Here is a 72,089-nt window from a genome sequence, read left to right as displayed (position 1 = left end):
AATAAAAGAAGCAGTCTTCAATGAGTGTCACTTGCTAAACAGTCCTGACTTGGGGAATTTTACTTCATTTTTTTTTTTTTTGCAAATTAACATAAAATTTTAATTACTGATTTAGGTATTGAGGAAAAGAAGGCAATTAAACAAACACGTAGGGAAACACCTTTCCTCCCCATTCCCCATGCTCAACTTAAGCCAGACAGCTCCCGAGCCTCAGCTTCCCTTGTTTCCGCCAGTCTTGCAGTCAGTCCCTCCCAGCTCCCTGGTGAAGCAATGGATGGCACTGGGTGGTGGGTCCGCACATAAAGGTTTCTTTCAACTGCTCCTTCCTTCTCATTTGCAGGAGTGTCCCTGCCCTGGCATGGGTCACGCACGGCCGTGGTCCCTCCGAGGTACCTCCTCTGGCACAGAGCAGTTCCTCCCAAGAGTGCATCTCCAGCCATGTCCCCAGCAATGTCCTCGAATGTGTCTCCTCTGCCTCCTCTCAGGTATCTCCCACCCCTGTGTCTCCTCTTGTGTCTCCTGTCCCTTTCCTTAACCATGCCAGAGGTGGGCACTGGGGATGCCTGGGTGGCTGGGGCTCTGCCTCATGCCCAATACAATGAAAGAAATCATGAAACCTGTTGAGATGATGGTGAATAAGAACCATTTTTCCTGGAGGGCAGGGTGGCCCAGGGTCCTAGTGCAGCTGAGCAAGCCACAGGCACCTCTGTGTTAGGGAGACCGTGGGGCACGGGCAGCTGGTGGGTGCTGCCAAGGAGGGGAGGACAAGGTACCAGGTGCAGAAGAAATGGAAGGGAGGTCAAGCTGAGTGTTCAAGTTACTTGGCCATGCTTTGGAAAGAGGAGGCGCCGTCCCTGATGCACAGGGAGCAGTGTGTCTGAGAGAGGGGTGAACACCCCTGCCCAGACAGTGAGCCGTGGGGGGGCTCGGGCTGGCAGCCTGACTCCAGGAGCCTGTGGGAAGACATCCACGCCTGGGAGGAGCCGGGGGTTAGGTTATATTACGCCCTTCCTTTAAGCATTTCCTTTTGGCTGCTTCGGGTTTCTGCCTCTTACGCTTCAATGTTGGCGTAGTCAAGGACTGTAAATCCCTCTCTGGGAGGCAGCCAGCTGAAAGCTGGTCACTGCCGCAGCAGCTCTCTTTCTTTGTGGCTTTAGGTCTGTTTGCCTGTTCAAAGGATGTAACTGGCAGCTCTGCTCCACGTACGGCAGCCCACATGTCCAGTTTTTGCAGGGAAAAAGCTAAATCCCAGCCAGAATTAGGTGAACATTGTTATGCACACTATCACTGGGCAGGGACTAAGGGGCTATCGAGAAAGAAAAAGCTGGGAGGCTCCTGGGGATGTAAAGCAAAATTGCCTTAAGTAGGTTGTTATGTTATATCCTGAGCATTAAATGGACGGGTTCCCTTCCATTTTCCCTGGCCGTTGTTGCCACTCGGCACCTGTGCTTCCTCTTCAACACAAGGCCTTCCTGCAGGCTTGTTTGTCTGCTGGCTCCTGTGAGCTCGGTGGTAGCCCTTTGGCAGTGACATGACACAGTCATAAATCACAGCTCAGGCTGAATCCCCAGAGCACCTCTTACCGCTCTCCTGCACTGGGTGTAAAGCCTTGCCACCAAAATTACCCTCTCCACTTGGAGAAGACCTACTTTGAGGCCTGGTCTGGCCAGCACAAGTGGGACAGCTAGAGACCTTCTAACACATGTAGTCCCCAACCTTTCCCACCCCTGCCTGACTGTACGGGGGGTTGCCGTTCTTTGGTTGATCTCTCTCTTCGTCCTTGTCCTCTGAGGTGGACACCCCTCAGAGGGGTGTCCTTGAACTTGAGATAACTGGACTTGCTCACACTGACTGTCCATAAACATCACTGCACCAACATATTTCATCTTGTTACAACATCTGCTTAACCTCAGGAAGGTTTTCTCTTAAGGCAGGCCCTGGGAGATAACCTGATTAAGCTCAAGTGAGTGTAATTTTTATTGCCTTGGGAAGAAAGGTTTCCTGCAACATAACATGCAACAATTTATAACACTTTTCTTCCCTGTGGCACTTATAGAATATGTAAGCGCAAAAAATTGCAGCCAAATATAGTATTCAAGACACAATGTACTTTAATTAATTTTCTGGAAGAATTTATCGTGGGGGAATCCTTAGCTGTATGTGACAGTAGCTGTCTCTCAGCATGACTCTTTCTCGTAAGCGTGCTCAGATGCAGCTGAAAGCTGGCTAGACTGTGATGCATGGTGCCAAACCTCTATTGTTTGGCTGAAGATGGGTATTTTGGAGTGGTTTTGCTTTAAAAACAACTATCCTCCAAACTTTCTGTTCTCTCTGAGGTCCAGGAAAAGCTCCCAGTGAGGCAGGAATCATAGGAAAGGTAGCGATGTAATGAATGTAAATCTACCATTACTCTGAGATAATTTCTTTAGGCTGAAAGATAAAAAACTCGGAAGCATTTCCATGCCTGGGTAGGTATTACTGATGAGCCATTGCTAGAACATCATGCTCCAGGACAGACCTTTTACTAAAGAGCAGACAGACGCTGCCGATTGCATACGATCACAGCCGGCGGAGAGATCCAGCTAGGCTTACGCTAGAAATGCTGGCTGCAACAGGAATGTTGGCTGGGGCAGAGGCATGTGTTTTAATACAGAAGATTCGTGCCAGCAGCAGCCGTAGTGTAGATGCAGTCATGCTAACAAAAAGTGCTCTTGCCAGCACAGCGTATACAAAGTATAACAGCAACAGAGACTCCCTTTCCAGCTCTTGGCATCTGCTTGGGGAATTGAACTAGAAGCATCTGCTGTTCCCATACAAGCTGAAGAGCTGAGGCCTTGGAGGCGGTGTTGTCCTCACTGGACTGGGCATAACACGCCTGCCAGGGGATGGTGGCTACTGCCGCTGCTCTGAGCACAGCCCCAGAAATCAGCGGGTCCCGCTGGTGGAGCAGGTTGCACCTTCAAACAGGGACAGGCTTTGGGTGCAGAAGGGGCTGGTTCCTCCTGTGCACTGGGGATTGCATGGATGTGCCTGTACCGGTGTCTGGTCTCTGAGAGCTCAAATCAGGGCTAATCCACATCATTGATAAGTCCTTATAAAAATCCTGCTAAGAGGAGTAAATCTTGCTAAACAGCCACTTGGCAAAAATCACAAACAGCTGGCTCAAGCACACTAAGCTAACTGGTACTGACAGGTTCTTCAAACTGAGCACCCTCAAGGCCCTGCAAAATGCACCCACGTAGATACGATCCTGGGGCCAGCACAGTGCGAAAACCAAAGGGGTCTCAGGGAGATGAGATTTTGGCTTTGCTTGGGAACAAGATACCCCGTAACAACAGCTTACCTTGTTAGAGACTAGCAGGTGCCGGTGGGAGGGAATTTACATTCACTAGACAAATGCAAATTCCAGTGAGGAGATTAAACTTGTAAGAGTCTTACGGAAAATAAACATCCTGGTTAGGGAAAGAGGCTGGAGAACCAGGCTGAGTATAACCATTGGGTACTTAAACCTCAGCAACGAGTGTTAATGGATAACTTGATACCCAAAGTGCTGAAGCAAACCTCAAAAGTCTATTTGAAAGGGGTTACAGACGTTCTGTGTGTGTGTGAGATAAGGAAGGAGGCCAACACACACAGCTCTGTTGAAGGCATTGGGTGTGATTTAAGAGACAGGCAGAGGATCTGAAAAGCTCTTAAGGCTGCGGGGGACCCTGCTTCCAAGGGTAACAGGATTCTCATTTTCCTGACCTGAGGTGCAGGACACAAGCAGGACAAAAGGAGTTTATTCTTAATGAAAAAGTAACCATTTGAGTAGAAAAAAGCAGAGGCAGAGCCCTTATTTCTATTATACTCAGACATTTTTCTGGCTAAAGCATACGCTTTTGGGAAGGGGGAGGATGATAGGGCAGAGAGAAAGTCCTGCCAGACCTTTATTTGGGACGCTCACGCACAACACACACATACACACACACAAGACATTTTGTATCCTTACATGTATTCCTACAGATTATGGGGAAATAAAAGACTGAACTAATCAGACAGCAGGACATGGACACTGCCAGGACACTGATACTTTCAGATACTGGTAAAACTCAGTTCCCTGACATAACAACCTCCCTGAGGTTGTATCTGGTCTATGATCACATCAAGTCTTTGCACACCAGTCCTAGATGATTATGGCCTTCCCCTCCCAAGCGAGGATAAGTTCTTGCTCCTTGTTATGCCAGAGATCTTTTTTCTTGTATGTGTTACAAGTAAATGCATACATTTTTATATGCATTCTTTTAAGAATGTGATTTAATATAGTATAGGAGGTGTGATTTTGCACCACCTCAGTGCTTGAAATCAGAGGGAAACAAAAACGAATAAACAACTGCAATGACTTTTTGGGTTTGCGAGCTTTTTCACTTATTTATTCTGTTAACTTTGTGCAAGTGGAAATGACTACAGAACATGCAAGGCCCCAAAAGCTGCAGCGCAATAAGATATCAACGTCACACCTTCACAGGTCTCTGTGCTCTAGTTTTGCTCTACAAATAAACACTTCATCATGTAAGCCCCTGGCTGCTATGGCTCATCTTTGTCATTCTTCTTCATTGTGCAAAAATGAGCTTTGCAGATGTAGCAGGAAATCCAATTTCTTCAGACAGTACCAGAAGACAGAAGCAGACAGATACAGAGCTGAATTCATTCTACCCATGAAGGTACAATGGGCTTGTTTAGATAACAAAGACATTATGCTATTAAAAAATGGTATGTTTTAAAAGTGGTTCCATGTCTTAGCATCCAGGATGAAAGCTGAGAAACCTTTCTAGTTCCTGAACTTCTGAATAGCATCTAGGTGAGCTCACGGAGGGGATTTCAATGATCCAGGCATCTGTCAGAAGGGCAACTTGGTATTGTGCAGGCAATTCAGGAAGATCCTAGAGTGGATGTACACTTTTATAATGTAAATTGTGAAACTGTCCACCAGGGCAATGCTCTCCTGATGTGTTTTTCACAGGAAGGAAAGAATTGGGGTCAAATGTGGCCGTGGATGGCAGCTTCAGCTACAGTGACCACAAGATGATTGAGTTTAGGATCCAGAGGAGAGATAGGAATGTGAGTGGTAGAGTCGAGACTGGATTTTAGGAGAGCAGACTTCAGCTCAGTGAGGGATTTGCTAGGTAGCATCCCTTGGAAAGTGTCATGAATGGGAGGAAGGCTGATTTTCAAAGAAAAAATAGAGAGCGCTCAGGAACAAACCATTGTGTTGTGCAGGAAGACTGGGTGTTGCAGCAAAAAGCCGGCATGGTGAAGTGGGGAGTTTCTTGATGAACTACAACACAAAAAAAGGAGCATACCAGGTGCTAACACAAGGACAGGCCGCAAAGGGGTTGTATGAAACCATAGCTTGGGTATGTACATAGAAAATCAGGAAGGTCAGAGCCCTGGAGCTGATCTTGAGGATAACAAGAGTTCTACAGGTACGCTGGTTGCAAAAGTGCATGTGGGTCTGTTGGAGGAGACGAGTTAGTGTTGGACGATATGAAAAAGGCTGAGAAATTCAAATAACTTTTTTTCTTTGGCTTTCACAAGCAAAACTTGCTCCCAGACAGCTGTGTATATCAGCACAATCAGACTGGAGGAGACAAGCAACAGTGGGGTAACAATGCAGTAGGCACTGCTTGGAGACCCTGGATGTATTCAGATCTATGAGGCTGGATGAGATTTTCCCAAGAGTGCTGAAAGAATTGGCTTCTGTGATTTCAGAGTGTGTGTTCCCTGTTATCTCTGACAAATCATGGTGATTGGGAGAGGTCTGTGACAACTGGAAAAAGACCAGCAGTAAGTCCTTAAGAAGTGCAAAAGAGAGGACCCAGGGAACTTCACTGCAGTCACCTTGGTTCCTGGAAAGATCATGGCACATGTCTTCTTGGGATAAGAAGATAACCAGAAATCGTCAACATGGATTGCCTAATACAACAGTGTGACTGTCTGTGTGGAGAAGGTGAGGGCCATGAATGAACACCTTGACTTTATTAATGATTTTGATGCCATCACCCACAGCATTCTCATTTGGAAGCTGAAGAAATATGGGCTGGAGAAACAAACTGTTAGGTGGACTGAACCTCTCAGCTCAAAGAGTGGCTCATATTTGGTTGGTGGTCATTTATGAGAGGAATACTGCAGGGCTTGTTTAACATCTTCAACAACAACCTGACTGATAACACAGAATGAACCATCAGCAAATTTACAGAAGATATTTAGTTAGAACAAGCATCTGACAAGATGGGTGGCAGAGCTTCAATCCAAAGGACCTTTGCTAGACACGAGGACTAGGCCAACCTAAACAGCTTGAATGGTTTAACAAGGAGAAATGCAAAGTTTTGCACCTGTGGCAGAATAATCCCATGCATCAGCACAGGCTGGGAAGTGACTGGCTAGTGGTAGCCCTGCTAAAAAAGCCCTGGGTATTTATAGCGGAAGGGTGCTGACAGAGCACTCCCACTGCAAATAAGGCAACACATACACTGGGATACATTAGGAAGAGCCTAATGTAGCTCTCTGTTAGGAAGAACCTTGGGATGGCAACAGTCTTGCTTTAAGCAGGAGGCTGGAGTAGGTGACCTTTCAAGGTACAAACCAACCTACATTTCCATGATCCTATAGTTTCAATCTCAATAGCAGCTTAGCCTCTGAGTAACTTAATGTTTTTTCCTCAGAAAATATGAATGAAAGGCTCTGCTGATCTATGTATATATCTGTGTGAACTTGAGACAGTACTTTAATTTTCCATACAGAGTCATCTCCCTCCCCAGATGAGAACACTTACCATAAAATCATAAGGTGAGCAGACGATTATGAATGTGGTGTGTAAAAATTGGGCGTTTGGTGAGTTACACTCCTACCCTGGATATTTCTGGCCAGCTTAAAACTATTGGCTTTACAGCTTAGTAAAGTGATGCTGGTTGTTATGAATTTTGGTAGCTGGGAGGGACTGGGTAATAGTCCTTTCTTGTTTTCATTACTGGCCTGTATAATTGCAGTTAATAAAAGCAATGATTTCTTAAAATGCACTTTGTGTATTGCAGCTGTCCTCAGGCAAGAGGAGAGCATGTCTGGTTAAACACTCGGCCTTTAGAGCAATAGCAGAAATTCTGATATTCTCCTCTGAATCGTGTAAGAGGAGAAAGCAGCATATCCCTTCCTGAGGACAGGAGTTTGAAATTATATTCTCCATCTTGCTCTGGTTTCCCCAAACCCTTTTGGTACACTCATCTGTACACCCACTCTTTTTCGAAATTGAAAAGGGAATGCTCTGTGCTTTTGGGGATTAGTGACTTGAGCAGAGCCACTGGGATGAGATCAAAGGCTCATGGGAAAATGATGAGCTAGCCTTTCTCCAAGTAAAAACACAGCAGCAATCCTCCCAGGCTTCTGTTGTTGCAGCGGCATGAACACTTTCACCCAAATTCATCCCATCACATCATAGGCACTTAATGAGGCACCTAAATTAAGAGTCTTATTGTCTTAAGCTCTCTTATTGCTGTAGACAAGGAACTCCAGAATGCAATTTAGTCCTCCTACTACCTGAATTACTCTTTCAGGGTGCCTGTCTCTCTCTGGACACTAAGGAAACCTTGGGTGACTAATGTAGGCACTCCAGACCTTTCTTTTTATTTATCAGCTTGAAAGTCAGGATCTAGATATTTTGTCTATGTAAAGCTTACAAGTTGTGGTTAATTCTGTTGGCTGAATGCTTCGGTGTGGTGAGTCAGCCCGGGGCTGACACATTGCTGATACGCGCTGCCCACACAGTCTAGAGGATACTATGGACGAAACAAAAGAGTCATTAACCTCAGTGACTCTGCTGTGGATGGATGGACAAGTGATAAGCTAAGGGTAAAGTCCGAACCTGAAAAACAGTTCCACAAGTGAGACAGCACAACAGCTAAATGCTGCCAACATGCTGCAGCTGTCCTCCCTCCATTTTCCTCCTTCTCTTTCCTTCTTGGAGGCATCAGACCTGCTGTCAGAGCAGTATGGTTTGTTGCACTGGTCTGCACATATTGAGGGGACACACTTCCAAGAACAACTCTGACTCCATTGCTAGCTGTTTGAAACTCTGAAACATAAATCCAGGTGGAAGAAGACCTGCCATAGAGATCTGATAAGACTTAATTGGTCTTCTTGTCTCCCCACCTCTCTCTTTTACTTATGCCTTCCTCCAGTCCCTCTGGACGATCGAATCCCACTAGAGAGGCATGCAAGCATGAGCTGATGGGCTCTTCCCTGAGCCTGTGCCTCCTGTCAGCTGAGGTCTTCCAGAAGGGGTATGAGATAACCAGGGTAACATCCTTCAGTGCATCATTTTGCATGCAGGTGCTCCTGCGTGTTAACTGTGTTGAGGATAATATTTAGCCTTTCCATAGCCCTGTTGGATTGCCTCCTCTTAAGTGTTTCTTTACCAGGAGCTCACCTGCAATCCTCTTGGGCCTCAGCTGCTGTGTTTGAGAAGGTCTGATTCAATCATGTTCTTTCTCAGCACCAGGTAAGACATCTTCAAACACTTCTTCTGAAAGATGACACTGCATTTTCTTCTGCCTTCTCCCATTCCAAGGCATGCAATGATGTCTCCCCTTCCTTTTACCATGCTCACCAGGATTTTTTCTGGACATGCTACTTCTGCCGCACTTTAAGAAAATAATCTATTGCCAATGTATGGATGGAGACAGAAAGGGGCACTGCAAAGACAAGCTTTAGCTCTGACATCAGGAAAGGTTTTTTTAAAACTGTGGCCTGGATTCCTACCTCTTAGATTCCTACCTCTTGTCTTCAGGTGCTTAAAAGAGGTGCCAAAGAGCCCAGTCAATAGAGCTGATTCCAGGTAGTAGTTGGGTTTTTTTAGCTTGCCTCAGGTACAATCAGAAAATGCCCATCTTTCTTTATTGTCCACCTTCCCTAGGCCAGGGCCGGACCGTGCTGTGACTCCCAAGGTGTTAAAGAAGGTTGTCTGCATCCTGGAAATCCTCTTTCCTGCTGTGAGCCTGGAGAACACATCCCAAGCCTCAAGAGTTGTTCCTATGAAATAAAGATGTTGGTACCCATAAAAGATGCTGGCTTTCCTGTTCAGATGCCAAAATACACATCTAGCTTTTGTTTCATACAGCTACCCACTTGTTTGAAGTTGCGAGCACATGCTGAGTGTTAGTTTCCTTCTTTCCTTGTTTCAAAGTGTACACTGCATGTCTGTATAAAAGTATCTCCAAGCGTAGGAAATCCTTCTTCCTTTCATTGTGCATCTATTGGACATGTCATCCATTTGTGTAAACAAAAAGGCGAATTTTGAAAAAGTGGAAAATCCCAAGCGCTTAATTGAATTAACTCATTTTTTGCCTTTCAGTAGATTGTATTTACTTCATTTTGCAAAGGGTAACAATCCTGAAACTTTCCACATGTTCCTGAGGGATCCAAACCCCCTAGGGGCTCAAGGCATCTGACTAATCAGGGATGACTCAGATTGCAGTGTAAGCCTGGCCACAGATGGAGTGGTCTCCATCTCACTGGAAATCATCTGGGGGATGTAAATTATAGAAAAAAATAGAAATTATTCATTCATCTAGATAGAAATAAGTTGTACAGAGATAGTTAACTGTTGCAGTACTCAGAAGAGCTCTTCGGCAGGGCATGTGCTCTCAAGCCATGTAGATAGCCAGCCAGGCTGTGGAGTGATGGGGAGGGCTGTAACTGCTGCCCGCTGCAGCATCTGACCTGTCAGCCCTACAACACAAGAAACCCGGAGCAGCTATACAGCCTCCAGCAGCCACAGCGGGGCTGATCCAGCCCGGGCTAGCATAGGGGACCTTGCTTAGTAGGATTACAGCAACAACAGCAACTGTGTAGTCAAGTGTTTCCGTATGACTTTGAAGTCTATTTTTTCTTTTTCATAAATAGATAGCTATCTTGTTTCCCCAAAGAAGAACAGAGCATGGTTTCACTTCCCAAGGACACCCACGTGCCTGTGTGCAGGAAGGAAACATCTGTGCAGGTGAGCAGGGGTGGTGAGGAGTTTTTCCTGTGTGCTGGTTTGTGGGAAGTTATTGCAAGCCACTTGAAGGTTTTATATAAAGTGAGTAGTGTGCTAATGTCCTGGTACTCAGCAGTATTTCAGGGCTGGGGTTTTACATTTGTTTTACTTTTTGCTTGTTGTGCATGAGATGACAAAGAAAATTAATTGGAGGGGCCGTCGCTGCACCGCCACTGAGTCTGAGTAATGGCCAGCAACCTGCCTGGAGATCAGATCTGTATCTGGTCAGACTGGAAAATGTGCCCAGCCTGACCAGGTGCAGACCATTTCCAGGGGACCTGGCAGGACCTGGAAGGCATCGGCACGCCACCCACACTCTGTGTGATGCCCACACATCGTGCGGCACTACCACACATCATGCGGCACGAACGATGGGGTCCAGGACCTCTGTCCATCCCCAGCCACTCCGATCCCCAAGGAGACGTTGGCACAGCCCGGGAGTCTGTGGGACAGCGGGGAGCAAGTGCCTTGTGTCCCCTCTCCCTTACTGTTACCTACCAACAGTATTAGTGGGTCACATTTTATGAGAGAATGTACACAGGTAGTTTATAGCTGTCGGAAAGGTGGAACAGATTAATAGCTCAGAGCCTGTCAACTTCAAAAGAGAAGGAAGCCAGAAAGATGTAACACAAAGCTACCATTTGGATGCTGGCCGCTCATACTGGTTCTGGAAAATGGTTTGGAAACTTATGGGGCTTTAAGCTGCAATAAACACACATTTAAAAAGAAATAGGTTCTCCTGTCCTCCTTATCCATTAGACGATTATCTTGATCCAAAATGTTTACAGTGCCGAAGGGCCTATTCAAAGTGATAGAGGCTTTGAATCCCACCTGTCAAGACCAGGTTTTAACAAATGTCTCCTTGGAAATCAGTGCTACGGGCCTAATCTGGCAGTCACTGCTTTGGAAGAGCCCAGAAGATTTGTCTGTAAAAGGATGGCAGGAGGGTATTCTGTGGCATTTCTAATCCCAATTGCTGTAAACTGTAATAGGATCTGTAATGCTTCAGTTGTTCGGGCGGGTGGCTTGGCAATTGTTTCCTTCTTCTTCTGGCGTTTTCCCAGTTTTGTTTCTTAGTAGAAATGCATATATAGGAAATAATATTCTATTTTCTGGAATTGGTCAGAAACTGGACAAAAAAAAAATCAATTAGACTGAGCAGTGACTGGTCCTGTTCTGAAGTAATTCCCAAGTTACAAATGTTCCTCTGCTCCCCATCACTCTCTCTTCTGCAAGCTTGGCAGCTCTCTTCATTCTCAAGCATTCCTTTCATTCCCATCTTGTAATGTCTGAGATGAAATGCTATTAAATAGAATTAAACATATTTAGGAGACACAATCTGCTACCGTGCCGGTATCTATAATAACAGAGGAGCTTAAAAACTGCACAGAAAAGGAGAACTCAATTTTTTCAAGTGTAGCACACCTACCGCTCAGTAATGGTTCTGTCAAACTGAATCGCCATGCCCTACTGTTAAAAACTAGGCATCTGGTATAGTATTCATTTCCAAAAGTCTTTTTTTCTACTGTCTGAAAATGTTGCTTTACTATGATGATTTTAAAATACACCAGAAATGTATCTTCCTGCATAGCTATTCATTCTGCCTTAAGAATAGAGAAAAAACAGGTGGGACTAATTTTCTCTTACTTGGTCCAAACATTTCAACCAGTGGGTTATTTTCCTTACCAGCCTTTGGACTCCCCGCTGTTCTTAATAGGATTATTTGGATAAATAAACTCATCCAAATTTGACTCTTTATTAATCATACACGTGAGGCAGAACATGCAGAAGTCAATGGAAAGAAAGGATGTCTACCCTGGTAAAAAATGAGCTAATGCTGCTTTACTATGAAAAGGCATAAAATTCTTCTTGCATGAAACAAAATTCATTTTTTTGGCATAAATCTGCAGTTTTATTTCTGCTATAGTTCTATGAACGCCAAAAAGTGAACAGGTTGGAACATAGTTTGGGAGGGGAAAAGAAGGAAGAGTTACTATAACTACCTTATGGTTTACAGGTGTTCCACGTAGGCATATAGATGTCTCTTTTGTTTCAGAGTTATCCCTGTACTATTTTGCCAATGTTCAAACTCATTTCTCCTTTTGAGGCTCTATCTAACTCAACCACAGTTGGAGGAAAACAGGTTACAGTCTAGCGTGAAGGAAAAGCAAGATAAGAAAATCAAACACTGAAACAAAACCAGTCTCCACTATAGACAGGAAAGGAAAATTTTCAAAAAATGAAATTATGAAGTACAATAGGATGGACATTCTCATTCTTTTCCTTCAGAGGTGAATGAATTAACAATGCAAGGATGCTATGAGATGCATATACCAGTGACAGATTTCAAAGACAATATTGAGATGGAGATCCTGAACAGGGAAATTAAAAGCTGAGCAGTGCTGTAAGTATGCAGATCACAGGAGAGGTGCAGGTTAAACTCCCATATGTGATCCTAGATGGCCTTCATCTTCTTCCCAAGCCCTGATCATCAAGGACCTGAAGCTGTAGTAAAATGTGCCAGTGGGCTGTACCTGTGTTAAGGTGAAATATTTTGACACTGGGAGTGACTGCCATGACTGAGGTGCTCTGACACACCACCCTGTGTAATGTTTCTTGCTTTTTCCTTATCATCTGTCCTTTGCAGGATTATAGGTGCAATGGAACTGATGCTGTGATGGAGTGGAAGTAGGAGTGGATTGAAGCATCCCTTGCACCTGATGACTGAAGGTGTAAGTGACATTGATGCGTTGTCCCAGTGTGCTAGAAAACATGCATTGCAAACAGATACAACAGTGGAAGAGGGCATTGTTTGCTCCTTTTTTTTCTGCTGGGCTGCCAAAAGCTCCTGTTTGCTCAGATCTGCAAGTGGGGCTACTCATGAAACTCCCTTCATTGGTTCAGTCCACATGAGCTGAGTTAACCAATACCTATGAATGGAGTTGTTTAGACTAACAGAAGTGATTAAGGAGATGCTCTCCTGAGGAGCAGGGGAGAGTGGTGATGAGCAGTTTGCAGCAAGCTAAGAGCACTCATCTCTTCGGCTGGTGCAGTTGCATTTGTCCTTGGTATCAGGCCCTGCTGTGAATTTGGCCCAGTGAATTTATCACCCTGTAAATGTGGAGCTGGTTCCAACTGTGAATTCGAAGAGCAGGCATGTAATTTTAATGTTTCTACCAATTCCTTCAGCTAGAACTGCATTAGGGCAGTTAGCTATGGCACCTGAGAAACTAGCTGGATCTCTGAAAGCAGTTTTTTCAAGCAGTGCTCTTATTTTTCATGTAAAGGACTCATTAAAAATAAGCCAAGTTGCAGAAGAGTGTGTAGGTAATTGCACTGTACTATAATTTCTCTTTATATTAGATAGCATGGGAATAAACCAAGCAGAGTGGCATATTTGACAAGAAGTAGAGGAGATAACCCTGCACAAGTTCATTTTGTTTCTGGACAAGACGTTTGCTGCAGCTGCAGTTTTGTTCTGCTTTGAATGAGAAGAGTGTGCAATGTATTTTTTTAATGAAATATTTAGGACACTCTTCCCAATGTGAATGTGGTCTAATGAACACTGTGTACTAATCTCCGTTAATGTTGACTGTGACTGCGACCTTGGATAAATCACTGCATCTCTTTGCGCATATCCCATCTATAAAATGTCTTCCTCACAGATATGTAGTGAAGATTCATTAGTTAATATTTACAAAGTGGTTTGAAGACATAAATATGGTTATTACTTTAACAACTCTGAAGTTAATGAGATTAAGAGGGCATCTTACCCTTTGCATCCTACTCAGCAGTTGGGGGCTACAGCAACCATCCCATAAATAAATGGATCATTCACATCAATCTTTACACATATCTGTTATCTGCTACTAAATGTCATTATATTTCTACATGGTCACTGGCTATCCACTGTCTGTGAGTGCCTAATCTGTTATAGCAATTAAGGAATAAATTATGTTCATTTTTGCAAAAACTGTACACTAGAGATGAAATTTTTTTTGCATACACCAGTATGATTTGTCACTCCACGCAGCTACAGGTTGACTTTTTTCAATCATTCCTTTATTTATATAATCTAGAGCACCCAATTTCCCAGGCAAACAGCAGAATCCTATCTGGACCTGGGGGTGCCATTAAAATGAAATAAGGTTGAAATTCATGTTTATTATGTGCCAAATGTCTGTAAGACATTGGCAGATATTGTTGTAAGTGTCTTTTCTGAGCTTCCAGATGAATATACCCAACTGATGTACCTCTGCTTCTTCTGCTGTAGTTTAATATGCTACAGGACATCTCTCTGGCACAGTGAAGCAATAGTAGTCTTCATCATAGAATCATAGGATGCTTTGGGATGGAAGGGACCTTTAAAGGACCTTTAAAGGTGCAGTGGGCAGGGACATCTACAACTAGATCAGGTTGCTCAGAGCCCGATCCAGCCTGTCCTTGAATGTTGCCAAGGATGGGGCATCTACCACCTCTCTGGGCAACCCGTTCCAGTGTTTCACCACCCTCATTGTAAAAAATTTCTTCCTTATATCCAGTCTTGAGGAGAGCTATTGAAAAAGTATGAATGCTCATAAAAGCCTGGCTAGAAATCATACATGTTGCTGAACCTCAGATTTCCACCAATGAAAACGGAATCAGACTTTGTCCCAAGTTGGTTGGTAATATCTTTTTTAGGCCTTTTTGGCAAAAAGGAACTGCAGTGCCATGGAAATAAGCAGGAGCTTCCAACTCTTAGAGTAGTTCAACATTGCTCTGATTTATATGTTGATGTATGGTCCCTGTGCTAATGATAAGTAAGTGTACAGTTATTTATCATTAGCATGGTCCATCCCTCCATTTCCCTCTGTTCTTCTGTTCTTTTGTATTGTTGAATGAGTTCATTTCTACCATGAAGAAGGGAAGGATAAGTGGAGATATGAGGGCCAAGAGCTGTGTGTTTGGCATGGCATGACATGGCCCATGAAAAACTGGATGAGGCTACTTTCCTATACCAGGAAGGATTACCAGGAAGGAAGACCAGGAAAACCATGAGCATCTATTCATTGATGACAAGACCAAGTGTGGAGAGAGATGTTTTTTGGCTTTGCTGCCATCTAGCAGAAGATAGACAGCCTGACACCCATCCACCTGCTGGGACAGAGAAGTACATTAGGTTCCTGAGGTAGGTGGGGGATAACGTGGATTTTAGCTGAGGTCTGAGCTGGTCATTCTGGCCTAAGGCCTCTGCATGTTGCTAGTTGACTGTTAAAAGGTGGCTTGGTTTTGGAAGAGCGGTTACTAGGCTGCTGTTCCCTCCTGCTTGTCTTTAGTCGTCTTCTTCATGTGCAGAACTAGCTGAGACTCAGTGGCGTCAGTGGAGGAGTGAGCCAGGCTGCTGCTGCCCCATCAGTACTGTTACGTTGAAGGAGATGTGTGGACAAAGACAGAGACTTAAAAGAATTCAGATATGCCCTCTGAAGACAAACCTGCTCAGCAAGAGACGAGCCTTTTTCTTGCTAAGGACTGTATTTCTGGGGAAAGGAAAGCACTCCTCATGTGTACAGAACACATTTAATAGTAATTAGTTAATAATAACAGTCACCTTGATCTAGGTTTGGTCAAGGCTCATGCTAAAAAAAAAAAAAAAAAGCTTTAGTCATTAGCTGATTCTCAGTTTATACTGCTTTATCATCTGAACAGTCTTCAACAAAGCTTAGTTACATAAAGACCATGTTCGGCTCCTAAATGAGTTTTCTTTCCTGTAGTTATTAATCCTCCAGCTTCCCTCTTTCTTGCAATCTCATTTTCTCCTGCAGTGTGTGTTCCTTTCGCAGAGACAGATAACTAGATCTTGCAGACAGTCATTTATGGTCTGCGTTCATTAGTTCACAGGCAAAGGAAGCTAAGCAGACTCTACTCTGATTTTCCTTTTGTTCAATGGAAACTGAACATTTATTATGGTTTTGTTGCTGAGGGAAAGTTCAATTGCTAGCGTAACACAGGCTAAAATATCGCAGAAAGAGAATTGTTTCATGTTCTGGAACAACTGAGCTCACATGTATTTTCCAGGGAAGGAAAAAAACTACTAAACCTGAGTTGAGGTAATTGAAATATGCCTGTGAGGCTAACAAACATTATAAGAATCTTGCGATTAGGCTCTAACTAGGGATTAACTAGATCACTCAGCCTGAAGGTTAAGCTTTAAAAGAAACTGAGGCAAGTTAAGATACAGGAATATACAGATAAATCACCCGGGTAAGTCTGCCCTGTAGCAGTGTTCATTATATGATTGAAAGTAAGTAATTTTTCCTGCCAGATCAGATTAGACTGACTTTTTTAAAAGATAAAGTGAGAAGTTTTATTCCCATTTTTTTCTTTTGGACATCACAATATGGCGACAGTCATTTGTCTGTGAGGAGTATGTCAGAGGCAATGAGACCCACGCTCAGCTGAGTTTCTGGGCTGCTGCTTTTTCCTGGGGAGTATGAATTCAGCACTAAATCATATTCTAGGTCTCTAAATTACATTAGATGTCATGTGCATGCAAATATGTGTTAGGTAGTTTAAGAAATCCATGGGGGGGAATGTTGACCAACTTTCCTTCCCGCTCAGGTGCAGGTGGCCGAGGAAGGGCAGTGAGGGAGCATGGGACATGCCTCACCTTCCTCGCTGGAGCTGTTGGCTGGAAAATCCCCTTCAGCAGAGCCTGGGGAAGCTCTCAAGGGAAGAGGGCTGGCCTGCATGTTCAGCACCTCCAGAGGCAAGTGGTCCGCTTCACACTGGCAGGGAGATGGGCAGGAGGAAGGGAGCTGGGAAGTGAGGGTGTCCAAGAAACCATCATGGCCCATTAAGATACGTGGGGCTGCTGGGAGGAAAAGCCTGGGTGCTGTGGGACCCTGCCCTATACACTGTGGGTGCTGGATTCATGAGAAGGAACTCACAGCTCCTCCTCTAAGTCTCCTTTTAATTTTGCACTAGGGATATTCTTAAAATATTTTATTGCACAAGCCTTCTTTAACTATTCCGTTTTTCATCAAGTCCAGTAGACCAGAAGGGAATGGTGTCTCTGCTCAGATGTGCACCAGTAACCAGCCCTGAAGAGCTTGCCCCTCTAGTGTGGTGTCTGCGGTGCAGTGACAGGGACTACATAGCTCTTTGTCGGGCTCAGCCTAGCAGAATTTCATCATTAGCCTCTGCACCTAGTTAAGAAGTGAAACATTCGTATACACTTAAGTAAAATAAATGACCTTAAACAAGAGAGAAAATGAGAGAATAACTTAAGCTTTGAAACAAAATAGCTTTCAAAGCATATTGTCAGTGTCACCCAAATAACTGTTTTAAATCCAGTAAAGTTAAATTAAATAGTGTGTTTTGTAAAAATGAGAATGTCTCATACTGCAGAAACGTGCATTTAAGCCATCCAAACAGCACTACTGTGGCAATACAATTATGATTTAAAACCAGATTAAAATAAATTTATTTTTGCGTTAACCTACTGGTGCCTTTACAATCATGTCGGTCTTTCTGAAGTCCACCTCGGTATGTGTTTCCTTTATGGACTAGGAACTCTAGGGAACATTCCTCTTTTATGTTCGCCAGATCAAGACTGATTGAATTAGGGCTGTTTTGACCTGAGATTTGTACCTGCTATCCAAACCTGCCCTCTGAAAGCAAAGGGTCTGTAAACCTAAGTGCCAATCAGATTCAAAGAAAGTAGAGTTATGTGCACGCTCTTATTATTCTGACTTACTGCCTCTTCCTCTATTAAATCACTCAAGGCCCTGTAAGCACTTTCTGTGATAATTTACTTACATTTGGTCTAGTGATTGCAATGGAGTATGTCTATGCCAGCACAGTCTCCTTAACTGTAGGATGTTATTGGTGATCCTCTGAGTATACTTTAACTTGAATTAAATTTTCAGGGTGGGAATTCTGTTTCCAGATATGTCTATCAGGTAATGGAGCTCTCTTCCAGTACAGGGTCCCAGGATGCTTTTTATGCAAGCAATAAATGCAGCTAATTAGAGGAGGCAGAGAGTTGTGTCTTTCCTTTTGTAGAGGGTATATGGTATTGCCCAGAAAAGGACAGTTTGTCTGACCAACACAGAGTTAGCTATTACAGATTTACAAACATCCAGTACTGGGTGATGGATTTATGGATTACTGATAAGTAACCATAAGCAGGCAATAGCAAAGCTTCCTAAACCAACACCATCTCTATTATAAATAATGTGGGTTTATGTCTTTTAACATACATTGCTATTATTCATTCACTGTTCAGTGTGTTTTATTCATTCCTTTTAACATAATGTCTGTTTTTCACAGAGGAGGAGAAGGTGGATTTTTTAGTACCCTCTCTGTAAGATTTTCATTCCCTCACTCACACCAACAGTTCTTTGTGTGCAAATAACTGAATGGACAATTTTGTTTCCGGCAGCGACTTACAGGTTCAGCAGATGTCAGTTAGGCAAAGTCAGGGAATGATGCTACAGGAACTGCAGTTTTGAAGTTTGATGTTACCCACATTGAACCTATTTATTCTGTCGTGTGAAGGCTGATAGCTTTGTGGAAAAAATGTCAAGAGCTATCAAGGAAAACACTCTCTGAAAATTCTCAAAAGCTGAAAGCTTTTTAAAAACATAGAGAGAGAATTTTAAATTTTGCAGAAAATGTGAGGAATGGCATCCTTCTCTCCAAGATGGAAACCATGAGCAGAAATAGAAATGTCTGTGTCCCCCTGCCATTGAGATATTTTTACTCTCAGAGAATTTGTGGCTACTTGGAAAAGCTCCTATCTGGGTAGAACCACAATAAACATAAGAAAAACTGAGAGACATGCCAAGACAGTGTCATCTATGTTATATAAACTGTTTAGAAACTGGAAGAAACACTCTATGTTTTTATCATGCATAGATTTAGTTTCTCGCCCAACAAGGAAAGCCAGGATTACTCACTGCTCTTTGGATTATGGGTGCCATATGATCGCTCTGTAATGCTGGGGAAAAGAGTGGGGCATCTTACATGACAGAGACCATCTCCGGAGGCAGTAGCATCATTTGACTCTTGGCACAGCCAGTGTCTTTGACATCATCTGAGACCAGACTCTGTCAGGTTAGTAGCTATTACCTTTTCATCAAGAGGCAGCAGTTATGCACCTGAACAGTTGTTTGAAATGCCCATCCAGCAGAATAAATGCCCAGTATACAGGTTATACTCTGCGTCATAGTCCATAGCCTGAAGAAATATATGTACCTGGCTACAAAGCGGGAAAATGAGGGCAGGCACTGGCAAGTTGTCTGGACCCAGAGGCTTGTTTCATTCTTGCAGCTGAGCTAATGTCAACAGCGCTGTGTTTCTAGGAGCAGATACTGCATTTGTTCCAGCGTGGGACAGTGCTAGTGCTTGCCAGAACACTAGACCAATGCATTGACTTGCTCAGGGTCCTTCTACACCCCTCCTACACAGGACTGTATGTCACATACACATGTTAAAAAAACCCATTTTTTTTCAAGTATATTTGCGTCATGAGAATATTTGGGTCTAAAGTGCAGCATTACAGATTTGGTTATCTAAGGCCACCACCAATTTGAGGTCACCTGGTGGACTGAGGACTTGTGCATGGTTAAAGTGGAGCTAAGAAAGCTTCTTGCTCAGCCTCACAGTTGGTATTTGCTTAGAAATCAGCAAGCTACTGATGTGGACAAAACTTTGCAGAACTAAAGCATGTCAGTACTTCTCTAGTGAAGGATGCTCCCACTTGTCTGTCCTCTGAGATCCCCATTATTGAGACACACCTGTATCTAGGACTTTCTGGAAATTGTAGGTTTCTTAGAGCCAAAATAAACATTTTTTTTATGTTATGTTCTGTCTGAAGAAGGTGTTCGGAAGGGGAACCAACTGCAAGTGCACTAAGAACTGTGACAGAATGGTGTTGAACAGAAGATGAGGAACACTGCTAGCTGTGCTGTTAAGAGTTCGTGGAGACTATATCACTTCTACCTCCCCATGCTTCTCTTCCTGAAGAAAAAAAACCAAGCCCTACATAGTCAAATAGTAGTTTTATAGGGTAGTGGACGTCATCTGTCTGTGTTAGCTAGAAAACCTATTTAGCACTTCTCTCAGCTCTTCAAATAAAACATACTCGGTATGGATGTTAATGTGATTTTCCTGGCCACAGTAGATAGGGTTTTGGGCATGGCAGTGATGTGCTCACAGCAATTTGTTGCTAAGCAGAAATGTTGCTTAGTTTCATATCAACTGAAATGTTTTCAGTGTGTATGGCTCCCATTCCAGATGTGCATTTCAATGATTTAAATTCACAAATTATGACCAAGTAGATACCCCTAGTCATACTTGGCTCCAGGGCCAAAATGTTGATAGGTGGGAATTTCATTGAGATAAATGCAGTGAGAAGAAATAGTACATGACACGACCTTACTGCAGGCACTCAAAGATGTTTTGCAGTGAGACACCTTAGCCTAACTAGCATGCTACCAAGATATTTTTCTTAGGCGTTAATTTTCTCTGCATCTCCAGATATACCCATTGTCTTGAATTTACTCAGAAAAGTCAGTCCTTTTCTCCTCTTTTGCCCTACTTTTCCTCCAGAAGTACAAAGTTAAATTCTGTTTACTGCACTTCCTTAACCGAACTGCCTTGTATTAGTTCCTGATGCAACTTCATTAACTTTAGCACAGTCTCACCAAGCATTAGCTTGCCCTGCTCACCAATCCTTAAGAGAAAATAATTTAATCAGATGCAACTGACAACCAACAAACAGTCCAAGAAAGATTCTTCCTTACCTTAAGGTCCACTGTCCTCATAGTCCAAAAATGGCATGTGACTTAGGCACTCTCAGATGCTTAAATGCCCTCAGAGTGGTCTAAGTGATAGCCTCACAAAACTGAAAGCCTTAGGAAGCAAAGATCAAAGCAAGCTTTTATAGTTTTGTTGTCTGTGCAACAAATTCTCTCCTTGTAGTATGTCATAATATGAATTCTGATGTCTTTCAAGTGATATTTAATCCAGGTCCCAAGTGAGATTTTTTGGCTACACTATGGCATGACAGGTGTCCCGTACAAGTGATTCACTCATCCCTAAAATCTCCTGGAACTGTGTCACTACACAACAGGTTATTCATTGAAAACCATCTATCCCTGAACAACAAACTTCTTAAATTTCACTTAATCCTGAACAACAAACTTAAATTTCTGAGTTACAGACTGATAAAAATAGGAGGTGATTGTGGTAAGGCTGAATGATGAATCCATTAAATGGAGAGTTTAAAAATTACCTCCAGTGGTTTATATATAGATATATATGGAAATTTTACTCATGGTATAACTTTTACTATCTTGAGAGGAAGCACAAAAAGATTTGACTTCTCAAATATAAATCACAAATGTGTTTTATGGATTCAAATTGATCTATGGATTTCTGCTGACAGAACTCATGACTTCATCTAAACTAGCAAAAGTTTTATTCTGCAATTCCAATAGAATCAATGACTCAATCACATAGGAAAAAAGAAAATAAAAAGGATTGTTACCCTTTATTTATGTTAGCTCAACCATACTGCAGCAAGGACTCAATTAAAATGTAGCAGAAATGCTCCTGGGAGCAGACTGACACAGATTCATTTGATTCCTTAAAAAGTACCTACCTGGCATACAAATGTTCTTCTGGAGAAAGTACTGTGTGGAACAGTCCTCTGTTACCAGAAGGACAGGACTGAAAACTTCTCTCATTTGCAGATGAATTCTGTAGTGCTTTTTTCAAGAACTGCTGCAATGAGGGTAGTTCGCTCTCCCCCTTCCAGGAGCTTCTCTGTATTTATTTCCCAAATATTAGTCTTGCTGAGTTCTAAATGCCAACTTGGGACAAGAAAGCAGGGACTGTCCCTATAGAAGCAATGTAGTTATGTGCCCCTTTTAGCCCTGTCTCAAAGGGTGTAAACATGACACGGGAGACAAGCTTCTCCACTCCCCAACAAGCTAGTACAGGGTGAGTAGTGCTACAACAAATTACTCCTTGAAACAAGGTGGATGGGTGAGGGTGGTCATGCCCTGGAGGGCCCTGCCTGAACAGCTGCACCACCTCCCAGGCAGCACGTTTATGGATTTGCCTCAAGTTGTAACATCCTTCCCATTTTACAGAAGTTATGGAGGATGTTCATCTGCTTTGCAGTTTGGAGAAGGATGGGACCCATCAGGATATGTCATAATGCAGTGATATAACAGGAAAAGATGGGAGGAGAACACATGTTCGTACATGGGGCTATCTTTTGGAAATGCAGGCTGTTTGACACAAAGGGTTTCACCCTCAGTTAATATAAACAGGCAGAGGCAGCACTGTCTCCAGCTGTTGTACAGTGCTATACGAACGACAGCTGTGCCAGCTATTGCAATCCCATAGAAGACCAGGTGAACGGTTTCAGGGGACTGTCATGAAAAAACATCACTCAGTAAGTGACTGCTTGGATTTGCTGATATTGCATTCTTTGCAGAATTGTTTCCAAAGCTGTGATCGTCTTACAGTTGCTTCACGTTTTCCTAGGTTGAAATGGAAATGATCTAGCTTCTATGCTGGTTCAGCTGTAGTTGACTTGCTGGCTGGCTGTTGGTACTGCAAAGGTTTCTTAATTTCTTTTATTATTCTCCTCCACAGCATTGGTTTTAGTTTAGCATCTTGTGTTCCAAAGTGTTTTCAATGTCTTTTTTTTTTCCGCTTATATACATTTCCAAGCTGCTGTAAACAAACTGTATTGCTGGTGAGCAGGCAGGAAACAGCTTGAAAAGACATAAAAACATGAATTCCCATCAGAACAGAGTTTGAGTATCTTCAGCTGTGGTTAGGCAGGTATTTGCACTTCTGGTGTGGCAATTAGACCCTTTAGTGTTGGGCTGTTGGAGGGGATATGCAAACTTCTTAAAACACAGCTTTCTGATAAGCTACTAAGAACAAAAATTCACCAGTTCTAGCAAATGCTAGATATACTCTGAATCTGTTTGCTAGAAGAGAGCTTTAGCCAGACGTGGCTGGGCAAAATTCCCCTTGCAGCCGAAGGGTGGGTTACCGTTCAGTGAGCACTAGTGGCTGCTGCCGTCATCCCAGGAATGATTGTGATCAACTGGTGCTGTGTAGGTATGATATAGAGAGTGACCGCAAACCCTCTGGTTGGAAGGATGTTCAATCCAGCTCATCACGCTGCTAGTCGTTGATCCAAATGTCCTCTGTTTGAAGTACTGCTGAAGGGGAAGGTTCTTTTTTACTCCCATCTGGTTATGACTAATCTTCTCAGCCAGGCTCCCTTTGGCCAAGGAGGGGCCCAGGACAAGAACAGTCTCTCTCCCTCCTAATTACAGGCTTTACCCTTTGGTTTAACACGGAAAGACTAGTAATTAGAGTACAGAAATGCCAGTAGGTATATGTGAACATGGAGGCAGTTTACAAGGTGATATGTTAAAGCTGATTCAAGCCTGTACACAATCTCTTTCTCATTAAGGAGGTGTAATTAATCACTTTGTCTCATTATCACACTATTGGATTAAACAGAGTCATTTTAACCTTCCTCTCTATCTTGGAATCTACTCTGGTGCAACCGAGGCCAATTTCCTTTGGAAAATGTGTTTGAGCTTTTGTTTCTGTGTGGACGTGGCTCTGCAGAGATCTAATATTAAGTGGATTTTAGCCTTTTCATCAATCAATCACCTGAACTTGAATAGCATGTTAAAGTCATTGCCTTGGAGAGCATCCCCCCCTTGGGGTGTCTTGTTGGCTAAGCTGAGGAGCTTAGTTGGCTGAGTCCAAGGTCGGCTCCTTTGCTGGTAGGGGCTGTGGCGAAAAGAGCTATAGGTGAGGGCCTGCCCCTCCTCTCCCTCCGGAGCTGCTTGTCAGCTGAGGATTTACTGCTGGCCCCACCTGGGCTCGGTGGCAGCTGGGTAGCAGCTGTGCCTGGGCTCATACCTCCATCCATGATCTTGGCCTGGATCTGGACCTGCTGGCTCGGCCTCAGACCAGCCTGGTTGCTGAGCTGGGTGATTGCTGGGCTGTGTCTGGCCCTGGTCGCTGTCTCTAGGCCTGGTCCAGACCCTCACGTGCCGCTCAGCATCCTGGCTCCTTGCTGCCAAGGCTGCTGCCTCTGCCAGCCTTGCTACCACACTTGGCCCCCAGCGCTCCTTCCTTGGGGAGCAGCTAGCCCTTGCTGCACCCTGACACAAGTTTTTAGGACTCACTTAAGTCTGCTAATAATCACATAAACTTTCCCGTGTCTCCTTTCCACTGTCCAGTTCTGAGACAGATCTGAAAGCAGTTTCACCTAACTAAAAACTGAGGGCAACCTTGAAAGCCATAATCTGACATAGCCCAAAACTCTAGGCTTTAGCCCTGTGTTTTATTTCAACAAATCAAGATTTATTGAATCACAGAACCTACCCTCCTGCGTGTCAGTTGATCCCCCAGACGTCTGACGCCCGTTACCCCATTCCTGTCAAACTTGCGGTGTGAGGTCAGCTGCGGTGGGCATTACGTTACGTTAAGGGAAGCTGACATGAAGGGAACAGAGGTCAGCAGAGCTATGGGAAGGAGAGCCTAGGTTTACTGCAGTCAGGGGGACCCATAACACCACAGAACTTGACAGCGAAGCCGCTTTCATGATTGATATTATTCACAAGGCAGAACAATTGGGATGCAAGGCAGAGACTTTAGTGCAATTTTGCTGTGGTTTATATTCTGCAGCGGGAATGGGCTCAGGCTTCGCAGTGGCTTGGGTTTTGATATCAGACTCCTTCAGGCCTCACTTAATCCCACTCAGACTGCTGTGGTAATGCAGGGACCATGTGGTATAGAGGAATCCCTATCAAAACACAGACCTTCACCCTCTCTCAGGTTCCACAAACCAGTAACACATTCTATGTGCTATTCAGTACCCAATCATTTATAGCTGGACTGGAGATAAGAAAGTCCTTTCCATCTCACTCAACCCAGAAACATTTTGAGTGGCATGGAGAGTACCGCATTGGCAAGCAAGTGTGACAGTAAGTAGCAGGGAGTAGCAAGAGCTGGGTACAAAATGCACACCAGCGCAAGAGGCAGCCAGCATCTGCATTCATGGGCTTCCCTCAGAGCAGCTTTTGCTTACTTCACAAATATGCAGCTACAAATGCCCCACAGGGGGCTGAGCTCAGCAAGATGGGGGCCTGAAGTAGGAGTGAATCCTGTCACTCTCGTGGAGTATAAGGAGCTGCTCCTGACCAGACTGTGAGTTGGTGGCTGTGCTGGGTAGGACAGGGCATACCAGAAGGGTCAGACATACTTTGATGCCCTGCTGCAGCCTCACCTTGAGGCCCTGAGCCTCCAAGCCCTGTGCCGGAGTGATATCAGAGAGGAGCCAAGGCTGCAGGTGAGTGCTTTGAGCCGAGAGACTTCCCAGCAGCTCTGGGCAAGGAGGGACCATAGCATGCCATCAGGCACGCCGGAGGAGCAGGCACCCTGAGCTGCAGGTGGCAGGAGCAACAGCAGAAGAAACTGGGATGTGGACCTCCTCTAGGAAAGGCTGATATTCTGTTTCCCCTGTCCTCACTGAGGAGGAGTTTAGAGGTAAGAGATGGTGCAGAGAAAAGACAAAGGTGCTGAGCACAGGCAGTCGGAGTTTGCAGAGCCAAAGGCAGAGGCCAGGCTGCACCATGCCAGGTGGCAGATGCATGAATTGAGGTGGTTTGTTCCCAGCTGCCTGCACCTTGTAAAATGATAGCCTGCTTCTGGAGATACCAATCCAAGGACCTTCCCCCCCACCCCAGGTGACCCTGGGAGCTGTGTGGCCCCGAGAGCTGTGCAAGCGTTCCCAGCAGTGCCTCAGCACCTGGAAAGATCCAGGTCTGTGTCGTGCATCAGACCTCACAGCCCTGCGGCCGTCAGCGTACCTCCTCTGGGGGCTGGCCTGGCTCGCTTTAATCCATTCTGGCATTTTTCACCTCCTCTCTGTTGTGCTGAAAATGCTGAATTTTTTTTTTTTTGCCATAGGGCTTGGAGAGGCCTCCCCTTGCTAACCGGCTGCCCGCTGGTGACTGACTCCAACACTGCACGTGAATGTACCTTGGTGCTGGCCCATAGCCCCACACGGGGAGATATCTCAGGGAGGGATTTCTCCTTCTTGTCATTGCACCTCTGGTTTTCCCTTTAATTTTGGCCAGGCAGAATCCCTCCTTGAAAATGAAACAGAGAAAATAAGTATGGCCTGGTTTTGCGCAGAATTACGGAAATAACATTTTTCTACGCAAAACCATAATCCAGACTTCCTGGGCTTCAGCAGACTTAAAACGTTTATGAACCTCTGAGATTCATTATGCTCTCCTTAATTAAATTCTCCATATCTTGAGAGAGCCAAAGGGAGGCTACAGTCGTGTTTACCTGGCATAACAAATGACAGGGACTTGCTAGGAAAAAGCTGGTAGGCTGGTACTTTCGTTCTGTCCTCTGGTTTCTCCCAGAGATGGCAACTCACTAGGGTCATACAGGACTTTGCAGCTTGCACTACTTGAAGCAACGTCTGGAGAGACTTCTTAACTGGGGGAGGAGGGAGGCTGGCGCCTGAGGGAATCTTTTTATGCTCTGCAGAGGCTCCTGGAGCTCAGCCCTAGCTACTCTGGCAGGGCGTTGCGTAGTTATCTGATTGTAGTAAAATATATTCCCTGACTGCATCTGAAATGTTCTTACCTCTTTAATTGTATATGCTGGGAAGACTGAAAAAGCTTTTGCTTTCTCAGCCTCTTAAAATAATCTTCTACCTATCTAATGCATTTTGAAGTATTTTTGTAAATGTCTTATAGGCATAATGGGCTCTGATCTATGTGATTTCAGCCTCACACTTACGAAGTGGAATCTTTCTTACATTAAAAATCAATGGTCAGACAGCAAGAGAAGGTCACTCCAAGACCATCAGGTTTGTACTGCAGGAGCACAAGGGCAGGTTTTGACGCTATCCCAAGCTAGCAGGCTCTGACATGTCCTCAGGGGCAGCCTCAAATTGTGTGAAGTCCCAAGCAAGGCTGAGCAGAAAAGCTCTAAATTATTTTCAAATCAGTGAATGTACTTGTCCAACTGTTTCCTACGGCCTCCTCAACGGGGCTGCCCCCTGCCCTCTCTCCATCTCCATTTTCCCCTGCACGCCACCTCCACAAGCTAGATCCTCAGGTCTTGTGAGGCCAGGTGATATGCCTGGTTGACTGTCATTGATCTGGTTTTAGAGAAGTCAAAGACTGCTTTGCTCAGTGTCGTGCAGTAGATGATGAGCAGAATTAAGCCCAGAACCAGGGGACAGCTCTTCCTCCCCTTCAAGCCCATGTAAATCAAGAGCGAGTCCACTGGAGGCACTGACATTGCGTTAATAAAAAGGAAGACAGGAACACAAGCGTTTGCCACTTAGGCCTAAAGTGTCTGCAGAGACATTTTTCACCAACGTCTTCCAAACGTCCTAGTTTCAGTGCAGTAATGATGGGAACCCTAAGGCAGGTGAGGTGCCAGCAGCTGGTTTTGTCACGGCGCCAAGCAAGCCTTAGAGCAGAGCTCCAGCCACCTCCTCCCTAACATCTTCTTCTACCTTGTGTTCATTAAATGCCCGGTGCTTTTCAGGCACGGAACTAATTGTTACCAGTTAATGAAGATTTTAAAGGGGTGTAGGGTTATTAAATCATATGTTGGTTGGCTATCAGTGACATGCAGAGACTGTGAAGAGGCAAAGCATTTTTCTTAGCGCTGAAGAGTTGGCTAGCAAAGTAAGGGACATGTTTCCTTCTGGACAATTTATTGTCGTGGAGCGAAATCTTTATACTTACATCTTATTTTCTAGGCTTTAAATTGTTTCCCTTTTCTTCCCAAAATATTAAACCTGTTCCAAATCAGCCTATTTCAGCTGTTACAGGCACTTACCAAGTTGCAGTATTTTATATTTATTGCAGATTTGTTTGATTTCCCTACAGCGCCTTCACTACTACACCACACCTAGGGGGTAAGTCTGTAAACTGCTGGTTCACAGCTGTCAGTTTTGAAACAAGAAAGCAACTGTTGGAAAAAAAACAAGTTTCATGCTCCCCTCCCACTCAAATTTGGAATGTCATCTGTGAAATTAAACTTCTGTCACATCCAGGGTGAGAAATATCCAGCCAGAGATGGGGGAATGTCTGGTGTCTCACGTTCAGGGTGAAAATGAGAACTTTATTTGGAAAACGGAGGAGCTCTGACTGAAGCAGACCTTTTCATCCCCTGGGAGGTTCCGCAATATCAGACTTGGAGGTCACGGCATTTTGCAAACAAGCATGCAGCCTTTTGCCCACTCACCAGCAAAGTCGCCGTGCCCTCCGAGGGGAGCAGGGGAAGGCTTCAGGCTCTCGGAGCTTAAGCTGGTGCTGATTGACACCATTAGGATTCATTTCATTGCTCCAGGAGGCCTTGGAGAAAGCGTTTGAAAAAAACCACCCTAATTTCTCCTCGCATTTCTGGTGCAATAAATGAATTTGGAAAGAATCTGGATGTTAATGCTTACTGCCCACATAGATCTTCTCAGAGGATCACAGTCAGCATGGCTTAAATTTGCCTCATTTGTGCACGAAGCCTTTCTTTTCACCCCTTTACATCCTGAGCTATTAAATTTTAAATTATTATACGGGCCATGAAGCCTTGCTCAGGACCTTTCTGAGCTGGGAGGAGAAAGCATTGCTGGGACCCGAGCGCCTCTCGGGAAACCCTCCTTGTTGACCAAGGCGGTTGGAGAAGACCTGCTTCCCTGGACGCGGCGGGAGCAGGCTCTGCTTTGCAGCCCGGCGGAGGCTTCCCTTGTGCTTCTGCCTCGGACCGGGTTTGCTGGCAGCATTCAACACCTTCCAGCATCAGGGGGTTATTTTTGTCCCCCAGCTGGCTCCGGGCCTCCCAGCCCAAGCTGTGGAGCATTAAGACATTCATCCACAACGCCACTGCTTTTAATTTTCCCTTTTTATAGAGAGAACTAAATCAGAGGGAGTTTGATGTTCCCCTCTAATTATTTTTTACTTCAAAAGGGGGAGTTTTAGGCGCACCAGGGAGGACGAGCACTACTAGAAGCTACAGCCGTGCTCCTCCGTAAGGAAACAATGGCCATGGTCCTGCCAGGGGAGCTGAGCTGGGTTAGGGCTTGTTAGTGCTCCTCATGCCACGTTTCATCTTATTAAACTTATCAGCCTTCCTCTGTCAGTTGAAAGGGAAAGTTGATATTGGTGAAGTCACAGGTCAAAAAAACCCCAAAACAATATTGAGTGAGCTGCTGAGTTTTCATTTTAGAAATGAGTTTTGAGGAACTCGGCCAGTTGCAACTCAGGCATTTTGCAGCCATTGCTGGTGACATGGGACATATTAACTCACGCCTCTTTAATTACAGGGGGGCAGGGGATGATACCGGACTTGCTGAAATCAGTAGTGAACCTGCTATTGATTTTAACGGGAGCAAACTCGGGTTTGGGTCAAGCTGTGTCTTACGTGTGTGTGATTAGGGAAGGGAAAGGGGACGGAGGCTGTGGCCGCGTTGCCCGCTTCTCTCTGTTTTTTACAAGCTGTTGGTGGTTAATAAGCACGCACAAGCAAATGCTCACTTCCACCTGTGGGAAACTGCGTCAGGGCCTGCCTTGCTCTTGGGTGCCTGCGGCCGGCGGTCGGGCAGGCATTGCTGCCATCCTGTGGAGAGCCGGGCCGCGGGACGGCTGCGGGGCCGCGGGGTGCCCGGGGCAGGCCCCACGGCGGTGGTGGGGCTGGGGATCGCCTCGCTTGGTTTTGGGCCAGGGCCGTCGGGTGTTCCCTTGGCCAGCCCCAGGACTTTACGAGCCGGTTTGTAGTGCACTGGTCCAACTGGAGCGGGAATTGTGCCCGTGCTGTGTAAAATAGCCGGGCGCGAGAGCCACTGGGGCAAGCTGTCATCCTCTGCTACTCATTCGGTGCTCAGATCCAACAGGGACCGCTCGCCTGGACGCGTGGTGGATGGATGTTTCTTTTCAAGTGCGCTCTCCATACTGAAATCACAGCCTCAGCCTTGGTTTTAATTCCATTTTTATTCTGTAAAAGTTTAATATTTTGCTAAAAGATAGTATAAAAAAAAAAAAATATTCAACCCAACAGTGTGATTGGAGTAAAGCAATATGCAGACAGCTAAAAAGATGGCTAGAGAGCAGGAAAAGCAGGATGTCTAATCACTGAAGAACAGTTATGAACAGCAATAAAATTAATAACTATATTAAACTAGCAGTGCAAAGATACAAACTGGAAGCAGCTTTACATTAAAAATACAGCTTTTTAAATAGAGAAATAGCACCAATTTACAAAAGACAATCAGAAATGTAAACGTGGCAGGTAGATTCAAGTATAAGTTATATGCTCACGCTCCTCAGCAACTGTCTTGGGACAGAAAGGTTTCACAAACCCTGCAGAACATCCTGGGTACGCAGTTCGCCTCAGTGCAAATACAAATTCTGCTTTTCCAAAGCTACTTTGCTGATGAGTTGTTCCTAGTTTATTTTCCTTCTTAGCTTTCAGTGAAGGCAAAGATAGGAAAGGTAAACTCATTCCCTCTTCACAACCAGCCCTTCCCCCTCACTGGTCTAGTTCGGCAGCTCAGGTACTGCAAGTAGCATCGATCCCTTTGCCGCCCGACCGCTTCGGTGGTCCCACTCCTACTTTAGTGAGAATTTTGCATTGACAAAAACAAGACAGCATATCAACCCCTTCCTTCTCCCAGGGTCAAATCTGCTTTCGCAACCATGCCCATCAAACAGCTTTGATCGTGAGGGAGTTGATCCTCATTTCCAGACCTGCTGTATTTACGGAAACTCAAAACTGGAAGCAGAGATTGAAAACTGAAGATCCATTTTCAGTCCCTGCATTTTCAAGTATAGTTAGGTTAGATATGGCACAGAATAACATTACTGACAAAGAAAGGCAACTTTTCCGATGATGCTTCGACTGGAGCGAAGAGCCAATATTGGCTCTAATCCTCCTCTCTGCTCCCAGCTGCCATTTCACTAAAAGGCTGCACCGTACTAGAGGGGAAGAGAAAAGACAAGGTTTGGAGAATTGACATCCACCATGTCGTCCTGAACCCTAGCAGCCTGTTTCCAGCCCCAACGGCAACAAATGCATGCTAGCAGAAGTGCAGGGGCAGCACCGTGCCAATTACACATTGTTTTTCAAAGTGAAATTAATTTAAGTGGGCGTATAAGAAGAAATAATTCAGAAGCAAAAATTGTAAACTTCACAACTGTAGTGTAAATGAAAAAAAAACCAAAACAACCAAACCTTAACATTTAGCAGTCTGAAGATTTCTCTTTACCACCCCTGAAATTTCCTATAATTCTACTATAGATTTTCTTTCAACGAGGGCTAACTAGCCCTCCTTAAAAGGCTGTTATTGGTCTATTCTAAGATAAGGCCACATTACTCAGACTCCCAGCTTCACTAAAATTCTTTCTTAAATTCCATTTTCATAATAGATTTCATTATAAAAATAAAAAACCTCATCAAATCCCCAATCCCCAAACAAAGTCCTAGCCTCCCTTGACCAACTAAGTAGCATATCCGACAGTGTATCTACCCTTGGAAAACCATTACCGGTACCAGTGACAGAAGAGCTGATAATGCTGGCCTTATGTTTGCTAAAAATCCAGAGTAACGTGATGTCAACAGCAACACTTTCTGTCTTTTAAACAGGAAGCTGCACAAATTTAATTTCAGATTGCTACATGAGTGAAAACACACCCAAGCATAAGAGCATTAACTCTTAAAATTATGTCCTACATTATTAATAGCACCATCCGTTATTTGAGGACTTTGAATGTTAACTGTTATATTTTTCTTCCTCTTTATCTTCTCCTAAGGAATACAGATAATTTTTTCCCACTTCCAAAATTTATGGCTCCTGCTCTTTTCAGCTGCTTTTTATGATTTAGATAGATATGCACCAAAAGATAAGATCTCCCTTGTCTTCCAAGTACACTCAAATGCACTAATAACTAGTTACGAAATTCCCATAAGTGAAGAGTTAGGCACTTAAGTACATATCCCTGAAGCAGACTTAAGTAAACCGCTAAGTAGGCACTTAAGTAGACTCAGGTTAGACTGAATCCAATCATGTGGTTAATGACTTACCAGTGTTCCTTGGTCATAAAGTCTAGACTATATATTTAAACGGGAGTTGAAATCTTAGCACAGCCCTCTCAGTGGCTTCTCACTCTCAAATTACTTTGTCAAACTTATTTAAGGAATCAGTTTTTGTATTCTTTACATCTAACTTGTACATTTTGCTCAGAGTAAAAAAAAAAAAAAAAAAACCAAACCAAGGACTAATACAGTTCATTAACACAATCATAAAAATGTTAACATTCACAGTTATTTTGGTCTTAATATTTTTCACATGTATACATTCAATCATATTGTGTTAAGTTATTATTAGGTTTTTCTAACCACAAGTGCTGGGCAAATTGTACAACAACCAACTGACATTCAAGTAATCCTACCCTGAGAAAATCTGTTATTCTGAAGCTGCAAAAAAAAACTTTTTTGCACTAAATCTCACTCCAAGGTACAAAATAAATAGCATGAGGCTGCACTGCAGAGGCAGGATTTGACAGATTGGAACCAAGGAAGCAGTTGCTCTCGCAACTGCAGGAGTTTATCAATTTCACCACAGATTTACTCAGGGTAAGTAGAGTACATGCAAAAAAAAAAATGCTTGCCCCAGATAAGTGCTAGACATCTCACTTAAAACCATGAATAAAGAACCCCTGGGGACTCCAAGGAAATCTGTTCTCATCTCCTCACAGCAATAAAGAGAGTTTTCCAAATTAAAACCCCAAATACAATTTGATGCCCACAAGGCCGTGTGGAGCACAGCATCTGAATTCAAATCAGTACTGAAGGAACAATTCAGTAAAAGGTTTTCAGTACCAAGAATGATTTGTGAAGAAGGTGGTTAACAGAACCGGTGGGTGAATAGATAGCGGGGAAGCATGCAAAAAGGGATGACATTTTAACGCACTCTTCTTGCCAGATAAGAGCTTGTTCTCTTGTAATCGATACAGGGTCCTAGGACAATCTGCCCACCCTTTGCAACGAGTGGAGTTAGTCAGGGCTGGTACTAGAGATTTCCAGTCTCCTCTGCACAGAGCTGCCATTTCTTGTCTGGTTGCCTTCATTTTTCTTCCATGCAACAGGGTCTCCAAGACTTCCAGGAGTTTTGAAAAATGCCTCATGACGTGCAGGACGAATGCTCTTGGGAGTGAGGGGAGTTGATGAAGGCTATTTGTGAAACAAAACCAAAGTGATTCAGTAGGGTTTTCTCAAAGCCTACACGCAAGCACGCAAACGGAAGACAGCTTGTAGACATTAAGCCCTGTACTCTGCTACTATAGGGAACCATGTCACACATCTTTTCAGAAACTCCACATGAAAAGCTACGGGCTTTGCCCCTGCTTTTTGTTCTGGAACTGTCTGCCAGTACATCATTGCTGGGAGCTGAAAGCCTCTATCTCATTTCCAACTTAAATGTATTCATGACTTGTTCATTCATTCTTACGCTAGTCTTGTCCTTTAGCTTAAATGGCTCTTTCCCTTCCTTGATGTTTTGCTCGCTTTTGTTATTTGTTAGCATCAAAACAGATCTAAACCCTGGCCACTTCTCTTTTAAGTGCCACTCTACTGTAACCTCTAATGCTAGTATCCATAATCAGACTGGCTGCCAACCAGTCTCTATTACAGCCTTTTTCTAAAGCTCAAATAAGATAAACATAAAGTAACATTCACAAAGCTTCCAAAAGTTCAATCTATTTGTCACTGCATTAGACAACAGGAAAACAAATCACAGATTTAAGAATGTAAGCTAAACTAGTGCCAAAATGTCACTGCTAATCGTTGTAAAGACCCAGGTAACACAGCGTGACATGACTGTTTTACATCACTCATTGTACTTCAGATAAATGAGTCCTTCTTCACTTTTGAATGTCTCATTTTTTTTACTTGAAAAGTCTTTTTCTATGGTAGATTTTTTAAAATATCTTTATTAAAAAGATCAACAAAAGCCACAAGAATCGTTGCTTTCCCCCAGTTCTGATGCTGCTATTATGTTTCCATTTTTTAGTGAAGCGACATCAGAACAGGTGTAAGGAGGTAACCCAGGACACTACTACCTGAGAAGTGTTGCAGCCAGCTGACTCCTGAATTATGACAAACAATCCTCCTGTCCACCTAATGTGTTTCTGTAGCCACTGCATAACACACAACGATAGCATCAAATGCGGAAAAAATGCTGACTTGGATTTCTGGGGGAAAAAACCTGTAACTTTTTTTTTTTTTTATTCCTGTAAGATTTTTAAAGATTCAGATTTTTATGATTTTAAAATTCCTGTAAGATTTTTAAAACTCACCAGTTCACTGTTCAGGGCTAGACGGGCTATGCTGGGCTACGTCTTTAACACTGTCCCCAGCGTTGCCATCACTACAGACGGACACGCAAACTGAGCGCAAGACACCAGCTCCCAGCGTGCCAACTCACCACTGCCGCACCGGCACCAGCCTGCAGCGCAAGCTGCCTTCAGTCCCAGTGACCTGGCACCGCTGTTTCATCGTCACTCAATCACCGTTCGCTCTTACCTGCTGCAGCTTCAGAAGGGTCACCGGATGCCCCATACACACGGGGGAGTCCAGTTTCACAGCACCGCAAGACCTCGCGAGCACGGGACTCAGGTGCAGAGCGGGATGAGCTGGTTGCTGGGCGTCCACCGAAGGCGCGGGTGAGACCTTGGGGGTAACCACTGCCGTGGTGCCTATGAAAACAGGCGTTGTTGATGCCAGGCCAGACATACTGAAATTCATGGAGGCGGCAGCTGAGAAGGAGCCATCGGGAACTGGGGAAAGAGGACTGGTGATTGTGGGAGAACAGACGAGAGGGAAGGAAGCCAAGGCTGCTGACGGCACCACGACACAGGGGACGCTCAGAGAAGGTAACTGGCTCGCAGCCAGGCTGATAGCACCAGGGGCTTGGTTTGCAGAGAACAGGAAATTAAAACTGCTTAATCCTAAACCAAAGAAAGAAAAAGCAAGGCATTAATACAGTTGACAAATTGGAATTAAGCTATTATAACTTCATCTAGAACAGGAAAGAGGGATGACAACAAAGAGACAGGCTGCCCAGGAAGAAAACTGTGACAAAAAGAAGAAAAAAGGAGGAAGAAAAGTGTCACAAATCTGAGCCTCTTCTGTCAAGCTCTTGTTCCTTACCTTCCTCCATCTCCCCCCCTACTGCCTGTTCACTATATCTGCATCCATTTACTTTGTTCATATTAAGTACCAACCACACACCTTGCTGTTTTCTGCTTCTAACTTCAGTTACAAGCAACATCTTGGCTAAATAAACTCTTTTTTCACTAACAGGAATCATATCCTCTGCTATATGAAAACATATGCATTGCTTTTAATAAGAGAGATAAAAAAAAAGGAAAACACCCACAAAGATACACCCCAAAAGTTCTAATTTTCCTGAGAATGGCTGAAATACTGTTTTGAAACAGAAGCTGCTCCAGTTCCCAGTTTGTCTGACCTTGCAAAACAACAGGATCAACATTTTCAAACTGAGCGTCTCCATCCTATAAGTGACATTCCAGAGACCCCACTCTGTGCCACAAATTAATCAAATACTAAAGCAGTAGTCATGGAAATCTGCCACATGTATTCTGTTCCCACGAAACACTCCTGCACTCCACACAAACACAGGCATGCAAACTGGTGGGCATGAAATCCTCTTGTAGTATTTTCAGCTACTTCCTCCCCATCCCTACTGTGTCCTACAAGCAGGCCTGGCTACACTCCCAGTGCTTCAGTTTTTGTGGGGTTATCCCGATGATGCACATGACAAGACAGTACAAAGTTCATACATGACTAAATTCAACTACTCAGGGGGATGCTGCTGCCCTATTCTGGCCGCCTTACTGCCAAACCTATACTTCCAGCTCGTCCGAGTTTTCAATGCTGGATATGTGTCTCTTTTTCTGCACACAATTCAAGCATGCAAACCCAACATTATTCGTCTCTATTAATGTTTGGGTACCTCAGAAAAATGCCTGCATTTTCACAGAAGCAACAGTTCATCTGGAGTCAAGAGAATTCAGAGCTATTAAACTACTACAGAACTGCTGACAGCTTTTGTGCCAAATATAGACTTATTCACCTATCTGTAGGTCTCCCTATTTGAACAGCTCAGTGAAGCACAAGTGTGAGTGCCGCTAGATCTCAGGGCTGTCCTTACCAGCAGTAGGCTGAACATAAAGATACTGTGGTAGGAAAGGTTGATTGGCATTTTCTTTAGAGATGTGCTCTTTTCCCAGAGAGGATTCATCAGGGTCTTTATTCTGAGACCGTTTTTCTTGCTCCTGAGAATCTAAAGGCTTAGTAGACTCCTTGTCTGCAGCCTCTGGAGCAGCAGGACTGGCAAGGTGAAGATGAAAAGCTTCTAGATGTTCAGCAGATGTACAGCCACTTCCTGGGCCAGATTCTGCCTTGGGTGACTCAAAAAGCTTCTAAGCAAAAACAAAAGAGGAAATGATAAGTCCAAACTGAAATAACACAGTACAATGTCTCTTATGCACTTTCCTCAGCTACAGAGTAAAAGGCGCACCTGTGCAAAGGGGCAGCACAAAACTCATTAGCAAGTCACCAAGTTTAAAATTTTGTTTGAGGGTTTGAAGAGCAATATTAGCAATTCCTAAGCCCTTGGTACTTGGAGTACTAGACAGTACTTGGAGACACTAGATAAGAAATACCTGAGCTTGGGGATTCATTTCTCTTTATTGATAAGGAAAAACACTTATTTCAAATGGCTTATATTCAAACACTGATACGACCTTGAGCCTGACCCCCATTTTCAGTAGCTAATAAAAATGTGAGACAGATGCACTTCACCTTCACCATCATCTCCTCTCTCTCCAGCCTGCTGTGGGCAACACTGGGCATGAGAGAGAGGGACTCAGGCTGGAGAGAAAGGGGAAAGTACAAACCACATTTGCTGTAGCTCAGTGGAGTAAGGAATGCTGCTGCTGTCTGGGAAAGCCCAGGCTAACAGGGGAAGATGAGCAGTAATAGTCACATTGATTTGTTCCCCTCTGGCAGGCTGTTTTGTTGAAGACAATGATCAGGACACTGATTACAAAGAACAGCTGGCCATCGCTTCACTATGCAAAGCAATCACAGTCCATTTTCCCCTGGTAGTGTGAAAACATCTCCCAGTTAATGCCTATAGTGCCTGGCACAGCACTCTTACAATTTTATTCACATGTGGGAAGCAGCATTTGTATCTGTAACAAGAGTGGTGTAGTGAATTTTCACTCCTGAAAACACTGTCTTGGGCAAAAGTATTTCCTCGCTAACAGGAAGCCTAAGTGATAATGAAATTCACTTTTTACCTTGGGTACTACAAGTGAGAGGGGCACATCACTCTGTTCCATGGTCTGCTTTTTAGCAGCTGGCTCTTCATCATCTACAGGTGCAGAGGGCGATGCGCACTTGCGGGAGCTGCGTTTCTGGCAAGCGGCTGGAGGTACGGCGGCCTGAGCTTCTGCCCTCCTGTTTCCCATATCTCCTGTGGCAGGCAGGGTGTCCCTCAAGTTATTTTCCTGAAGACCGCCACACAACATAAAAAGTGATGAAGAGGGGAAGCACAGGAAGGGTTGGTTGGGGAGCAGGGTAGGTTTTCCATTTTCTGTTTTGGAGGCTGCTGGCGTGGAAGGGTGTAGAGCTTGGCTGCTGATGCCATTTGGCAGCGAGAGGCTTGGCACATCTGCCTGAACCACAGGGAAAACTGCCTGAGGCAAAGGGTTAACACAAAAATCAGAGTTCCCAGGAACTGGAAGAAGGGAGAGAGGTGAGGTTATGCTTGGGTTCCTTGCCGAATTTGATATCGTTTCTGTGGCACAAGCTCTATTCCTAAAAAAAAAGTAATGAAAAGAGGAAAAACATTTAGTCCAAAATGAAATCCCTATTTTATCCTTAAAAGCAAACAGGTACATTGTTGGACATAAATGTGGAAAAATTCCTCCCCCAAATCACTACTTTTACACAGTTTACAAGGAGGCTCACTTTTTATTATTTCTAATTACAAAGCAGCAGACTTATCAGTTTTTTGGCAGAGCAATAATGCTTTCGGTTGCATTTGACTAGAGTCAATCATTCACAAATGCATTCAAATTAGGATATGTATAGAGAATATCCACTGATATGAGAGAGAGGCTCTTCCACGCATTCATGATTTCCTCGGCCTGCCTAGACAACAGGTGAAAGGAGGCAGGGATGACCTATATAAACAGACATAAGATGAAGAACTACTGAAGCTAAAGGACAACAGTGGTACAAGTACAGGTGGGTATAAATTGGTCGCAAAAAGAAAAAAAGCCACGCTGAGACCTATCAGCATTAAAATAGTAATAACAAGACTCTCTGGCAATTTTCTATCTTGGTCCAGTCAATGGAATCTAGCCTTGAACTAAACATGACAAGCACGAAGCTGAAACTGGACAGGAGTTAAGACCAACCTACCTAGTATCTTCCTCTATTTTCTGCCTGCAGACAGCTGCTAGATTTATCATTTTGGAGCAATATTCATCTGAATTCACAATACAGGCTGAAAGGACAAAGGAGCATTCAGTTAATAACACGTAGGTTTACCAAACATATTTTGATATTGGGCATATAAAATAATTGATATAATTTTTCTATCCTGGCACATTTTTATAACATTCACTAATCACCTAGAGCCAGAACCTACAAGACACTCGGAACTCTCATTCCCACCGGAGAGGTGCTCGATACCATCATTTCCTATAACACGGAACTGTGAAAAGCCCTGTAATTGCTTTATCTGTTTTAACAGCTATCCATTAGATTGTTACAGTAAACTCTACTATATTAGGAACCATAAAATAAAGCAAGCTCTTTTTACTGAAGAATCTTTCTTTATCTATACCAAATTTTAACAGAAGAAACTGTAGTATAGTTGCAGTTAGTGGAGAACAGAAACGTTTACCAGAAGACAAACTGCAGATTCAAGGCAGTATGGCCCAGATTCATCTCATCTAACTTTAGGCACTTGACTGGAGGGTCCAAAACAGAAGTCTCATCACATGGACAGGAGAAATAGAGGCACCTCCCAAGGGTAATTCACATATTTAATTAGGCTGATTCACCCAATCAAGTGCCTTAAATTGGTGGGCCCACATTTGGGCAGATCCAGTGGGATACCAAAGAACATGCTTCCTTAGTAGTTACCTTTCCTCTCTTGACGTGGGCTGTTGGGCTCAGAACTGACCTTCCTTCTGGTCCCTTCAGAAGGCTGTGCGCCATTAAATGAAGCATGACGTGTAAACCTTTGCTTTCCAGCAGCACAGATCTGATGCGGGGCACAGACTCCTCTCTGTGGCCCTGGCAGAGGATCAGATGTTGGCCTATGCCCTCTTGGCTCATCTGCAGGAACATAATTTTGTACAACAGTCCTTCAGGGAACACAGCTCATCATTTAGGCTTCTGCCATGCTACTGAACTTGGCCATAAGAGAAGAGGTAACCTCTATACCGTCCCAAATCCCGCAACACTGAAGCAGACCTAAGCTCGGTAAGCACCGATAGACAAGATAAGGGATTCCCTCCTTTCCATTCTATGGCCGCTGCAGCAGCACACCCAGAAGGAGAAAGGGTACTAAGATGGCATCAACACTATCCTTCACTTTTACTTGGTCCTGGCACTGCCCTGAACCAAATACATTAGCAAAGAGCTTTCCTTTGCTCTGGCTTCTAGCCAAGAATCAGCAGCTTACAGAGATGTTCTGGCCCACCGCCTCCTTCTTTGTAGACAAACCTTTTATGCGAGGGGACACATGCAAGAAACAGCCCTGCTCTACCTTGGTAAGTCCCCTTACAAAGACAATAATTCATTGTCTAATTCCAACAGAATTACTGAGATTTTGCAACCCAGAAAAGCTGTGGACCCAGATTTGGAGATGTAGGCGTTATCTGCCATTGCTCTACCATTCATACGGTTATTCACACAGTTACGTAAGTCAGTGTAAAAATACCAGCAAGACACAGTATCCTTCAACATCCCTCCACAGCTCCAGCCCTTGAGTGTAAAGTCTAACAAGGGCAAATGTTGGGCTGGCCAACAGTTAATAATCACAGGGTGGACAAGGAATGCCAAGCTATTCTTTACACATGGAAAACAACCTATTACCACTTGGGAAAAGATTGTCAAAACAAATAAGAAAGGTGATGTGAGCTACACAAATTACCAGTCTTTCCAGGGAATTCCACAGGCCCAATCCACTTGAAGGCTGGTTTGCGTCCTCGTTCCTCCGTGACATGCACTTTCTTGATCAAGCCTAGGCTGGTGAGAACATTGGCGATATCATACAGTCTTCGTACCTTTGCTAACAAGAAAGGGCAGAAATAGTCAAGACAGTAACGTTTACAATGCATACAGTACATATTTACATGGTACTCGCATTCCAGAATATCACCACAGCTCTCATAGACAAGGTGGGTAAAACCAAATGGTGACGGACTTAACCCACCTCCTGTGAAACCCGCCATGCCAGCTCCCACCTGCTTGTCACTGCTTCTTCATATCTTAGCTGCTCAACCATCTTAGCTGCTCAGGTTTAAGCTCACCTACCTCATTTTGATGGAAATGGGCTAGGGAGTGATTACATCATCAGCTTGCCCAGAAGAGGCAGCTACCTCCATGTGGGGTAAAGTCAAGCACTTGGGGGCAAGAGGCACATGAGTGCACAGCTGATCACAAGACGACACATATTTATCGTCTTAAAAGTGTAATGCTGTTAGAAAAAACACTGTGACTCCAATAAATAACATATTTGAGCTAAATATGATACCCACAGGTTGTCCAGCTAAACTTCTCACATCCTTCCTGGTAGAATTTTAAGACTGAAGTGCAAGTACTTTATTTTCAAAGTACTTTAAAGACTTAAAATAAAAGTCTTTATTTTAGAAGAATTATTTACTAGTGCTGAGTTGTTCAGGGGATCTAAGTACTAATCCCCACTAACTGAAAAGCAAAGTGCGCCATCCAGCTGTGAAAGTTTTCTGGGGTGAAAAGGAGAAGTAACACATTTCTGCAGAGAAGAAAATTAATTCCATTAAACATGTTTCATTTCAGTAAGTTCTGAAATGTCATTCAGAATGGTGCAGGAGACAGGGTTAAAATATGAAAAAAAGTTCAAACAAAAAAAAAAAAGATTTTTCTTCATTCTGAAGTTAAAACTTGGAGATAATTGTCAAATTGACTCTTCCCCATCCCAAAAACTCTGTTTTCACAAACTGGCATTTGCAATTAAAAAAACCCAAACCATACTTCAGCAAAAGATTCCTGACCTGCTCTTGCCGTTACTTGCTGGCGTCAGTCCAAACATGCCCCTGTTTTCTTTACTCACTGACCAATTGATTCATCTCTTATCAGCCAGCTTACTTTTAAATTTGCTGTGGTCCGCTGTATCCTGTGTTTCTTCTATCAGTATCTTTGCTGCGATGTCCAGAGTGACTATCTTGGTCTTGGAGACAAGGAACAGCATGACAAACTTTTGGCTCATAATCCGCAACGACTTGTCCTTTCTGCTGTTTGCAGATGCTGCGTTAGAAATAATACCCAAGCCTCTTAGCAGATGTCATCCATTACAGACAGAAAATTAGCAAGTAGGTTTCTCGCATGCAAAAGGGGTAAAGTATTTGCTTGTCAGGAAGCAGAAATCTTTTGAAAGGCAGCAGACAACTGAGTAATGCAGACAGAAGTTTCTCTTCAAAAGGCAACAAAAATTAAAGCTTGCAGAAATAGATTTTAGAAAGTCAAATTCCAAAGCTGATTCTATGTTACGTTACACAGTTTTGCACCACTATAATTTTGTGACTCCAATGGACTTTGTAACTTAAAACACTATGTATTATATGGGCAGCATGCAAACACTGGACAAATGGAAGATGGCACCTTCTGTCAGGATAAAGCATTTACTGTCAGGTACGGGTGGGGAAGGAAGAACTGGAGTGCCTGGCAGAAGCTCCTGCCAGTCTGTAGGACAGAGGGAAAAATCCATCCTGAGACCTATGCTAGGGACAGGATAGAAGGAAGAATTCTGTCACCTCTGCGGTGAATTCAGCACCTTTATGCAAGGAATAATTTTGTATTATTTAATTTAAAAGCAAAGCAAGGGAAAAAGTTGCATAATAAACTGGAGAAAGAGACTTGTGCCTGTGTATCGCATCATGCATATTAGTTATCTTACCAGAGGTACAATCTGGTTCTGAAAAGTCCAGTAATGGTCTGTCTTGAGAATCTGGAATACTTTCCTTTTTCCGTTCTCCCAATTTGTACTCCAAGTCCTGCTCCTTGTGCTGGAAAAAGGTCATGAGCTCTCCATACTGTAGCTCTCCTGCTTCCTGAAGCGTTTTCAGAGTCTGACTTAGGTTGTGCCGGCCATGCCAACAGTACTGGTTCTTGGCCACACGGCTAACCAAGTGCAATGACTCCAGGACATTCACTATATCATAAATTCGTCTCCGCTCAACTCCTGTTTTAAGCAGGGGGAAACAAAAAAGACATAGATGCTCATCTAGTTGTAACATGCTTTTCAGCAGAAGCAGAATAGGCTGTTGCTAATACTGAGTGTTCACAACACATTTTTCACTGTTCACCTGGACACATTACATTAGATCCATCCAAATTTGCAGAATTAAAAACTGACTTATGTATGGCAAGCCCCATGGTATGATGTTCTTTGTCTGTTTTGTTAACTGGCGGCCCAGCCATGGCTTCAGCTTAAAGCACCTACACTGTGTTTAGAAGAACTGATTGCAGTCTGCCCAGCCCCACTCACTCAGACCTATCTAGACTGTCCTGAGGTTTTCAGAGCACTTTGGCCTTTCTTGTCAGAGAGCTTCAGAGCTCAGAAACAGACCTGTACACAAACCTGTGTGTAACAGAGGGCAGGAAAGTGTCTGAGCCTGGCACTGGCAGAGGGTAGACATGAAAGTCCAGGAACCAGTGGGAGTGTGGTCCTCCGCTTGCATTTTCAATGGCACAATTACTTGCTAAGCACGTACCAAGCAAAGGAGTGTCAAAGGCTTCACAAGGTGAAAAGCACTGGAGAATGAGACACGCTCTTCCCAAATGCAGCAGAAACAAGTCCTTGGTGCTGGCTGGGTCTGGGAAATCTATGAAATATGTCCAACTTGGGTTCAGCCTGACTGACGTGAGCCAGGCTGGGGACTGAATATGAACAGGCCAGTGGCTCTGCTCACTGTCCCGAGTACTCACGTCCAGCGCTGTTTGAAGCATGGCTGTTAAACATAACACAGCGCACTATATGCTGCTGGCATCATCTGCACCAGAAATCCCATAACGGTTAACATCAGCTGAGCAGAACAACTGCTAGCCAAGGGGAAAAGTTTTGAAAGACTTCTTGATGCATCTGTTTACCCATCTGGAGAATATGGATAATATTTCCCAGCCTCAAATGGATATTAGGATAAACAAGTCATTAGTATTTCGAAGTGTGTGGAGATCTTAGAATCACAGAATCATAGAATGCTTTGGGATGGAAGGAACCTTTAAAGGTCATCTAGTCCAACCCCCCTGCAATTAGCAGGGACTTCTACAACTAGATTGGGTTGCTCAGAGCCCCATCCAGCCTGTCCTTGAATGTTTCCAAGGATGGGGTATCTACCACCTCTCTGGGCAACCCGTTCCAGTGTTTCACCACCCTCATTTTGAAAAATTTCTTCCTTATATCTAGTCTGAATCTACCCTCTTTTAGTTTAAAACCATTACCCCTTGTCCTATCACAACAGGCCCTGCTAAAAAGTCTGTCCCCATCTTTCTTATAAGCCCTCTTTAAGTATTGAAAAGCCACAATAAGGTCTCCCTGCAGCCTTCTCTTCTCCAGGCTGAACAACCCCAACCCTTTCAGCCTTTCCTGATAGAAGAGGTGCTCCATCCCTCTGATCGTTTTTGTGGCCCTCCTCTGGACCCGCTCCAACAGGTCCATGTCCTTCCTGTGCTGAGGACCCCAGAGCTGGATGCAGTACTCTAGGAGTGAAACGTACTCCGGAAAAAGAAAAGTGCTACACATATCCTGGTGTCTGTCAGGCACCAGCAGGGTAGCTCCCTTTGTGATCTTTCCATAGGTCTTCAGTGAACAAAGTAACAGACATTTGTAACAAAAGCTGTATTACAACCATCATTTGTTACACAGAGAGCAGCAACATCAGCAGTGAATAATTTTGTGGTTCCTGAAGCAAGTGGATACAGGCAAGCAAGGAAGTGAAAACCAAAGGTACAAGAACGAACACACAGCCTTCTGGAAGGTAGAATCCCCAACAGTAAGTTTTAAAACAAAGTTTCTAGTATTTAGGAAAGCAAGGTAACGCCACTACCAACACAGCATAAAGCACTGTTCATGTTCAGCTGTACAAGGTTGGAGCATGAGCATCTCATGCAAATACAGAAAGGAGTAACTGCAAAATCTAAAACAACAACCTGTTTAAAAAATAACCTATTTAACTATTTACCTCATTTGAATTCTCTCCTATTTCCACTTCCCATTACCAAGGCAAATAAATGAGTATTTCAAGGACTTTCTTACCAGAGTCACAGAGGACATCACTCTTCTGTTCCCTTTCTTCCCAAAACAGACACATTTCATTTTGACTACCTCTTTTCTGTTAAATACCCAAGTTCTAAATGTAGATACAATATTTAAGTCCAATTTTGTAAAGCCCTTCCTAGCAAAGAGATAACCTCTCCAAGGACCTGGATCTTTTTGTTAGTGGTGTGACCTGACTGAGTCCTCTCTCCCAATTTTTATTAATTCTCTCAGATATTTCATTAATCTTTTAACTGAGACAAAAGCTAACAGCAGACCCAGCAAATAGGCTACTCAGTACCTTTTTGCTACCTCAATACAACACATTTTCTCATTCTGCTCTTGAAGGTCTCCTGGTAACTGGCACATTACTTAAGTCTGACAGTAAACCCAACTGATTTCCTGCATCTCCTAGTTTGCAAATGTTTCCCCAAATGGTCCACTTTGACAAAATTTGTTGTTTATAAGTCCTCTTTCAGAGGGTTTGCAACTCATAACTCCTTCAGTCTTCAGCAAGTTGAAAATTTAAGAAAGCAACAAAGTTGGTAAACAGCTGGAGGATAGATCCTTCTAGTAAAAAGTACTGTCAGAAAGCAGATTTCAAAATGGTAGTGTTATCAAGCAGTAAAGACACTTAGCAATATTAGGCATTTCCAACTCTTCATTAGTGTGATTAGAAGAGCATCCAGATCCAGGGAAAGGCAGACCTTGAATGTACCCTGTAAGAAGGATGATCTTTTGAAGGCCCTCCTGTCGGTTTACCCCAGGTGATCAGTTACCACATGTTTGCAGGTATACATACCGAGAATTGAAGCCACTTCATCCAAAGAAATAGTAGTTTTTTCTGTTGACAATGGGTAACTTGGATAGCGAGCTAGAAACTTTTGGCACAAGAGTCCTAAGCTTTTCTGTTTTCTGCTAGGCCTCTGTTTTTCAAATTCATCAACCGTGCTGTCGTCTACCATATCATACTGTGAAAAAATAAATGTTAACCCTTTAGTGCAGAGCTTTAGAAGCAAGGCATAGCCAAGCAAGGCATATTTCAGATGTTAGCAATTTTTAAGCTCAGACTTTCTAATAAGGAAAAAAACATGGACTCCTTGTAAGCACAGAGCACTTGGGTGACACATTTTTGCTTGCAAGCTCCTTTTAGTTCATTACACAAGATATCTACAGAAAAACTCTTATCTGCAAGATCGTAAAGTAATGGTTATGCATAAGGAAACAAAACAGTAAGACCAAACACCCAAGACTAGCAGATGGTAAGATCCTACTTGGAAAGAATATTTCTTTTTGAGAGGAGGAGGAATATTCCCTCAAACACCTCTGGATCTAATAAACCAGAAGACGCACAAGCCATCAAAGAGTTCCTCTTTCAAGAGATTTTACTGCCCTTTACAGTGCCTCTATAACTTTAAGAAAACAGGGGTTGGGGAGGCGGGGCATGATGCTAAGAGACTATAAAAGGCACCACCCAGTCTCTGAACCTTAAACTCAGGCAAGCTTTTAGCTTAAGTGAACTCTGTAGGATGGCCTGAATATGATCTTTCTGTCCCTGCAGGGGAAAAAAACCCTGTGATGGCAAGAATGTATGAAGAGGTATGTTTATTTATTACAAAATGAGAATGATGGAGGGTTTTTATGCACTGGTAACTTTTGGGTTTTGTTTCTGTGTCAAAAAAAAAGGAAAAAAAAAATCTTGCCCTCTGGCAAAGAAAAGCTGAGAGTGGTGGCAGCTGTTGAAACCCAAGTTTCCTTGCTTATGAGATCTTAACTGTCCTTTGCTGGTTGTGACTAAGTGACCTTGTTGCTCAATCAGGCTGTTGCTCTGATTGAATTCTTTGAGTTTTATATGGTATGGAAATAATATTGTTACAGTAGCACTTTTACATCTCTTGTAAGTTAACTTTCTGTGTGGAGAAAATTATGCAATATAAGTTTTGCTAAGTAGAAAATATTTGAATCCTCTATAATAGCCACCCCAAAAATGCTAAATGGTCTTAGCAGGCTTGGAGTGGTAATGAACTAACCTTTAACACTGACTATTTTTTACTTACTGGAAGCTATGTTAGGAATTATCTTTAGAGAACTGTTTGTTCCTTTATGACTATGTAAACTGGAGAATTTTCCAGACTACTGTCACTGTAGATGCTGTAAAATCTAACTTGTAGAGTGATCTGTACCTATCAAATGATGCTTCTCAGTAGAAGAACCCCAGAACTATCTTCCTCTCACTGAAATCACCAAAGGATATACTACAAGAAATAATCCAGGAGAAGGAAAGCAGTGGTTGGAACAATAAAAAGTGTGAAGGAAGAAAACTGTATGATGCTTATTATGACCTCACATCATCCTCTCCATGGATGGGCTTCCTAAAGCAAGACAGGGATCAGCCCCCACATTGCCTAAGTCTCGAGAAGCACAAATCTTCCAAACACTTGACCATGCTGTCTGACTACTAGTTTGGGGGCTGGGGTGGAAAGGGGGAGAGAGGTTTTAACTGACCACTCTGTGGGGCTGTTGTGGACAAGGTATAAGATTTCAAAAGTATGTTGAAAAATATGCCCTCACCATTGTCAAATTGCTTTTGAAAATGCTGCCTGTCTGTTTAAAATGATCTGGCAATTTTCTTTCTAATGCAGTTCAGAAAATAGCATCAGAAGTACTGAAAGTGGGGAAAAATCACGCATTTAAGTTCTACTTCCTTCACTGTCCTTTTAAGTAATATTCAGGCTCTCAAGGGGTCTCAGGTCAGTTATGAGTATGACAGTTACTTTTAGTCTTTGAAAGTCCTGCTGCTCACCCAGTCCTGCATAGGCAACTGTCCCTGGGAATATTTCACAATTCTGCAGTTTTCCATAGGGAGCAAAGGACCAGCTGGAAGAAAACTGAGGCACAACTTAAGGAAAGACTGAGTCCTAACTGAACATAAGGTAATCATGTTCTGAGTCTCACCTGTAACGAACCAGGTGTGTCACTCTGCTCGCTGTTTTCTATGGGTCTGAAGAGCTCTTTCTTCTTTTCCCTGTCCCTCATGTCAGGGCTAGCAGCACTAACAAGCATCTTCAGGTTAGCAGTGGGGGTCCAGGGATCAGGCTGAGGTCTGTCAACGAGCTTAACAGGTGTAATTGGATTTCTTTCCGGAGTGCAGCCTTTTTGCTTTGATAAATCAACTGGTTCATTCTTAATGGGAGTCTTTGGGGCCATCCTGGATCGATCAAATATGTTTTCCTATTAAAAACAAAGTTCTTTAGACACAACAGGAAAGAAAACAGTCCAACAATCAATTTCATTGTTCTTATGAAGGTAACTGTAGTGACTCATGCCTTAGCATCCATAGCTATATTTAGCACAGTTCTTCTGCCTTTGTTGGAAGCGGTAAAATGTTCTACGTGCTACTGTACCGGAGGCAGTGTATATGAGACACTGCCCTGAATTACAGAACCTGAGGTCAACCAGTCAAACTTGTGGCCTATCAGGCTTTTAAACTCTGACTGTTATTACAAGACGGCATTGCTCACGAACATAATTCACCAAATCGGATCAAAACTGAAATAATGCATTGGTCACATTACACTTAGCAAGAAAACACATTGTTCTGCTTGAAAGGTCCCCAGTGAAAAGCCATGCTGGGGATGCAGCTTGGACTGTCATAGAATGGCAAACTAAAGTGGATGTAGCTTCATGTGCAAGTGAAGCAAGCTTTGCTTCTGCACTATCTGCTGCTCAAAACAACAAAGAAAATCTCCATGACTATTCCTTGACTACAGCTAGGAGCTGCTAGAAGGAAAAGTCTAATTCATCAGCTGATTTTTATCATTCTTTGAATGAAGCTCAACTCCCTACATTCCCTAGCTGCAATCAAACTTTTTTCATATTTTGTCTTTGGGTCCAATTTTACCCCTTCCTCTTACTGCAAGAATTATCACTATAAATCAACTTATTTCAAGGGCCTGACTGAAGAAAGCATCAATGGTATCCTTGAGCTGAGAGATCTGTTTTTGAGCAACAAGAGACACTACTTCACTCTAGCCTGTTAGTGCAAATAGCTCATGAAGACTACAGGAATGAAGTAGACAGGATGCCATACTGGCTTTCTTTGCAGGATATCAAAAACTGAGCTCCAGGTATCCTAAACCTGGCACAGAGCAGGACTTCCAGAAATGCCCATGCAGAACGCTGTACTGTTTCTTTTTGCCCAGGAAGACCAATGTTCTGTTCTTAGATAGTCCACCTATCACTTAATTCTCCTTAATACCCTACAAACAGGACACCGTGTGTTTTGGAACTCCAGCTAATATTGCTCAGTGGTTTCTAGATTTAGTCCCTTAAAATGATTGTATGCACCTTGAGTCAAGTGAGAGAGAGAAAGCAAATCAGGTTATCATCGGAAACCTAGCAGAGCTTATAACCTGCTGGAATTGGGAGTGAAGCCTTTGGAACCACAGAAAACTGCTTTTAAACTATAAATCAGGCTTGAAGTTGTTTGCTCTTCAGTCTAGCTGTGGCTTTTTTTGGTGTTGGTCTCAAACTGAGCAAGTCTTCTTGCTCAGACTAAGATTAGCACTTCATTTTTCTTCAAAATGAGTTTTAAAAATCTAACATGGCAAATTTGAGGCTGGATATTGTTATTATGTTTTTTGTTTTGTGCTGCAAGAAGTCCAATTCTGAAATGGAATATAGCCTGAAAGAAAATGTTAAGTTACTATCTGTTTGCTGTAAGAAGTTTCCCAAGCTAAGTTTTGCCTTTTATTTGGAACAATTCAGCTATCACTAGCTGATACAGATATTTAAATAGGTGATTCCAAATATCATCTTATGAGGTACAGTCTAGCTAGAAAGCAGAATGAAGTTCTAGTAACAACTGAAGCTGGCTTTTACTAGGAGCAGTTCTGTAGCATTCAAACTGGAAATGAATTTGGCACATCAAAAGCATTGTGCTCTAAGCACTGATGAAAAGCACTTCTGCATACATTCACATATGAATTACCCAAAAGGATATAATAAATATATCTCCTTTTACAATTAACAGTTAGGCAGTTGTAACTTACTACAGTGTGATAAATAGGGGTCAATTTAGAGTCCATGGTACTTCTTGGAATATATGTTCACATAGTGTTGGCACTCAATATATTCTTGCAATTTCACATTTGGCAGTGAATCAACACTTAATCTGTAATGGAGAAAGTCTACCTTCCCCTCAAGTTCCTGTTCACCATGCCTAGTGCTAATGGAACTGCAGTGAGGGCAGGTAAAGCAACCTGCTGTTCCACTACCTCAAATTTTCATGGTTGTGCAAATATCACAATGAAAAAAGCAGTGAGACTACACGAGAAGCACATGTCTACTATCAACCTTTCAGATCTTTATTTCCTGACTGTCATAGTTGCCTACTAAGGTAAGAAATGCTTTTACCCCCCTCGCCCCCCCCCTTTTTTTTTTTTATTCCAGTAGCTGCAATGGTCTATGAACTTCTAGCTCTATTCTGCAAAACCTGCAAGGGCAGTTGGTAGAAGTACGAGATTAACCTTGATATGAGCAGAGATGGCTTACAAATACAAGAGGACAGGAAAGGCTGGCCTAATGAACTTAGTACGTAAGCAGGAATTGAAACAAATCTCTGAGATAATAGGAGCCGTCTGACAAGAACTACGTGATCTTTGGAGGACTCAGATTGAGCACGGACAGCAGGTCATGAATTGGGTCTAGTTCTGGAGACCTTACTGAGCAAGGTATGCCTGAGGTGAGATATCCTGTCTCCTGGCTGGTGGGGCAGGAGGGGAATGATGAGCTTGTTCCTTGCCGAGTGGCACTGCTTAGCCTCCTGACCTGGGAATGCCACTGCATGGATACAGGCCAGAGGGCAAACATAGCGGACATGTGCATCAGCATGCTCAAACTTCTGCTGAAGAACAGGACTATGCTATTGCCATGTCATGTCAGGCCTGGTGTTGGTTAGCTTTTGGATGGTGCGTCTGTACAGAAGCCCCTTCCACCTTACCCCACGGTAGCCGCTGGGGTGCTTGAGATCGCCTAGTGAGTTTTACTTACTAACTGAAGACTAAAAACACTTTCCCTGGGAATGATGCCAGAGTGAATCACTTTGCTTGCTGACAAGGGTGGCATGACTCGTGGTTGCTTTACTGGATCGCCTTTTTAATGTTAACGGTAGCGCCGGACACCCCTATGCTCTCCGAGCCGAGAGGTAAGATGCCGCTGCACAGACCAGCGTGGCAGGGCAGACCAGGTGCGGTGGTCCATGGGGCAGCACCCCAAACACTGCCACGGGGAGCGAGAGAGGGACACAACCCGGGGCCACAGGCCCGGCCCGACCCACCTCCCAGCCCGCGGGCCGGGGCAGCCTGCCCCTGCTCGGGCCGGGCCGGGCCGCCGCGGTGGGGGTGCCCAAACCCTCCGCGGCCCCGGCCGCCCCCCTCCCCCGGAGCTTCGCGCTGCGCCCGGGCCGCCGCGACGCTCGGCAGCGGGAGAGGCGAGCAACGCCCGAGGGGAGCCCGCCGCCCCCGCGCCCGCTCACCTTCTGGGCCGCCTCCGCGCGGCCCCGCCGCCCCGGCCGGCCGCTCGCCAGGTCCCGCAGCGCCAGGACCCTCACCTCCATCTGCAAAGCGAGAAGGCGCTTTTAGCCCGCCCTTAAGAGGAGCCGCTCCCGCCCCGGGGCAGCGCTCCCGTAACCCGGCGGGAGGCGAGGGGAGCGCCGCGGCTGGGGGCTGCGCTCCCGGGGCGGCGGGCGGCCTCACCGCGGCGGCGGGCGGGCGGCCCGGCTGGGGCGGGCGCGGGGCGCGGGGCTCTGCCGCTCGCGCCAGCCGCCCTCAGACATCGCTTTACGATCCGGCCAATCAGGCGCGGCCCGCCGGGGAGCCCCGGCCGCGCGGCCGGCCAATCAACGGGCGGGCAGGAGGCGCGCGGCAAGCGGGGCGCGGGACGGGGCTCCCGCCCGCGCGGGGCCGCTTCGCTCCTTTTCTTCGCGCGGTCGCCGGCGGCCCTCCCCCTCCCCCGCTCCCGCCGCCGGGCCGCCCGCGCCAGGCGCGCCCTTGGCCGGCGGGAAAGCGCCGCCCGGGGGCGGGCGGGCGGCAGGTGGGGCCGGGGGGTGTCTCCGCCGGGGGGGGGGGGGGTCGGGCCCGAGCTCCCCCCCGGGCCGCTGCGGGGCGGGGGGTGTCGCTGAGGGGGTAATTCCTGACGGGAAAGCGGCGGCGCGGGGGGACGGGACCCTCTTTCCCGGCGCCTTCTGGATCAGTCCTTGGGTCTCTGAGGGGGGAGGAAGGGCCGAGGCAGCGTGAGGCGGGTGCAGCCTCGGTCGCTCGGCCGGCGGCTCGCAGGAGGCGCCGCGGGTGCTGCCGCTGCTCGGGGGGTGCTCGGCGTGGGGCCGGTGCAGGCAGCCTGCAGCGCAGCCCTGGGCGTCCTGACCGGGCTGTGATTCTTCGCGGCCAGCCCCTGAAACGGATCCGCTGCCGGGAAGAGAAAGCGAGCAGAGGCTTTGGGGAGCAGCCTGGACACAAGGAACTTTTCATGAGCCCAGAGTCAGCCTGCTCTGTGGTTTTCCCTCCCTTGGTACCTCACAGCATACCGAGATAAGGGAGGAACCGGGAGAGAGCCTTGTCCAAAGTTAACACATCAAATCCAGGCAGCCTGTGGAGCTGCGCAGTGATGAGTTTTCAGCTGGCCCTATTTTGACTGTGGAGACACAATGTTACGAAAAAACGACAGAAGAGTTGTCAAAATAATAGCTTTCTGCTATGCAGAACTACTTCAAACTTGAAAGTGATTGCTCTAAGCTTGAGACCCGTTCTGGAGAAATTTCCTCCATGCAGTATAATTAATTTTGCTTTTTAAATTGAGTTTGTACTTAAGATAATTTTTTTTGTTATGCTAATGACAGACATGCTGCTGCATTATTCCTGTCTTGTTTTGTCGTAGGAGGATTTCCTTCTCAAATCACTCATGAGTTAGTAATGAGTTGTCACAGAAGAAAAACTCCAGTACACAGTTCTGATAATTTATAAAAATATTTGTTTGTTAATTTTCAAAGAACAGAAAAACTCAGTTTTTTCAATAGGGATGTAAATAACAGGTAGATATTAAGTCTCTTGCATTAAATTTAATCGCTCTTAAATGACTCTAATTTTTTCTTTTCAGAAAGTTCCAGTACACCGCAGTTTGTTGAAGAGAATGAAATATAACCTCCCAGAGAACCTCTTTTTAATTAGGGGAAAAAAAAAAAAAAAAGCCTTTACGCCTTTAAGCCTTTGTCTTTCTATTGGCTAGAGGAAGATTAATTCCATAATTGCAAAGTATGTCTCTCAGTATGTATTTGGATCCGTAGCAGTTATATATGGAAAGAGACATTTCTCAGGAGTAAACTATTACTACTGCTCTTACTCACAGGAACTCTGAAAACAGACTCATGAGAATCGTAAGAGATGCAGAGTCATGGAAAATCTAAACAAGAATCTCGTGTCACAGACTGACGTGCCCAGGCATGAACTCTAGGCCGAGGTAAAGAAGTTGAGAGTTTAGCAGCTGAGAACCTGCTTGTGTGCTGCGCCTCTGGTGATATGAAATTGCCATCTGGCCCCTTTAGCCATCTACTGAAACAAAAATTACTTAGAAAAACACATTCTCAGACCTTTGTCTTAGATCTGTCGCAGGCAATTGTGTATCCATTGCCAATTAATAACATCTATGATACGGCATTAACTCGCTGTGAAAGTTTAATAGGTCTAACTGCGTTTGCAGCTCTAGTACAGAGACTTTCTGGTTAAGAGCTTAATGGTGGTCAGGACCTTAATATTTGAGTCACTTGCTGAAATACCATGGCATGTGCCATAGAAGGTCATTTAATCATTACAACGATTGCTTCTGGCCTTAGAAATCTGGTCATTTATAAGTGATTAAGCAGAATTATCTGTAGGTTGGCATGAGACCCGGGAGGCATAAGTCCAGATACTTGTCAACATCAGCTGCAGGCTATGAGGCAATGCGGCACCTCTAGCTGAGATGTTACTGACTTGTAACACCGTCATTTTGCTGCTGGAACGGACCTGGGGCCTTTAATCGACGGTCAAGGCTTGTGACTTCCCCTACTTTAGGTCAAGGATGCTTCTGAATATAAATTGAGTTACTACTAAAGCTCTCTACAAGTCATCTAGGGAGAACTAATTTGAATCAAGTTTGACACCTTCATTTAATTTTGCTGACGTTTTACACGCCCAGTATTCTTGGCAGCGGAGCTGCTGACTCCTTCAAGGAAGCGGGCCGAAATTATGTAACAGCTCAGTTCTGGAAAACCCACGCTCTGTTGAAGATGAGACAAGGGAGTCAGATCTCTGACGGGCTGGAAGCCCAGCCTGTTTGCTAGGTGAAATTCAGCCCCAGAAGGGGTTGTGGAGCCCAGCATGGGGTCGAGTAGCAGAAAAATAAAAAGTCAGAGGGAGGGAGGGGGCACTCCTGTGTCTACGAGGGGTGCTGGAGCCCACTGTGGCCCCGGGTACAGCAAGGGCTGTGAGGGGCGTACATAGGCTACGGTGGGAGGAGCGAGATGTAGCACCGGATGGGCAGCTGCGGGAGCAGCAATGGGTTTCACTGTTTTAGTCTGGGACACTGGGTGCTCTTTTAGTCTGAGGCATTGATGTGTATTTAGACTGGCGAAGCCCCTTTCATGGGAGGTATTGGCAGTGATTTGGTTACGGTAATTACTCTTCTGTAATACGGAAACGAGAATGTTCAGAATTAACATGTTAAGCTGCTACACAATGTGAGGAACATATAAAACACATTATATTCATTAATCAATACTAATCTTTTCCTTACGATCAATACACAGTATTGTAATGCATTTAATAAGCTAATTCTTTGTTCAGTGAAATAAACATCCAAATCTCCTCTGACAATGAAATGCAAACCTTAACTGGTTAACGTGTTGTGAGTTAATCAGAACAAAACTATGACACTACATTTCCTTTCCTAGCTGTAGCAGCTGAAGGAAGCTTGCTGATTATCAGATAAGATTAATTATTGCAGCCATACGCACATATATCGTCATATGCTCCAAGGTGATTTTATGTCTATCTCTATGTGCGCAGGGGATCTACTACAAATGGCAGGAAAGAGTTAACAAAGAGACTACCAAATTTAAGTGCAAGTGCCTGTTCTTGAATGTTTTTGTTATATGACTTTGTTACAGGACCAAAACCACCTGTCTGATTATTTACAATTTTGCATGAGTGATTCATGGACTAATATATATATTTTTCTATTTAATGTGAATATTATTAAGAATTAAACATTCCCATTCATTTCCTTCCATGTGTGTCCAGACTTGAAAATACACTATTTCATGCAGGGTAGAGATGAAGGTGCCGATTCTTTGTGATAGAAGGCCGATCCCTTTGGCAAAGGACATGGACACAAACAAACCACATCAATGTATCCAACGGTGCTCTCTATCGCAGAATAGGCTGAAGACATCAGTACCTCTAAACCTGTATGACTTCTTGTAATGCAAAAAGTATGACGGGTCAAAGACCTAGCAGTTCCTCTCTCCTCTTCCCAGCTGCCTTTTCCTATGAGCTCAGTTATGCTGGAAAATTATCTTTCTCTGTCTGTTTTGGCTGATATTTGAAAGTTCAGCTCAAAAGCTGTGAGTGAGGAAGAGGCAGATCCCCGCACAGATCAGATTATGAGGTTTGATTTCCATTAAAAGCCAGACTGAGTCACCCAGTTGCTGAGCCATCAGGGAATCTGCGGACACCAGCGCTCTCACCAGCGAAGCTAGCGGCGTGCCTGGTGTCTGTTGCCGATCGTTTCCCGGGCTGGGGCTGGCTTAGGTGTCATCTCCTGCCTGGGGCAGCTTGGGAGTTCCCAGCCTTCAATGACCTCAGGCTGCCTGGGGCTGGGCATGTTCCGGACCGGCACGGGCGGTAGCCATGACCGTTTGACGTTCAAGAACGGCCAGAAGAGGTTGCATTAGAAGTGATCCTATGGACATTTGGCATCAGTAGCCATGGCCAAAATACAGAAGGAGGGTTGGGAGTGGGACCCGGACCCAGCAAGGCCGTTCTCTCACCATGCTGTGGGGTTGCATGCTTTTGAAGTTTGCATTCATGGTGATATAGAGCCCCAGCTCTGACAGGAGGGACAGAGAGGGGCCACAAGCAGACCACAGCTGGGTGGCTCAGGCAAATGACAGTTAAGATATGCGCATTTGAAATCGTGCCAGTAGAGGAAGGCATTGAACGCGTCCCCCATTTTCTGAGTGCTCTGCTTAACCGCTCTATCTGTATCATCGCTTTGTCTGTTGGCTCTGTCTTATCTGTAAAAAGAGTATGCGATTTCTCTGGCTCCAAATCAAAGGCGGCGCTGATGGTGTTTAACCTGAGGCTACAAGTTGGTAGAAGAGCTTCAGATCTTCAGTGTTTCCCATTGCCCAATTCTGGTGCAGCCCTACTCGGGGTTGGAGATTCACAGGAGGCAGCCGCCTGTTTGCCTAGCGGACGGTGTAGGTAGGCGCTCCAGCTGGTTCGAGAAATCCCTTCTGGGAGCGGAGCAACCGGCACGGCCATGCCTCGGTCCTGTTATGGGTCTGATCTCAAGCAACCTGCCAAAGGTCACATAAGGAAGCAGGTAGCTCATGAAATCACATGTCTCTTTAATCAGCCTTGCACCTGAAAATCACTTCCAGCTGCTGCTTTTACAAAAAGCTGAATCCTTCACAAAGGTAGCATTACACTCCCAGTGGTTATTGCATACTGAAATTAAGTTGCTCCTTGCGTACTGAAATTAATGGTCAGCTCTGTGTAAGGTTATAATTTCGTTACTCTTCTCTGAGTGGGATATAGTTTGCTTAATGTCCCATACCATAAACCTTCTCTACTAGGGCTTCAGGTAAATAACTTTTCAGTAAAAAGAAGTGAACAAAGAATCAATGTGTTTAGTGCAAAACAGTTTCAAAATTGTTAAAACAATTACTGAACACCAGAAGGCCACCATGATAGTTGGTTGAAGCCCCGTCTTCATGCAGTATCTTTACCCTGGACAGCCCTCGGTCTAAGAGATAAGTGGCTATGGATATCTTTCAGCTGGTTTCTATATCATAGAGACACAGTGTGTAAACTCTCTGTCTTGCCAGGTTACCTTTAGTGAAAAGTGCTTAACTACCTCTGCTTATCTTATTTAGACTTATCCTAAGATGAATCAGGACCTCACAGCATAGGATGCTATTCAGACGTGAGACCACACATCTCCCACGCAGCTGCAGTCTCCACTGATTCAAGTTAAATTCTAGACTTCTTTGTTTCTTCTGTGGAATATCAAGAAAATAGTGATACACAACCACGTCTGCCTAAAACTCACAGAAAAAGGTTTGTTGTTGCATAAAACTGTCAGTAGTTGTGGTGAGTTGACCCTGGCTGGATGCCAGGTGCCCACCAAAGCCGTTCTATCGCTCCCCACCTCAGCTGGACAGGGGAGAGAAAACGTAATGAAAGGCTCGTGGGTCAAGATAAGGACAAGGAGAGATCACTCACCAATTACTGTCATGGGCAAAACAGACTCAACTTGGGGAAATTAGTTTAATTTATTGCCAATCAAAAGTCAGAGTAGGATAATGAGAAATAAACCCAAACCTTCAAACACCTTCCCCCCACCCCTCCCGTCTTCCCAGGCTCAACTTCACTCCCGATTTCTCTACCTCCTCCCCCTGAGCGGCGCAGGGGGATGGGGAATGGGGGTTGTGGTCGGTTCATCACACGTTGTCTCTGCTGCTCCTTCCTCCTCAGGGGGAGGACTCCTCACACTCTTCCCTGCTCCAGCGTGGGGTCCCTCCCACAGAAGACAGTCCTCCATGAACTTCTCCATCATGAGTCCTTCCCATGGGCTGCAGCTCTTCACAAACTGCTCCAGCGTGGGTCCCTCCCACAGGGTGCAGTCCTTCAGGAACAGACTGCTCCAGCCTGGGTTCCTTCCACAGGGTCACAAGTCCTGCCAGCAAACCTGCTCCAGCATGGGCTCCTCTCTCTCCGCAGGTCCACAGGTCCTGCCAGGAGCCTGCTCCAGCGTGGGCTTCCCATGGGGTCACAGCCTCCTTCGGGCACCCACCTGCTCCAGTGTGGGGTCCTCCACGGGCTGCAGTGGATATCTGCTCCACCGTGGACCTCCATGGGCTGCAGGGGAACAGCCTGCCTCACCATGGTCTTCACCACGGGCTGCGGGGCAATCTCTGCTCCAGCGCTTGGAGCACCTCCTCCCCCTCCTTCTTCACTGACCTTGCTGTCTGCAGAGTTGTTCCTCTCACATATTCTCACTCCTCTCTCTGGCTGCAGTTGTGCAGGGTTTTTTTCCCCTTCTTAAATATGTTATCCCAGAGGCGCTACCACCATCGCTGATGGGCTCGGCCTTGGCCAGTGATGGGTCCTTCTTGGAGCCGGCTGGCATTGGCTCTGTCAGACACAGGGGAAGCTTCTAGCAGCTTCCCACAGAAGCCACCCCTGTAGCCCCCCCATCCCGCTACCAAAACCTGGCCACGCGAACCCAAAACAGTAGTTTAACTCAAAGAAGGATGCACTCCGTGCTGTAAATACTCAAAACTGCTCTCTAGTGATCATTTGCTACTCTTTCATTGTGCAGAATGGTTCAGCAGTGCTGGTTTCCTCCAGGGACCTGCCACCTGAAAGTTTGGCTTTTTGAATTGGCAGTGAAATAGAATGCCAAGTATCTTCTTACACATGAATGCTTTTCCTCATGATTTCAGTCCAAAAACAGGACAACCGGCCTCCCTCAATCATTTAAAAATTTCTCTTGAGACTAAACATGGAAAATACGGATTTGAAAAGCAGGCTTTTACCTGGAAATTATGATCATAAATGTTATAACAGAAGTCCCAATATGACCCTACTGATGTGCTACCCAGAGAATTCTGTAAGAATGTTTACAGTCAGTGATGCAATCTATCCACAAAATATCCTCTGACGGAGGAAAATCAACAGATGGACAGGCATGAAAGAAAAAAGAAAGTCCCATACTTCTTAATTTTGTAGCACAGCAGTCCTGGCAAAGACTGCCATACACACTCCTGACTCATTTCATTACTCTGCCCTGTACACTTTGATCTCATATGATTGTCCCTAGATTATAAAACCAGAGGGACCATTGGATCATCTGGTCTGACCTCCCGTGTGTTGCAGGCCATTAAATTGCATTCATTACCCTTGTATTGATCCTAAGGACTTCTGCTTGACTAAAGCTTGCGTTCCAGAGAAGCATGTGGTATTGATCTGAAGACAACAAAAGACTGTGAATCCATCATTTCCACTACTATTTGCTTAAATATTATCCTGTTGACCCTATTAATTTCTTTTTCCTCATTTCTAATTGGATTTTGTCTGGCTTCAGTTTCAAGCCATTGGTTCCTGTTACACTTTTCTACCCTAAACTGCAGGGCCTTTCAAGTATTGCTTTTTCCCAGGGCAGTGTTGGAACCATAAACAAGTCACCTCTTGCTCATTTTAACAGACTTAGAATAAGCACCTTCATTTCTCACTAAAAGCTGTTTTCTGATGCTCTCAAATGACTTCCATTTTTTTAACAGCTTCTCCAATTTTCTTGCGTGTGTTTTTAAAATACAGATACCCAAGCTTGATATTTTGTTACTGTACCCATCTCACTAATGCTTTATGCAGGTGCAAAATCATTGCCCACCGCTGCAGTCCCTTAGAAAACTACATGCAGAAAGATACTCCTTCAGCAGAAGTAAATTTGGAACTTCATGTGGAGATTTATAATTGTATTCTATTTTGGGGGCTTTAATTTTTCACAAAGCAAATTATCAGATAAAGCGTATGTATCAAAGTACATATTTTGATTTCCTCACCTGGCCATCCTTCCATGAAGCTCTTGGTTTTGATAAATTCAGCATTTCAATCAGGATGGAAAAATGTATTGCAGAAGTTTCCAGACTGCTCTGCTCCTTGCTTCTGATATAGAGATTGCACTAGTCCTCCTTATACCTGCACTGCAATGAGAGCTCAGTGATAAATGGTTGTCTGCTATGGGCTCTAGACCTTTTGAAGTCGCTGCTGTGTAGCCCCATAGCTATTCAAAGGGACCTGCCTTCCCTCTTCCTGAATGAATAACTTGAGTGTGTACAGGTGGTTTTCATTTGCAAAGGGCTCTTCTCATCAAGCAGTCCTTAGCTCCTATATGACAACTCTTCTCTCAGTTTTTGTCTTTGTTTCAAGTTTGCACCCGCTGAGAAGACAGGCAGGCACAACTGTCCTTTTACAGTCTGTCTTCAAAGCTTGCTGCTTTGCTTTACCATGCATCAGCAAAACTTGCACTGGACTCGCTGCCCATCAACCTAGTATAGAAAGGAGAGCCGTTCCCACTGCTCCCTTACATTATATATGTGCTATATTTAAACAAAACTGGCCTGTCTGGTGCCAGCTCCTAAAGGCAGGGCTACCAAAACAGATAAAGAAAATCACTTTTTAATAAGCAAAAATGGGGAAAATCTCTACTGCCAGCAGGACTGAAGAAGCTCTTAGATATTGATAAGGAATTGGTCAGATCCAAACTTGAAGTTAAAGAGCACCTTAGGCAGGCTTAAGCCTCTAAGAGTAGAAAGCTGTTGCCAAAAAAGCCTCTGCATAGCGACCACCAGTCCCCAGAAGTCAGCTTTTTTGGGGAAGTAGGAGACCTGGGTTTTACACCGGAGCAGTTCCTGCCACCTGGGAAGATATTAGGCTAGAGCCAGGGCTGAAAATGGGCTACGTACCCCATCACCGTCTGCTGTAGCTACTGTCGATAGCTAGCTCTGAACTGATACAAACATATTTGCATGGCCAGGACAGCACAATGCATTTGCTTTATGTAGTGGGAGCCAGAGCTAAAAAACTATTTAGGCAGGTAGGGGATGTCAATGCCAACTTATAGGTCCTTGACCCTCAGAGTAGAATCTGAAGCCCAGTGCTAGCCAGATTCAGTGTTTGCAGGGGTAGGTGCCACACCAAAACCTAAAGCCCATGTGCTTAGTAGGAAGCCCTTTTCACCCAGACAACAGGACATAATAAGGACAAGGCTGAGCCCCTAAGCCTAGGTTTCTGAAAGTGTCTATCCTGTGTGATAGAGCCTGGTGCAGCAGTCTTCAGAGCAACTGAACTTTGGGGTGAAGTCTTGAACTCAAAAGCATACATCGCACAGACACTCTGGTGACTACGTGTCACATTATTTGGAGGCTTTTGTTTCAGAAGCGCCTTGCTCGGAGGTTGAACCCAAGCTGGTGCCATCTGACTCTGTACCCAAGCTAATAAACCCTTTTGGAGTGCAGAAGAGCTTGTCCTTATGGTCATGTTTGCAGCCTCCTTCCTTTCATCGTAGGTGGCATAGTAGTCAGAGCTACTGTTGCCTATGTGACTTTTCTTTCTTCCTTGCCCCAGCTTTTTGCCCCAAGGCCACTAGCCAGTTTGCTTGGAGCTGCCCTAGATTTGTCGGCTTTTATGCAGTGATATCTCCACTGCTTTTCAATATTTTAGTTCTTGGCGTTCTGAGCAAAGACAGCTCCATGGTTCTTCAGGGGACTAATTTCAATCTGGCAGAGCAGTAGTGTTTACTAGCTGGACTGCTTCCACCCAGAAGCATTGCTTCCAGACTGTAGCGTGGAGCAATACAGGTGCACTTGTGCAGTGCTGTCCCTGGGGTAATAAACCAGCAGTAAGCTGGTCCTGCACAGAGCCATATGCTGTGTCTCCACCTGCGGTGAGGTTAGTCTGTAATCCAGATAAATTGCCAATAAGTAACAGAGCAGAGCTGACTATATATCTGAAGTCCTGTACAACTGCATTTTTAAAAATACTGACACTAAAAGAAAGCAATGCTCCAGCATTGCATTTGATAGATGGTAGGGGCTTATTTGACCTGCAAAGGAATGAAGACATTTAGCACCTTCCAGGAGCAGACCCTGAATCTCTTGGTATTTGTAAGGATTTAGTATTATACTTACAATGCACTTCAAGGAAAATAGAAGCCAGCTGATACTTATGGTTGGCACATGAAGGCTGTGATTTAATGAAATTTCCTCCCTGATATGAAAGGAGGCTCTTGGAAGTGGAATAAACTGAAATACCTATGTGTAATGATCCTGTCAGGGCTAGAGAACAGGATAACATTGTTATCCTATAAGTTTTGAGGGATATATTATATTACAAAACGTGTCTTAAAGATTTCTCTAAATACGTTTTCCATTTCTCCAATGTTTGTAAGCCAAGAGTAATATTTTCCTCTTTCTCTCATGTATGAATGTGTATGATTTGGCAGGGGTCAATCAATTCCATAAAAATAACACTAGAACCTTGGCCTAATAGGGTTTAAAATGCCAATACAGAATGGAGCTGCAAGTCTCTTAAATAAAAACCGAGTACCATTTGTCTGCTGCTCAAGACGTGCCCTGCAAGCCTCGCAAATCAACTGGGGAACCGCTAGCAATTTGGTGCATTTTAAGACCCAACTTACTACAACAGCTCATCAGTCGCAGTGCAAGGGATTGGATATGAATCTGGTTTACAAACCCAGAAAGGCTGCCTGCCTTCTAGACAGTTGCTCTCTGTGTTTCCCTTTTTGCATTTCTTGCTTCAGTACACTGTAGGTAAAGTCAGGGGAAAATATCCTCTCTCATCAACCAGTCAAATTTCCAAGTGAACTCGTTTTAAATTTTTTTTAACTTAACAACCAGGTGCTTAAGCATCATAGAGTTCACATGAAACAAACAGGGAATAAGACTTTCTGCTAGAGCCTTTGGAGTGTATTTTAAGCAGTGCTTTACTAGAAGGATTCTCAAACTCACTTATGTTTATTCTTTTAGAAAAATACAAACAATACTTCTCTTGGAAGCAGAGATAACATTACCTTGTCTGAAATATAACTCTGGCATATGCCCTGTGGGGGAGATGATAACAAGGAACTGGAGGAAGGACAGAGAACGAAGTCACTTAGATTGGGTCTGGTCAGGCCTATTGGCTGCAATTAACTTGTGTAAACACACTCGATATCCCTTTTATTAAAGATTGCCATGTACAGACATTCTGTCATTTACAGAAAGGATACCAGACACAGGGAGGTTACCTTGAGCAAAACTGTACAACATCCGTGTCACCCAGTAATTATAGTTAGTCGTGGTGAGTATAGAGGAACATAAGAATGGCCATGTTAGATTAAGTCAGAAGTCTGCCCTGAGGAGCCCTGTGTCCCACAACAGGCAGTCACAAACACTTAAAGAAAGTGCATAAAATCAGAATATGCTGAAAATGATCCTTTCCCTGATCATTCTTCCCAGGTCCGGCACTTTAGGGAATGTCCTGAGAAGGCAGCTGCATCTAGAGCGTCACGTCGAGCAGCTGCCTCTGAGCTTAGCCTGCACAAAGTCCCTTTTGAAGACACTTGCACTTCTGGCCACCTCAGTGTTCTGGAGCGACAAGTTCCACAATGTAATTACACAGCGTGGAAAGTACTTTGCTTTAAAATATGCTGCCTGACTGAATACAAAGGTTTTCTTTACATTAGCCTGTCTGTTAAAACAGTAAAATTGAACAAATGAAAGGTCTGCTGTGGTATCCCACTTTAGGATTTATCTCTAAGTGTGTTAATGCCACCGGTTGATTTGCAGGTGTAAATCGCGTATTTATGTGGCAGTGCTGTTCTTATTCCCCAAAGCCCTCTAGAGTGTATGAACGAGCTGCTGTGTTTGAGCTGCAGTGTGTGCAGTCAGGGGCTTCTGGTTCCTTTGGGAATTCAGTTATAGCATGAAATTAATCTCTTTCAGCTACTCTGGTTGAGCAGGTGAAAAGTGAAAATAATTATCAAAGCTCTGTGGCCTCTAGTAATTATGTGAAACCTCTGAATATGCCTGCACTGCAGCTTGCTAACATAGTTTGCAATTGTCTGAAATGACACAGTGCTTAAAATAGATAATGGCACTGTTTTCCTCTTGAATGGCTGGAGAGCTGCAAAAACCAGGTAGTCAATCACACGCCTTTAAAAAGCCACTCATTTTCAGTGCAAGCGTCGAAAGAATTGCTTATTCAACATATCCAGTGTCCTCCTGACATGCCCTGGGTAGCTGGGAATGCAAGTAATTAGGCTCAGTGCAGTGACTGTCTTTTTAGATGGAATAACAAGAACTGATTTTACTGATACTGCCTACACTACCAAGAAAGAATGTAGTATCTAACCTAGAGAACTGGCACCAAACCTTAAATGGAAGCTACTGCTACTTTTTCTGGCTGAATACCAAGGATGGCTAAATAGAAGCTCAGGGCTGACTTTCATTGCTTGGTGAAAATTGTTAATAATCTAGCGTTTTTCCTTAACCCTTCTCACTCACTAAGGAATCAGAATAATTTCCAGAAAAGTCAGTGACTGCTTTCGCTCTTTTTTCAGAGAGTCCTTTTTTTTTTTTTTTTTCTTTTTTAAATGTTCGGTACAAATGAGAAACTTAAAGGTGCTCAGGAGGGTTGTTAAGGAACCACCTGTTCTCGCTCAACAAATATGTAAGAAAGTAGTAATGAAAAAATGTTAGCAGATATACTCTGGCCTTGCTTACAGTAGGCTTTGTTCAAGATTAGGCTTGATGGTCCTTTTGTTCCTGCATCAACAAAAAATGATAATTACTAGAGGCAGAAAAGGACCTGGATGTCTAAAGCCTGGGAAACTCACCTGAATGGACTCTGCAGTCCACAGTTAGAGGCTCACACTCCTGCCTGGGAGATTGGGTTATCTAGGAATAACGATTAGACAAGCCTGCCCCTGAGACCTGACCTCCCTGGCTTTCAGGAAAATATGAATAACAGCCACTAGAACAGCTTGGTATCCTAAATCCAGGAGGTGTTTTCAGTCTTGCCTTTCTAACCAGCCTAGGGCGACGGGAGGATGCTTGAAGCACTGGTTGCAGGCCCAAAGGAGAGGCAGGATTTCAGATCATCCTGCGGTCAGCTGGGTTAGGCTTGTCCCAGGCTCAGCACATGGTGTGCTGAATACCTAATTCTGCCCTTTCTGCAGCCGGACCTTGGCTTTAGGAATTCCACACACGAGCTGGCAATGCCCAAATTCGATCTGAAATTGAGATCCAGCTGGGGTTCAAGCATAGGTGCTGAGCGTTCCCAATTATGTAGTATCTGGGCACTCCTATGTGCTTTGGAGGAGTCACACAGAAAGGTACCTTGCAAATTTACGTTCCTAGGCCACTGGGGAGAAATGCTGAGTGATTTAGAAGAGGAAGTGGCATCCCACTGCCACCTCCAGTGAGACATCCTGGTGCACTTAGTCCAAGAACAGCAGGTATTCCCAAGCATTCAACTCATGCAAAAACATGGCTTTTTGTGGAAATATCGGAACAAATGGGTCTGCTGCCACTGGCTGCTGACTGGTGACACTGATTCAAGGTCAGAATCTTGCTATCATTGCTAGGGATTAGCACGAAGTATTTACAGGCATGAAATGTCTTTGCTTTGTGTGAAACTTTTTGCTAACTCCTCTAGCTGAGGATGGGGAAACATCTCTATTCTTGTAAAGAGGCTTGTATTATCAGCCTTGCAAACATGTAGACGGATTGGTTAAAGCTTCTGCATTCCTCTGGAAATTGGAAAGCATACTAAGGACAAATTATTCAGCAAGTACATGTGTGTGTACAGTGAACTTAGCCACATCAATCATAGATGTGCCTAATTGAGGCTCTCAGGGTTTTGCTTTTCTTATGCTGTCTGTGTAGATGTAGTGTGATATGGAGTAAGATTTGTTTCATGGGGATGCTGATATTTAGAATGACTGGCTGTCAGTCAGTATCGATTCTGGAAATCAGCTGTTGCTGGAACGAATTTGACAGAATAAAAGGTCTAAGTGTATACCTGTCACTACTCATTTGTCCTTCCTGGCCATTTTTATAGGTGTGACACTGGCATCTGAAATGAAAAAGCATGTTAATAGTTCAGAGGTGAAAACAACAGTTGATGTATAGGATGTGGTAAAAAAAAAAAGTGCAACGGGCAGCCTTCTGTTTGCCAAGTAATTTCAATGAAAGTACATTGATATTCCATCTGTTCACTGAACAAGGTAACTCAAACTGAAGTGCAAAAGGCCCTATTAAATCAGAGGGAAGGACAGAAGGACACACTTCATCTACCATATTTAAGTCCTTTTAAGACTCCTGAAACAGCTTGCAACTATTCTGTTCCTATAGAAAGATCCATGACTTGTACTATCTATGTCAAATAGGCAGAGGATAAATTCAGCATGCTGTGGACAAGAACTGTGAGAACTTAAGTGTGCACTTATATCTGGCTGGTATATCTTGCTCATGCACTCTGGTTTATGCTGTCACCAGATTTGTGTTTAGAGATGATGTTGGGTTTTTCATCCCTTACTGCAGCATGGGGTCTTGTTCTCCTGCTGATTTTTCCAGACGCTTCCCGCTTCAAGAATTTCTTGCCCTCTTGGGGCTTCCAATATTCTGTACTCTACTTGTAGCATGCCCACGACACACCTTTTCATATTTTTAATAATGGAAATATTTACCTTTCGGTAAGTGGATGAGGTGATAGCTGTCATTTCAGAGTAGACACCCTTGGCTTTTGTTCTGTCAGACTCTGAAAGACACAAGGGATTTGATACATTGCACAGGACAGGTGTTTGGGAACTTTTCATGTCATTCATATCTATTCACCCTATGTGTTATTATTGAGACCAATAATTTTGCCACACTTCTTTTAAGTAACGACATTTCCTTTTCTTATGCAAGTACAATATGTGTTTCTGCAGAGTATTTAAAGAGACGTTCTCAGAAAGGAGTGTGCTCTGTAATTGCCTTTTGCAGGAAACTGCCTTTTATGAGCAACTGGACTTCTCTGTTCAATATGTTGTTTGATAAAACTAGTCTTGGGCCCAGATTCAGACATCTGATTTTGATCAACTGGATGTCAGTAGCATAATTAAGTAAAAGGATATGACTAACTTGATTCTGCCTGGACTTTAGTCTTTAAATATACTTGCTATTTCTTGTCAGCTTGACAAGGAAGTGACAGGAAAAGAAAATGGAGGTGGAAAGGAAGTCAGATTATTTATTAAATGTTTGGTGTGACTGTGCTCTCTGCATCTGAATCTGAATTCTCTCAGTGCCAGGAGGCACACAAGGCGCGAACATCATTCTTCCACTTCGATCGGTCTGCGGCTGCGTGCTCTGGAGTCCCAAGGGCCACAGCGCAGTCTTCTGTTGTTTTTTTCCTCAAGACATGACCGATCCAGTTCCATCTCCTCCTCCTCATTTCATTACCGATTTTCTTCATCTCCGAGTTGATGCTCGTTGTTTCTGCAACTTTTTTTTTTTTTCTTTTTTTTTTTTTTTCTTTTTTTCCCCTGGGAGGAGGTAGTTGGCCTCCTGCCCAACCCCCATGACTTGGAGGGCCAGTGGTTTTTCTGTCAGGGTGGCCTTCCCTTAGGCTGCGTTGGTTCGCGGCACCTTCTTCAATTTTATCCGGTGCACCCTCCAGAGAGGGATCCCCTATCCACCACCCAGGGGACGCACCTTCTAGCCATGCAGCCCCAGCCAAAGGGTGACTGTGCTCAAGGTCTAGGAATTGTCCTCGCTGTTCATTCCAGTCTCTCTGCCCCTTGCCTTTCTGGAGGTCACTGCCAGCCGAGCTGTTTGCGTGACTGCTCTTTAAATCTCTGGAATGATTTGGCTTAACAAAACACACACACTCTCAAATCCGGATTATAGTAATTTCATATTTTCTTTAGCAGGCATGCTGGTTTAGGGGTTCCTGCCCCTGGGTACAAAAGGATTACTTCTGACCCAGAGCAGTTGCCCGGCCAAGCTCCCAGTGCAGCTCCATGAGTGCTTGGCAGTGTGGAGGGGGAACAAATATCTGAAAGTAGGAAGAAAAGAGAGGCAGGAGCTTCTTGGGAAAGGATTGGCTCTTTCAGAAGACCACATGGAGCCCAAGGACAGGGCTGGCATCCCATGGGTGTTATTTCTGCATGCCAAGGGGCTGCTGATCTTTCCATAGCCCTCACTCTCCTTCCCATCTCCGTTCTGCAGTTCACTAGCACCCTTTTAATGTGTGCTGATACAACTTTTTCTGTGGATGCAATGTATGCCAGACCGTAAGATACACCAGGCTTTAAAAAATGTCTATTTGTAACATGTTTTTAATTTGGATCCATTTTTAATCTGGATAAGTTTACTGATACGGTTTAGAGCATGACATGCCAAACAGTTGCCTCAGCGTAACATTGGAGAAGAGTGAAGGAAATAATTTCTGGAGTCCAGAAAGGAGGGACAGGGAGAGGAAAAATTCTAAATTGGCTTTGCAGCACAAGAAAAAAACAGTAGTGCTCAAACTATCTTCTAGAATAAAAGTGTTAGGATTTTGTTTCAGCAAGACCTGGCTTAGAGAGCCTTCTCCCTTCAACTGGCACAGCTGAGCAAGCTGCAGACTCCTGTGGGACATGAGGATGAGGGACCAGTTGGCTCTGACAGATGTAATATTTGCCACACAGCCACCATATACAAGCCCAACTTTTCTCCATAGCATACTATATCTACAATGTGTCTTCACTAGTCTGATGTAACCAATATTGGTATGTGCAAAACTTTTATAAACCTGAAGGAGATTTGGCCTTTTCATGCAGCTGCTTGTACTGCTCAGACACGCACAGAGCTGCCTGAAAGGATCTTCAGATATTGCTGTGTTAGAGAGGAGTCCTGAGGCAGCAAAAGATGGTAAGGCCGTGCTGTAACACAGCACTCTTTCCTGCGTGATGGGCCAAAGGCAAGGCTGAGTGCGTAGGAAGAAGTGGCAGAGCGTTGGTAATATAAACCTTTTAAAGACAATTTCTATCAAGAAAAAAATGTTTCCTCGCATCTTAGCTATTGTAAAATGCAGACTTGGCAGAATTTATTTTTTATCTTGGCTCTAGTATGTCAAAGTTATGGGTTTGATTCAGCAACATCCTGATGAAATTTTGTGGCCTGGGGGTTTTGTTGCTATTTTTGTTTTGTTTTCAAACAAAGGAGGGCAAACTAGATGAGCAGAATGGTGCTTTCCAGGGTTGGAGTATATGAAATATTCATTCACTCTTATTCATATTCTCCTTTATAGTTACAAGGCATAAAATAGCTACCATAGCAAACTTTATTAAAAGGGGAAGGACTCTCAAAACTGGTCTTGCTTTCTTGTTAACTGTTTGTTGTTCCACAACTTTCAGTTGTAAATTAAATGCAGCACTTAAAACCATCCAGTATTAATATAAATCATTTGTAGGCAAAGTAGATAGCGTTATACCACTTACTGGACCAAAAATACATGTAAGCTTTGAAACTGAAAGCATCTCTAAGGTGTAGGCAGTTTTAGTGGCTTTAAAAACTTCTGTGTAAATTCTAATCAGTCTTAAGCTCTTCAGACTCCCAAGGCAGCCATTTGAAACCAAACCAATCTAGTCATCATTCGAGTCAGGTGTGTCAAAACCGCCCTTACTGATGGGGGGTGCATGGAAATTCATATCCAGCAAATGGATTTCAGGTCTTGACTTTGACTCTTCTTATTTATAAAGCGCTGATGTTGTTAAAACAATAAAAGAGTAAGAGTTGGAAACAAAATTATTTGTTTTGGCTTTTTCAGGAAGAAGTGCGGTGTAGCTGTCACGTGAGTCTGTGAAAGGGTGACCATTTAGACTATTAATTGATGTCTAGTTAGATCACGCAGTATTTGAAGGGTGCCTCTGTAGAAGAGGATTTACAAAACAAATATCATCGTAATAATTATTGGGGAGCAGGTGGAGCCCTGGCTGGGGACACACAAGGTATACGGGCTCTGTCGTTGCTTTGTTGTGTGGCACAGAGCTGGTCACCGCACTGTGCTGTGTGTCAGTCTCTCTCTCTGCAGAACAGGGAGGAGGATGCTGATCTTGCTGAAGCATTTCATAAATCTGTTTATGAAAATAGCAAGATATTACTACTTATTTATGCAATGCCCTATTTGTGCAACCTGGTGCAGGTCAAACTTGGATACCTTGAAGCAAAATCTTCAGTCTGTCAAGGGGAAATGTACCTGGGAAGGCTGCTGCAGAAGAGCTGCCAGACCAGAGAAACAGCCTGAGCAGAAAGCCTCATACTCCTACCGCATACAGGCTCCTGTTAGCTGTTCAGGTCCTGGTAAGATGATACATTTCTGCTTAAAAATGACTTGATTTTCATCTCTGTTTTTTGGCACTTGTGTGGCAGTCACTTTGGAAGGGGCATCTGTCATTTCCTCCAGCAGTCTACAAGCCAGAGCTTGTTTTCACAGTCATCTGGTAGATGCTCCCAGCATGAGCAGCATGTCACCTTCTGTCAAAGAGAAGGCAAGGAGGGAAGGAAAAAGAGACAAAGAAGGAATAATCAATTAACAAGGCAAAAGGTTAAAGGCAGAGAAAAATTAAGCAGGAAAGGAGAAGAGAACAAGGGATTCCATAAAAAAGAAGCAAGTGACGAAAAGAGCAAGATTAACGGAGGGAGGACAGTGAGTCCTGTTATGCACTTAAAAGGCAAAGCATGCCTGTTCACAAGGCCTTGTGCTTTTTTTTCACATGGAAGAGAGGCAGTTGGAGATGGGCAATGAGGTCCATCCCCAAGGAAGATCTCCCCAAAAGTGTTGACCTGCTGCTATCTTAATCACCACAAACTTCACACAACTGATGAAACAGCAGTGCCGTTGCAGTTGCCAGGGCAGGCCACAGCTCACTTTGCCCAGGAAGCCCCACCATCAGGCTTCACCTGCTCTGGTGCACAGTGGTGTAAATGGGGGAGAAATGTCCTCGTTTCAAATCATCCAGCCTAGTCTGGAGCAGGGGTAGGGATCAGTCTGCCAAGGCAGTTGAGAACCCTTCAAGGAGACAGAAGAGCAGGTTTCTCTGAACAAGTACAGGCCATTCTTCAAGCTCATTAAGTAGCTTTGTGTTTTAGCTCAGCTCCCAACAACATAATTTAGCTGGTTTCTGATCTTTGCCATGTGTAAACCTTGTATGAGTTGCTGGTAGTCTAAATTCTGGCTACAAGTAGGTTAATGTCTATCAGATTACTGCTTTAGGAAAGCACAAGCAGCTAAACTTAATTTCTCTGCTGAGCTTTTTAAAAGCACCTCATCTCCATCTAGTTATAGCCATTCCAATAAGTATAACCCACAGTCCTGAAAGTGCTTTCATCTGAATATTCATATTTTTGTTCCAGGGGACCATGTAGAGGCATGTTGCAAAAAGGTGCTCTAAACCAGACAGATTTACAGTTACTTGTCATTCCTAAAAAATCACAGAAAGTTGTTACAACAGAAGATAGTGGGTTTCATATGCTCTTGCACATACAGATCTTTGCAATATTATAGCATTACAAAAGCTACTAATTGCATGTAAGATGTTACAGTAGAGGAAGGTGGGTGTCTGGGGGTGGGTAAGGATCCTGATTGTCCAACCAGGAAGGAAACATGTATATTTGGTTTTGTTTGCCAGGCGTCACATAACATCTCTAAGCCCTTGGATATGCCTGTGAGCACAAACTGCCCATCAGCCACCCATGGGACATGTATGGGGAAGTAGTGAATGTGAGGCAAGGGCAGCATATTGGAGAGGGACAGTAAAACAGGGGAGGTTATAATAATCATTTAACTGAACTAATTCTAAAGTACAGAAAAAAATTTTTGCATATGTATGGGTCTCCTCTTCTGGAGGGACAGTGCCAGCATACGTGTCCACCAGACCATCTTTTGCCTCTTCTTCACAACAGGTCATACCACTATATTCCACTTTCTAGATACCAGGTCCTGTTCCACCATGAGGAAATTGATGCTGTGTAGCAGGAACCATTTAATCTAAAGAGAGCTGGGCCCAGAGCCACAGGCAGCATGGGGAGGGCACCATCCAATGCTTGTGGGAAAAGGACAGTCATTGCCTGTGAGCTCCTGGCTGTTGCTGCTGTTGTTCAGACAGAGGGACAGAGAGTCTGTAGCAGTAGCTGGAAAGAACCTGAGGAGGGTATGGGTGAGGTCAAATGCCAAAATACCTTGGTACCGCTCTGACTGGGCTGATTAGTTAACGTTTGGCAAAAGAGATTATGCTGAGATACTGGACTTCCATGGGTAGGAAGCTTTTCTCCTGGAGGATCTTGAAGAGCTGTGTAGCTGGCAGCCTGCTGGTCCTGGCAGCCTGCTATCTCTGCCTTCCCTTAGCAGGGTCCCTTCTGCCACTAAGAGGAAATTTCAAGGGTACTGTGTAGCCTCCTGATATTTTATGCTGAGAAGTAGCCCCTGCAGGCAC

General features: G+C 44.3%; 1 protein-coding gene across 1 annotated transcript; it reads right to left on the bottom strand.

The window, feature by feature from the left end:
- Nucleotides 1-33,184: 33,184 nt before the first annotated feature.
- Nucleotides 33,185-51,366, bottom strand: E2F7 (E2F transcription factor 7; the record flags this gene model as incomplete). Its single annotated transcript, XM_082311208.1, has 12 exons — nt 33,185-33,361; nt 34,712-35,136; nt 36,363-36,633; nt 37,516-38,035; nt 38,645-38,729; nt 39,374-39,568; nt 40,389-40,526; nt 41,585-41,743; nt 42,393-42,677; nt 45,553-45,721; nt 47,706-47,981; nt 51,286-51,366. 12 exons carry the CDS (start codon nt 51,364-51,366, stop codon nt 33,185-33,187), a joined length of 2,781 nt encoding a protein of 926 aa, XP_082167334.1.
- Between the last annotated feature and the right edge of the window lie 20,723 nt (nt 51,367-72,089).

This window comes from Platalea leucorodia (assembly GCF_965183815.1).
Source record: "Platalea leucorodia genome assembly, chromosome: 4".
NCBI lineage: Eukaryota > Metazoa > Chordata > Aves > Pelecaniformes > Threskiornithidae > Platalea > Platalea leucorodia.
Note: the sequence above shows the minus strand (reverse complement) of the source record. Positions and strands in the feature narration are given on the sequence as shown.